Below are 52,938 nucleotides of genomic sequence, written 5' to 3'. Positions count from 1 at the left end.
AGCCTGGAGTAGGGCAGTGGATGTAAGAAGTTCTCCAGCTGTGCTGCTGAGAGGGTAGGGGCTGAGAGCCGTTCTGAGAGCCTCTGGGCACAGTTACCTCCAGGAACTTGAGAGCAAACTCCTGGAGGCCTCCCTGTGCTCTGGGGCCAGGACTGTTCCTGAGGGTTCCCCTTGCAGGTGACACATCAGGAACGCTGGGTTCATGCCCTGCCAGGGCTGTGACAGTCCTGGGGGAGGGGGACAGGGGCGATCCCAGCGGGGGAAATTTCACATCTCTGCTGAGCGTGGGAGAGTGAAAACGAGCACGGAGTTTTGCATGTGGCCAAGAACCGCAAACCTCTGGCTGAGGTTTTACCTCGTCCCCTTCTCGAGAACAAACGGAAACACAATACTGGAGCATCGCCCCATCAGGCAGGGAAGTATCTTCCTCTGTGTCCCCTGAACTCAGTGCAGGCATCTGGGCTGCAAAAAGTTCTTGTGCAGAGCCTTTGGCAGCTGACAGCTCAGGAGGGAGCAGGGCTGGCCAGCTGCAGGCTGGTTTGTGGCTGAACAGTCAAGGGACAGGTGGGAAAAGCTTGGCTGGGAGCCCCCAGCAGCACCAAGGTGTGGGGTCCCTGCATCCCAACAGGCCCAAGTGAGACAGCCACAATAGTCCCAAGCAAAATGAACCTTTGCTTGAAGTCTCACACGTAGCTACAGCCCCAGCGTGGAATGAATCATGCCCAGAGAAGCAGATAGGCAGGAATGCAATTACTCAAGCATGTTCCCTGATCTCTTTGGATCAGAGCCATGGTGATTTTTGTACTTGGCTCTCACAAAGCCAGTGTTGCCCTCCCCAGCTCTCTCCCCAGGTATTTGTGGTAGCGTGGAGCTGGCCAGGGCACCTGCTGGTGGTCAATCCGGCTTGACTATTAGCCAGAATCCATTAGCACCTAATGGGAAAAGCCTCAGGAACACGGCCTCAATAAACGTTGACATATTTGAGGTCAATATAATCCTTAGGAAAATTTGCCCAGGTAATTAAAGCCAGACGAGGAGTTGCCTGTCCCAGCAATATTTACCAAGCTTTACCAAAGGCAATAAAATGAAAGCAGGGAGTTTTACAACCAATCCATGCTGGTCTCCCTTGTTGTGTTTAGTGCTGCTCCTGCTGTGTTGGATGCTGTGTGCATCTTGCACCTCAGCAAGTGGGTGCCAGAAGGGAAGCAAAGCTCCCTCGAGGAGGTTGGATCCAGAGGTCGAGGCTGGGCTGTCCAACCTCCAGGCTCGAGTCTGGGGTGCTCACATTCACAGAACTGCAGCACCCACAGTTTTCCTTTGCCTGGTTTCCCGTCGCAGCCCCTGTGGTGAGGCTGATGCCGTGTGGTACCAGCCACAGCTGGCTTTTGCAAAAGGATGTGTCCTTCTTCCTGGGAGAGGAGATGAAAAGAGGATCTGAAGGCAGCAAAGAAACAGAACTCAACTGACTTTCAAGCCCATGTTGTAATTTTTTGAAAGTCTGGTGGTGTCAGATCTGACAAACTCACTCCTTGGTTCCCTTTAAATTCCCTGGTCCCCTTTTGTCTCCCTTGTCTCCTTTTGACACCCGGGTCCCCTTTTCTTCCCCTGGTCCCTTTTCTCCCCCTGGTCCCCTTTTCACTCCCTGCTCCCTTTTTGCTGCCCAGTCCCGTTTTCTCTCCCGGGTCCCCTTTTCTCTCCTTGTTGCTCTCCCTGTCCTGCTCCTGCTCCTTGTCCCCTTGCAGCCGGGAGGTCGGGAGCAGGGACTCAGCCCCGGTGGGAGCTGCCTCCCCCTGCCTTTGCTGGGAGACGCCTCAGGTCCTGCCAGGTACACTGGGCGCTCTCCCGTTCCCATTCCCTCCCTGCCATGGTGATACCGGTGCTGCTCCTGCCTCGGGAACATCCCTCTCTGGGACGAGGGGGGATGCAGCGCCGCTTCTCCGCGTCCGGGCCGTTCTTAGAAAAGGGAACGCGTCTTCAGGAAAGAGGAAGCGATCCCGTTTCGCAAGCTCGGCGAAGGCCGCGGGTCCCTCCCGGGGGCGGCGGGGCGAGCGCGGCCCCCGCGTTCCCATGGCGACCGCGCCCCGCCCCGCTCCGCCCTCACCAAGCATGGCCGCCGCACCGCCCTCACGCCGCAGCGCCGCGCACGCGCCTCGCTCCTCCGCCAATCAGCGTCGGCTCCTCCCCGGTGGAGGGGGCGCGGCCGGGAGCGAGGGGGGGCGGGCGGCCAATCAGCGCCGGCGAGGAGGGCGGGGCCTCGCTGGAACCGGGCGCCGCCGCCGCCACCGCCCACGGCCGCCGCCGCCGCCGCCCTGCCCGGCCCGGCCCGGCCCGGAGCGCCCTCAGCCCGGTCCCCTCCAGGACCGCGGCCCCGGTGCCGGACGGGCCCCACGGGCCGGGTGTGGGCGCCCCCATGTCGGCGCCGCTGAAGAAGGGCCCCGGCGGGCTCATCGGGCTGATGAAGGACGCGTTCCAACCGCACCACCACCACCTCGGGCCGCACCAGCCCGGCGCCGTGGACAAGAAGATGGTGGAGAAGTGCTGGAAGCTCATGGATAAGGTGGGGAGGGCGGTGGGATGGGAGCGGCCGCAGGGGGCTGGGGTGGCTGTGGGATAGGGCTGGCCTGGGGGGTTTGGGACTCTGGGATCTGAGGGGATCTGGGATGAGCCTGGAGCTGTGGGGTTGGCTGGGAGAGAGGGGTCTGCTGTGGCTCGAGAGGAAATATCTGGGGGGCTGAGAGGTGTGTGGGTACAGAATGGCGTGCACAGCACTTAGGGGGAAGGATGTAGTGAACATGAAGTGACAGGACAAGGGGGAATGGCTTCACGCTGATGGAAGGCAGGGTTAGATGGGATATTGGGAAGAAACTTTTCCCTGGGAGGGTGGGCAGGCCCTGGCACGGGGTGCCCAGAGAAGCTCTGGCTTCCCCTGGATCCCTGGAAGTGTCCAAGGCCAGGTTGAACCTGGCTTGGAGCAGCCTGGGACAGTGGAAGGTGTCCCAGTCCCTGGCAGGGACAAGATGGACTTTAAAGTTCTCCCAACCCCAACCATTCTGTGGTTCCCTGTGGAATCTGGTGAAGAGGTGAGCGATGGAGGAGAGGCCGGATGGGAATGGGATGCCAGGATGGGAAGGTACGAAGGGAGATCAGCAGCTCTGCAAAGAACAAGGTGGAGGAAGAAGGAACAATTTTGGAATGGAGGATTTAGACCTGCCTAAGAGGATCTGGGATGCTTCCCCACGGCAGTGGTCACAGTCCTAAGGCTGCAGAACTCAGCATTTGGGCAACACTCTCAGGCACAGGGTGGGATTGTTGGGCTGTCCTGTGCAAGGCCAGGATTTGCACTGGATGATCCTTGTGGGTCTCTTCCAAGGCAGGATATTGTGTGATATCTGTATTAATCATAGACATGTATAGATAACGTCAATCCTGTAGGGTGGGCACTGGTGGTGCTGGGAATGGGTAGGGGCTGGTGGGGAGCTGTGGGTGGTGACAGCAGCAGGACAAGGGAGAAGTCTAGGATTTGCTCCTTGGAAGGTGTGCCTTGGCCTGTGATAGAGCCTGGTGTGTGGGTAGTGGATGGTGAAGCTTTGTAGCAGGTCAGGTTATTCCTTTTGGAATGGACAGGAATGTGTTGCTGCAGTCAGAACAAAAAAAAAAGCCTGGGAGCTGAGGAAAAACTATAAAAACCTGAACAAACCGTTTTTCAATAACTGTAACATGTAGTTACAGAAAGATAAAGTATCCAGTGATGTTAAACAAGAAAAACTTGTGGCGTGGGAGTTGGAAAGGCCTTCTTCCAGTCCCACACCTTTAGGAGGGGCTCTCTGGGGTCATTAAGACTCTCCTCTCCTCCTCCTCCTCCTTTTAAAATGCCAGGAAATGGCTCTTGCCGGGGGCAGGACACCAGACCTTTTGGCCTGTTGGTGTGGTGGGATATTTGATTTACTGGCCTGGCTAGGTGTGCTGGTCAGTCCAGTGTTTTCAGAAATCCTGGGGAGTTGTCAGGAAATGATCAAGTGAGTGAGTGCAGGCACACAGAAATAGGCACAAAATAAAAATCTAATGTTTTTGTGGAATGTTCATTGATATTAACTGTTCAACCCTGAAATCAAGGCTGGGCTTGACATGTTGCAGTCTGAAATGTGCAGTGCATTTTGTCACTCTGAGTTCATGGCTCTAGAAGTCATGTTGAGTAAGAGCATCACCCAAGTTGTCCCCAGGCCTTGGGGACTGTCACCTGGCCACGTCCTTCCCCTCTGGGAGCAGAGCAGGCAGGGATTTTGGGCATCCCTCATGCAATTGCCCCTCAGGCTTATGTGTTTTCCTTCTCTTTCCCCTGCATTGTTTATCCATGCAGTGTCTGAACCTCCTGCAGTAGGTGTTAAAAGCAGGCAGAGCAAATGACTTCTTTAAAGCGTGTTAAATTATATTCCTGCCAAGAAATCACTCTGTGCTGGCTGGCTCAACCAAAGCCACAGTTTATGGTTGTGCCTTGCTGGGCTTGTGATGAGCTTTGATCACCTACAGTGAGACTGGGGCAAAGGAAAAAACCCTTTTGAGAAGTTCCATTGGCTCTGTAACAGACACTGAGGGCCAAGCACAAGTGCTAATGTAGGAGAGGCAGTTTGGGCATGGAAACAGGACCCTAAATAAGTGTAAGCTGAAAGAATGCACATCTTCATGTAGGGAATGTGTAGACAGAGATGGCAACTTGTGTTTGACCTCATAACCTGCTCTGTTTGAAGAAAGAGATTAGCCTGAAAAAAAGCTGGTTATCACGGCATTTTAAAATGCAGTGGGATGTGTTTTGGGTGGAAATTTCACAGTTTTAGTTCTTTGTAGCAGGTTGGATGTGTTCTCTCTCCACTCACAGAAAAGCCAAGGCTGCTGCTGTGTTTGTCATAAGTTACATCAACCTCCTTTGACTCCAGGTTTACTCATAGGCAGCATCCAGACACTCTCAGGCTTGAAGTCTTGCTCAGTCTGCTTTGTACAAAAGGAGAGATCTGCCTCTGAAAAGCCTTTCAGATTTCAGTTAGATTTCAGCTGTACTTACACACACCCAAGAGAACACATCCGAATTAAAATCTTTTTAGTGCTGTAGCAAAAACCCAGAGAAGCTCACGGTGAGAAGGGTAAATGAACTGAAGGTGTTGAGAACGAGTTAGATTTCTGGGCCAAGAATGTGAAAATCCAGGTGCAGATAAAAAACCTGCTTGTGTGCATGTTTAATAGATGATGTTTTTGCTTCTGAGAGCTGCGTGCTGTGTCTGTGTGGGTACACTACACTCACGACCTCATTTGTTAGTCTGCATAATTAGCTGGTGTTGTCAAAGTATTCGTGCATCTCTGCTTTCAGATGTGACTGATGAATTTCCTATTCAAGTTGATTCTTGTCCAAATATTTTCTCTGTAATGCTCTCCATAAGCTGCCTGACGTATTTATGTCTTTCAGATTCTTTCATTTGAAGCCCTAATTTTTTGTCAGTACCATTCCTCCCCCAGCTACATGTGGTCACACCGAGCATGGACATAAAATATCCCTTTCCATCCCTGTTGAATCTTCCCCTTCAGCTGAAGGAGGTGATATTGATGTTGCATTTCTCTGCAGAACAGAAATTAAATGCAGCCCCCTGGAGTTCACTGCTGTGGGTGGTATTTGAGGAAGAGGTGGGTTAGTCATGAGCTGCTTGGGATGGAGCAGAGTGGAATAAATGTGGGAAGGCATGGAGGAGGAAGAGGAGCTTTAAGATAAAGCTTCTCTAAAGAGTTTTCTGATACCATTCAGTTCTTAGAACTGACATAGAGAAGTGCCACTGCAGGTCACCTTCATTGTGAGTAGAAGAAAGGCCAAACACAAATCTAGCAAGAGCCAAGAGATGTTTGAGTAGGTTTTATTGTGCTGTTGAATTCCACTGGACAGTTGGCTGTTCAGCTGCTAAAGGAAGATAAAAAATGAGTTTTCAGAACTACCCTGGAAGGGAAAATCTTACCTGGGAGTAGACCCTGGATGTTCATCAGGCCGGGGACTCTTAAATCCAGAATTAGTCAAGGCAAGCTTCAGATTGTCGAGGGGAAAGATTCAGTTCCAGGCCTCAAAGATCTAGATGAGATTATTTTTCCTAGAATGAGTAGATAACAGATTCTTTCCTGAAAACTCAGTTGGGACAACTGGTTTTTGACTTGCATTTGGAAAATGGAAATGGGCAAAGTCAATTTTCAGGTTCTTCACAGGCCCACCTCTCTTCATGCAAAGCTTTATTGGTGTGTCCAAAACCCCAAAAATGTCTCCCTAAAAGGTTTGTTCCTCAGAGAACACAACATAAGCCGGGCAGTTTTTTTTTTGGATGATAATATAAAACCATGGATTGCTTCTGTTCGTTGCCATCACACCTAAACAAAAAAATATTTTTCTGCTTTTTGCTCGATTTCCTTCCACGTTGCTGGTCCCTGTGGAAGGCTGCTGCAGGGCAGCTGTTCCCAGGGCTGGGAACATTCCTTTGGATGTTGTCATGATGCTGCAAGTGCACACGTTAGAGAAACAAGGAAAATGCCACTGCTTTTGTTGCTGCTGTGTTATAAAAGCACCAAGTTTGCTCAGGAGGCAGCAGTTATGCAGTTCCTAGTTATGCAGTGTTGTTTAACTGCTCATTTTAGCTAATTTTGGTCTGCTTGGTAAACAAAGAAGCTGATCTGAGAGTAGAATACCAGCAGTTTTGACCTTTCTGTTAACTCTTTGTGGTATCTACTTCTTGGGGAGCATTTTATAAAGGCTCTGAGAATGAGCAGTTTGCAGAACTCGCCGCTGCTGTGGAGGGATTGTTCTAATTGCTATCAAAGTCTGAAATGCAGCAGGCCTGCTGCTCCCGTGGCTGGGTGTTCTCAAAAGGTAACAGCCAGATTGTTCTCTATTTCCAGCTGGCTGAGGGAAGTGCAGGCTCTGCTTGCTCAATGTGGCTTCCTCCTCAGAGCTGACTGTGTTAAGGTTTTAAACCCACTATAGAATAAACAATTTCTGCTGAAGAAAAGGTTTTGCTGTCCAGAGCACAGCTCAGCTGGGTCCAAGGAGCATATTTAGAACCTATTCATGCTCATAGTGAAACTGCTTTTTTTTTTTTTTCAGGGCACAAATGTGTTGACTCAATTTGTTGATATGGTTCATTGTACAATGTTCACAGGCTCCAAGGAAGCAGCAGTTGAGGCATCAACATCAATTGACTAAGTCAGCTGTCTAGCCATCCATCTCTTTATCTTAAGACCTTGACAGCCTACTCAAAATGGAGGGAAAGTTTTGGTAGTTTGTTTTTCCCATTTTGCAGAGGCTTTTTTAAGTGTTTATTTTTTCTTACTCAGTCTGATTTTTCTGGTTTGAGTTTTGGTACACTGTGTTCATTTCTTTTGGCTGAAATTGAGCCTTTCTCAGGTCAGCTCTTGGTACAGGCACTGCTGTAATTCAGATAAAATTGGAGGTGTCACTTCACAAGGTTTCTTTTTGCACATACCTTAAATGGCAAAGTGAAATGCTAAAGCAGTGTTTCAGAAGGAATGACTCTGTTTACCATCCATGTTTAAGGGAAGTAGGTATTTAAATGTGCACTGTAGGGAACTGCTCAATTCCTCTTGAAGGTTTCACAAGGTTTTGTGGGAATGAGGTACTGCAAAAGGATGTTCAATTGTTCTTCTGCTTTTTCTTATCCACTTTACTTAAGTTTTGCATTCTGCACTGTTTGATATCTGTAATTCCCTCCTACCTGTCAGTGTCATGAGTTTAGACCTCATTTATATGCTGGGTATTAAGCAGCCAGATAATAATTGTTATAAGGAAGAACTTTAGGAAAATGTAGCTACATTTTGTGCTCAAGTGTGCTGGAAATCACAGACTGTAGAAGTGTTAGACTGCTGCTTCTTACCTTGTAAACTTGATCCAAAACTGACCTCACAACTCTAAATCCAGCCCTTTCTATAACTGAAAGCTCACTACTTAATTTTCCAAATGTTTGCTTTGCCATCAACTCACCCTTTAATTCTCTCAGTTTAGATAATGGAAAAATTTGGCTATGGCGGATGGTGAAGTGGCTTCCTTTTCCCTCCCCTGTCAAATAAATTTATTGTCATGAGTTTCATCAGTCCACATGCACTTCAGCCCAGAAACTGCATTCTTTTATGGTGGCTGGGCTCGCTATCTGGAGAAAATAGCCTGGAGAAAAGGAGGCTCAGGGGGGACCTTATCACTCTAAAACCGCCTGAAAGAAAGTTATAGCAAGCTGGGGGTTGGGCTCTGCTCCAGGCAAGCAGTGACAAGAGGAAATGACCTCCAGCTACACCAGGGAAGGTTCAGATGGAACATCAGGAGGAATTTCTCCATGGAAAGGGTGGTCAGGCTTTGGAAGGGGCTGCCCAGGGAGGTGGTGGAGGTGTCCATGGAATGCCTGGACGTGGCACTCGGTGCTCTGGTCTGGGTGGTGAGGTGGGGAACAGGTTGGACTCGATCTCAGAGGTCTTTTCCAACCTCGATGATTCTGGGATCCTGTGATTCCATCTGGACTCTACCTACAAGTGGGATTTGTTGCAGCGAACGTTTCAGAGCGTTGTGGTCGCGACAGTGAGTTGTGTTGACCCCCTGATGGTGCTCCTCTCCTTGACTTTTCACCAGAAAAGTGAAAACCACCTTTCTCCACTTCCCACAGGTGGTGCGTCTGTGCCAAAACCCCAAACTGGCCCTGAAGAACAGCCCTCCCTACATCCTGGACCTGCTGCCCGACACCTACCAGCACCTGCGCACCATCCTGTCCCGCTACGAGGGCAAGATGGAGACCCTGGGCGAGAACGAGTATTTCAGGGTCTTCATGGAGAACCTGATGAAAAAAACCAAGCAGACCATCAGCCTCTTCAAGGAAGGGAAGGAACGGATGTATGAGGAGAACTCCCAGCCTAGGTAAAGGATAGAAATGGTTTCAAGTGTTTCTTGTAGGAATTGAACTCGTGGGAAGCGTTGTGTTTAAGGTAGATCAGCTCTCTGATCATCTTTTATTTGGTACAAAGGCATAGATGAGGTCAAGGGACATCTTCAAGGTGAACAGCATTTAAAGAAAGGATAGGTGAAGGTAGAACCTGTGCTTCCTGAATATAAGGCTCTCTTGAACAAAATAGTGTGTGAAGGTGTCACCTCATCCAGCTTTTAGAAAAGGAAAGACAAGGTGATTTAAGAGTAGAATAAAGATGAACCTTATACATTTGTGTAAGGTCTAACAGGCAGAGTTATACAAGGCATACATTTGTAACATTCATTTCAGGTTTTTGAAGTAGATGCTGAAGTTTTTTAAAAAAGGGTGGAAAAAAAGTGTGAAAACCACCCAGTGGCTGAACATAATTGCCTTGGGGAGAATGTGGTTAATGGCCTGGCATCGGCTTGGAATTACTGGAAGGGGGAAAAGTGCTGGCACATGTTTCTGGTTTAATATTGAACTCCGTGTAGCATATTCCATACTGAGCTCCAACAGAAGGCATTGCTGGTGCTGCTTGGATTGCTACTGACTGTGTGGAAGAATGGATTGAGAAATAGAAGTTTCTTTCTGGAGTGTTGTTAACTGTGTGTGTATTGTGATCTGTCATAAATCTGGACCATCTGATGAGTAAATGATGTCTGTGTCAGTCATGAATCCAAAATCCCTCCTGCAGTGCCTTGGTTTTTCAGAGAGGAGGAAAGAGAAGTAATTCCAGAGGGTTAATCATCCTAGTTGGTTTGTGATCCAGCTAATTGACTAGAGGGAGCAGGGGAAATCCAGATTGATAGATGTGAGTGTCAGGACTGCAGCTCAGGCTGCTGTTCTCACAGCAGGCATGGGAGTCCTGGGGGAATTGCTAATTGTCCCATTTAGGAATAAACAGCTTTAGCAGGGAAGGAACTGTGGGGAGACTCGTGTTAAACACAGGCATGAAAACAGCATCACACCCTGAGCACTCTCATGGCATCTTCCTCTGCTTCCACAGCCCAGGAAGCAGCAGTGGCTGTTTGCTCCTAAAGGGGTAACCCCAGAGAGCTTTTCCTTGTGCTGGCGCTGAGTTTGGGATCATTCTCAATTCTTTAATTTATCACAAAAAGGGACAAGATTAGAGCAGGCAGTGCATGTGATTTGTGTACTGATTCAAGAGATACCTGCACAAAGAATGAGAGTTTTGGTTTTGGAGATTCTGTTCAGTGCTGCACTGCCAGTGCCAGGTTCTGTGGTTGTGGGAGCTCTTGGAACCCAGTCACTTCAGTGCTCTTTGTTAATTAAATTAAATTAATTTCTGCTGTAAATGCACCTATAGATATAGAATATGTGTGTGACTCTAAGGTGAAGAAACTGAAGTTTTCTCACTTTGCTAGGAGCTGAAGAAAAAGATGAATATTTTTTAGGAAGAAATAATAAATTAATAAATTCAGAATTAATAATTTATAGTAATTTATAAGTACGTTAATAAATTAGAATACTCCAAGTGTGGGAGGAGCTTTCTGGAAGATGGTCAGCAGTCTGTAAAGCAAACAAATAAAATCTGAATCTGGTGTTCACTGGGAATGTACTCATGGCAGTATGTATGTGTGCATATATATATATACTTATATATACATATATAAAATCTAGTTTTCTCTTATCTCATGCAGGTTTGTGGCCATTAGTCTGCAGTGTTTTGAGAACAAGACTTTGAAAGTTTAATAAATGTTTTCTTTTGGCTTTTCTGATATTTTTTTCCTGTTGTCCTTGAAGCTTTTTTCCTCCTCTCTCCCAGACTTTGCATTCATTTTGCCTCCTGTCGTGTATGACCTTATTTTCTCCCCCAGATGACTCTTGGTGTTGTGCAAAAGGCACAATTTTGACATTTGCATAAGCAGTGGCAAAGCTGTAGTGTGTTCCTTCAGACCAGTCATGAAAAGTGACTGAAGTAGGATCAGCACTGCCCTGATCACTTGAGTATCACCCTCCTGTTCTTATTATTTCCAACTTGCTCTTTGTGTATTTCCTCTCAGACATTTGGGATGTCTCTGTAGCTCTGTGGTTTTGGTGTGCACTGGTTCAGACTATAAATATATAAATTAACCATGGCTGTACCTGCCCTGCCTTAAGCTCACGCTGTGATTTTTTTGTGAGAACTCACTCATTTGTTAGGAGAGCTTTCAAGATGCTCTTTAAATTCTGCTTTAGCTCACTTCCATGTCTGTTTAAAAATTCATGCTGCTGAGGGTGCTTTTAAAGCTCTGTGTGCACTTCCTGACTGATAGGTACTAGCAGTAACTTCTGGGTACTGATTAAAACTGAATTTTTAGGGAGTAGATCAGATGCAGCTTGGTGACTTTGGGTTTTTATTAGATGTACTGTGTTGCTCCTCTGAGTTTTAATAGCTAAAAGTAGCATCTGCAGCCTTGGAATCAAATAGTATTTCTAGAGTTAATAATTTTAGATATTTTGTTGTATGCTTCTAATAAGGTAAAGGTAAATCATCCAGTGATTGGTTGGCTGTGTGCAGTAATTAGGAATTCTTGAGGCTGAACACATTTCCAGAGGTGCTGCTTCCTTTTTTTTATGTGACTTCTCTATGTGACTGTGTGACTTCTCTATTGTGAACTTCTTGAGTTTCTTTTTGTTAAAAAGCTAAAAAAAGAGAAATAAATTCCCTGCAATGTGATGGTTCCATTGCTTGACAGTGCCATTCTTACTCTGAACGTGCTGAACCTGCCTCAGATCTCAATTTCAGTTTCATTTTGAGGCTTGGTGGTTTTGCTGGACTTTTTTTTTTTCTGTTTCCATTGCAGAAAGCTTTTACTTCTCAGCTCTCTTGCTTGCACAGAGGAGCTGCAATTTGTCAGCGTTCCACACTACATAAATTACTTCTTGCAGCAGTGGTTTTGCAGTTGTGTAAATAGATTATACTTGACATGGCAGGAGTGAAAAATAGATTGTTGATCAGGAGACAGGTAGAGGAATTGTCTGTTCCTTAGGAAAGGATTAATTAGGCTGAAGAGTCCATTTTTCACTAAAGAATCAAATTTCCTAATTATGTTAAACCGGTCTATAACGAGGGAAAATTCAGAGAGGTTATTTTCTAAATAAAATCAGAGCACTGCAAATATTTCCACATTAGAACACAGCTATGGAAGCTGCAGGGTGGGTGAGGAGAAGTAATTTTTCAGGATGTGGACTGGATGTTTAAGGAATAGAACAAGTTATTTTTCTAGTTCTATGGGAAACAAGCTGTTAACAATGCAGGTAAAAAAATAAATATATCTATAGAGAAAATGCAGGGTTAAGCAGGGAGTATAATAAACTTTTTCCATTGAGCATGGAAGTGAAAAAAAGCTTTAATTGTTTAATTGTTCTGACAACATCTTAGGGGATGCTGGCTCAGCAGGATTTCATATTCTTCTCCAGCTCCAATGTTAAGACTCACTAATTTACAAAGGAAAAAGCTGCCAGTGTTTAATGTCTCCTGGAAATGACCGTGCCTATCTCTGAAGGGGAAGGAAGTCCATGAAGAATGACCTAGAGGAAAAAAAAAAATAAAAGAAAGAAAAGAAAAAAGAAAAAGGTTGGAATTTAAAGAGGAAGAAGTTGGAAAACACTTGTGCTAACCCCTGAACCAGAAAAGCCTCTGGGAGGAGGGGGGTGGGTGCTGTAATCTCATTTTTGAGACCTCTTGCACACATTCCTGCCCAGTGAAAATGAGATAGTGCAAAATGTGGAACTCAAAATGGTGCACGAGTCCTCTTTCTGTCACTTCCTTCTAACACGGCAGCACTTTTTTTTTCTTTTTTTTTTTTTTTTTTTTTTTTTTGTAAACAAAACCCACTAGTGTGAAGTCTACATCTGCATTTAAATTAGAACATCTTAAAGAAAAGAGCAGGCTCCAAAGCTGCCCACAAGAAAGGTTTCCTTGCCAGGCTCCAGCATATGAACACTAACTAACTGCTTATTACCCAAGAAGAAATTCATTATCATGTAAATGTTGTTGGAGGGGAGGAATGTGAATTATTTCTTTCTAATTTGGTTTTAAATTGCAGTTTAGGTGATAGTTTTGGAACTTAAGTAACACTTAGCATAATTGGCTTAAGCTGGCATTCATTATAGTTTTCTTACTGTCTAAAATTGGACCACCGTCTTGAAAAATCAGTTTGTGGACAAATGCAAGATTTCAGTTGATTGCATAATAAGGAAGGAACATTTTCATTCTTCTTTCCTCTCAGAGCCTATAAAATTGTGGAGTTTTCTGGGAGGCTGTGGACTTGCTGTTGTGGGTGGAATTACAAGCACGTTGGTTCATTTGTAGTAATTATCATGGGAAATGTGATGGATTTCTCCATGCTGGCAAAAATGTGCTGCTGCTACTTGGCAAGCGTGTCGTGTCTCTGGGGTGTTCAGGGCTGGGATGCCACATTTGGGATTTTTGGGGTTGGATTTTAGCTCATCCCACCCCCTGCCACTATCCCAGATTGTTCCAACCTGGCCTTGGGCGCTCCCAGGGATGGGGCAGCCAAAGGTGCTCTGGGCACCTGTGCCAGGGCCTGCCCACCCATAGAATAAAAATATTAAAGATTATTAAATGAATAAAATAAATAAAGATGTTAAAGACAGGTGTTAAAGGTTTTTAATATTTACTCTGAACCTGCCCTGGCTCCTTGCCATTCCCACTTGGTATCCAAGATGGTTTTGAGGTGGCTGAAGATGAATAATGAAATGCGGAATCTTCCTTGATTTGGAGACAGGGCTTTTGTGCTTTGGTTTTCTCTTTATCTGTTGTAAATAGCCCCTGAAATACAAACTGTGATTGCAGTACAGAGAGCCCAGAGTTAGGTATAATGAGAAGTATCCTGAGCAGTACATTTGTTGTGTAGTGCCCTTGAATCTGGTAAAATAAATTCATCTGTTACCGGAGTGAGAGTTTTATCCTTTTTACCTTGTCACTCCTCTGAATGTGTGTGGAGCTCTTTAAAGCCCATCAAATGTATTCCTCTCTTTAAAGCATTTCCTCTAAAATTTAATTTTTTTAAGTGGGTTTATAGCTTCTTAACAGTGAAAAAAAAAAAATATAACACCAACACTTGTACCTAGAACAAGAAGTCCATATCCTTTAAAGATCAGTTGGTTTGGTCCTTGTGGTCAGCACAGTGGCCTGATGTCCTTTCTGCTTCACATCAGTCACAGCCTTTTGCATACTGATAAGAATATATAACAGTTTGGGGTGGTTTGTGGCCTGCAGTGTGTTCTGTGTGACCTTCTCAAGTGATGGGCAGGCTCTGCTCCCAGAACTCAAGGTGTTAAAATTTATTTATGTGACCCGAAAAGTGCCAGGGTTCAACAGAGCATAAGGAAACTGCCCTGTGATACCTAAAGCACTGAAAAAGGAGCTGATGGTGAAAAATTCTATAGAACAAGCAATAAATTTAATATTAAGATGTTCTTTTAGTTGCTCTGAGGAACTGCTGTAAGTGTTACTCTGTAAGGTACCTTCTGTTGAGCCAGCAATAGTTAAGTGGAATTTCATTCACTTCCTGTGTTGCAAGTTTTGTTGAAAGTAGTTCCGCTGTTTCTATTTTTAACCCCGGAGAGGAGCAGCCTCAAGGTTTCAAAAAACAGCTTGGGATCACCTCGAGCATTTCCACTCACTGCTTCTGTGAACATGAGCACACAGACTCCTGGCTGGGGTGGGAGCACAGCATATTCTTCTATTTGAAGCCAGGCACATCAAATTCTGTGCTGAAATCAAACTGCTCGTGCCTGGTGCATCTGAAAGCTCCTGTGACATGAGTACCTCACATCTTTGTGGTTTCTGAAAGGTGCATTTTACTCGTTGGAGTCGTTAAAAGAGCTGTTTGATTTTTGGGTTTTTTTGTTTTTTGTTTTTTTAAATTATTTTTTCTTTTTTAGCTCTTCAAGTATAAAATTGTAAGATGTAGTTACAGGAAAAAAAACCTGTGGGTTTGTGGTTTGTGTTTGCATAAGTAGTGGAGCTTGCACTTTATCCAGTGGATGCTAACCCTGTCATCCAAACAGAATCTGGTGGTGAGAGTGTAAGAATAAGAAATAAGGACAAAAATTACAGAGCAGTGAAACATTTTGAGGTTGGTTTTTTTGTGCTACAGCTCATAATTCCTGTGTGTTTGTAACGTGCCTTCAGCAGAACGAGCTTTGCAGACACGACAGTGCGTGCATGTCAAATGATGGCATGTGAGCACAATATTGTGACTAAATCAGCCTGTGGAGCTGATCCTTTCTACGTGTGAGGAGCTAAATTATATTGTGTCATCTGGGTAGGTGAGAAATACTGGGAGAAAATGAAAAAAAAAAAATCGTAGCTGGCAGTGGCAGAAATGGTTGTGCCACGTTGACACCGCCTTGAGGGGAAAAGGCATTTAGTCACAAAGCACATTAATTTAACTAATTGTGTCAACAGTGGCTGAGAGAGACATCCCTGATTAAACCATCCTCCACCTTTAATGGCTTTCCAAGACTTAGCCCATACAGTGGAAAAACGCTTTTGTCCAGGAAACTGGGAAAGAAAAATCTGCTGAGAATCTGGGGGGAGACAACACCACCAGAACCCCCAGCTGGGGCTGGCAGTGGGGGGCTGCACCTGGAAGTTTCTCTCAACTTCTTGAATTCCACAGAAATGTGTGCAGCAAACCCATCCTGAGGCAGGAAGGAAGGAGGGAGGAACCTGTCCATGGGGTTACTGAAGAAACTCTTGTTTTGTGCTGGTTTTGGTTCCCCAGAATTGTGTCTTCAGAGCCTGGTGAGTGTAGAGGCAGCAGGGTTTGACAGCAGGGACTGAGCAGGCTCCGGAGCTGTGTCTGTGCTGTTAAATCAATTCTCAGCTCACTCTGTGTGCACAGGGACTGATCCCTCCATGCTCGGGCTGCTGGTGTTCCTCCCAAATCAAACTATACACAATGGAAAAAAAATATTTGTCTTTTTACTTGTTGATTCATTATTTCCAACCATAAGAAACCGAAAGCTTTGCACACAGGTGTGAAAGCACTGGGGGATGTGAAATCCCACCTGAGCTGTTGCTCTAACAGAACCAGGCTCTGGTTCTTTGAAGCTGGCACAGGTGTTGCTGCAGCTGCCTGCACACGCTGGGGACACTTCACTGATGTGGCCTGAGGTCCTTGGTTAACATTTTCTGGGTGACAGCACTTTAAATTCCCCAGCAGCAGGATTTAGGTGCTGCAGTCAGCTCTTCCCAAACTGTGCTTGGCATTGAAGTCTTTTACTTGTAAGATTTAATTTTAATTAAGTCTTGTGAGATTTAATTTTAACTTGTAAGATTTAATCCTTTAACTTGTAAATTAACTTGTCTCTGGTGGAGTCCTTGGTGGCAGTTTTGTGTGGATTGCTGTGTTTAGGTAAAGTTGTGAAAAATGGCCATCAATGGGACATTGCTGGAGGTGTGTGGCCAAAACTGTGGGAATCTCCAGTCTAAGACCCATAAATTTTCTTTGAATAAATGCCTCTTTTTCTGGGAGTACATTCACATCTGTTTAGTTGAAGCCATGGCAAGAAGAACAGTTCTGATGTTACTAAAAGTAAAACATGGCCATCCGTAAGCTTTGATATGCCAATAAAATATTCTCTGTAATTGCAAGTGTTTATTTGGTCTCCATAAATCTACAAATATGTAAATTGTTGAAATAAAGACAGTGTTTGTCCTTTCAGCAAAGGATTGGTAACTGCTGCATGTAAAAGCCAGTACCACAGACTGTTCTGCAATTTGCTGCTCTTCATGTTCACTTCCTGTGGTTTTTCCTGTTATTTACCTACAATATAACTGAATATTTATTAAAAAACATGATAACCTCGAGAATTTAAAATGTTCAGCTATCCAAAATGGTTTTGGAAACCGAGTCCTTCAATGTGTGTGTGTGTAAAACCATTTGTTTATCCATCCTTAAGCCTGAGGAAGTTCTTACTTCTCTCATTAACTGATGTGCTCAGCTGAGTGCAAACACTTCCTGGAGCTCAGCTGAGGCAGAAGAGATAAACAACTGGACCCAAGAATATTCCCTGGCTTTTTCTTGCAGTGTTTTGTTTAAACCATGCACTTGTTCAGGGTCAGAAATGCATCCAAGTGCTTGTCTGTCATACCCAAATTTCCCCACATTGTGCTGGGCAGCAATAGGAGAGCACAAAATCATTAGCAGCTTCATTCAAGCCTCTGTTTTTATAAATTCAGTTTTTTAAAAGCCCATATTTTTTTACTTGGGTTGTAGATGGATGAAATGATTGGTAAGAGCCTGGTGTTTGCTTTTTCTTCTTGCACTAACACAAACTGCCTTTTTTTTTTTTTGCCATTTTATGGGAGTGAGGGCTTTCAGAAGTCCACAGCTCACACCTCTGATATGCAATTTTTCTGTTGTTTATCAGAAAAAGGCATTGCAGGGACACAGTGGGAATCTCCATGAGGGAGAGAACTGGGGTGTGAATTTACAGTGGAATCATCTTCCTGTACCACGAGCTCAGAACCTGAGCCTTCCCCATGTAAATTCAAAGAGAACACGGCTTTGAATTACTTAACGTGCCAAAGGCAGTCTGCAGAAGTGCTTTCAAATACCCAGTTTGAGTGTGTAACACATCCAGAGACAGCTGGGGAAGGGGACAGCTCCTGCAAGAGCAGCTGGGGGCTTTTCCTTGTGTTAATCCCAAGCACCTGCTGTTGTTGGACACGTATGAAATGACAAAAATCACAATTCCTTCTATAGCTGGTGCCTTCCATAAACACTTGGAGCAGTTTTCATTGCTGCACCCCAATTAAAATGTGGCTGAATAAAGAAGGGTAAGAGAGAGATGCTGTCAGAGAAAATTTAGAGTTTTGGGTCCTTCTAATCTACTCAGAGTGTCAGGGTGTGGAGAAAGGGCTCATGAGGGGCTGGGTAAATACTAAATATATGCCAAACAATATGGTCACTTCCAGTTGAGTCTAGACCCTGTGAAAATATGGGAAATGTCCCAAATGTCCAGGGAATTTTTGTGGAAAGGCAGAAGGTCAGTTCTGCAATTAGGTACATTAACAGGAAAATTCCTTCAAGTAGGAATAGCGTGTTTGGAGCAAGTGGTATCTGAAAAACATCCACAATGAAGTGAATAGGACCCAATCCAACCAGAATACCAGAAACTGGTGGAAGGCTGGAGCCTGGGGGAGTGGAGCTTGCTGCCAAACACAAGTGTCTTCTGCAACAGCAGCAAACTCAGGGGGAGAGATGGGAAAACAAGAAAATCCAATGTGCCTGGGGATGTTCCCTCCCTCTGTGGTTCAATATTTAAATAATCAGTGCCATAAGTGAGGCTGTGCCATGCCTGGGTGGTTGATGCAGTTTTGTGACCGGTTCTGGTGTGCTGGGCACAGCTCACAAGTTGTTCTTTCCCACATGAAGCCAGTTCCTTCTTTTACCTTCAAGCATGTGATGTGGGGGTGAAAAAAAAACAAAAAACCCTCTGGCCTAGAAATCTCCCTGTCTCTTTTCAGGAAGTTTTCCTAGCAATGGAGTGGAGGAGAAGAGAGGCATCCTTTGTTTGGATAAAAGAGTGAGAGAAAGGTGCCTGTGGTGAAATAGAATAGCAGAAAATATCTATTCTCCAGCTTTCCCATCCACCTTAAAAAAGGGCATATCCTGTGGGATAGAGCACTCCTGATGTCTCAGTGTCATCAGGCAGAGAAGGGACTTGAGGTACCAGCTGTAATTCAGATTGGATAATTAAACACAATACATTTGAGAGCCCTGGCTGTGGAGCTTTTGTGTGTAACTTGTTACCATTTCAGGAAAAACCTACAGGTGTTTTTGCATTCCCTTGGGAGCTTGAGCCTGTTAGGATCAGTTCAACATTCCCTGAGCAAATCTATTGTGTTGGGAGCCTCTGGAGACCTGGGAAGACATCCAGCTTCCATTGTCTGGGGCAGGAGTAGTTTTATGTGCTCTCAAAAGGAATTTTCAGACCCAAGGCTGATGAGGTTTTGTCTTCAGTACTCAATAGGTGAGGCCTGAGTACTGGTTTTGCATTTTCTGTGATTGTGTTCTTCCGTGGGAGGATTTTTGCCTGTCCACCTTACAGAGATTATACAGAGTTCGTCTTTGTGGAAAATGTCCTGACAAACACAGACCTTGCTGATAGTTCCCATGTTTTGGATGTTCTGAATGCTGAGGAAACACTTGAAAGGGAGCCCCAAATAAGAGCTTTGCATGCTGGGCTCATTCTTGAATTGCAATAACTACTGGTTCTGCTTTGCTCAGAATGCTGAACTCTCTTTTTTTTTTTCTAAAAGAAACAATTTCTGTGGTCCTTTGCAGGAGGAACCTGACCAAATTGTCCCTGATATTCAGCCACATGCTGGCAGAACTCAAAGGAATTTTCCCCAGTGGCCTCTTCCAGGGAGACACGTTCCGGATCACCAAGGCAGATGCTGCAGAATTTTGGAGAAAGGCTTTTGGTGAAAAGTAAGTTTCTAACTGTGCTTAGAAATAGAGGTATGAGAGCAAATTGCACACAGTGTTTCTTAAGAATTGTGTTCAGAAAAGGCTTTGTCAGGTTAAAATAAATGATGGGAGAGACCTACTGGTTATTTGGTCCTCATCTGGGGTGAGGTAAGGAATTATTCCTGTATTAAATTTCAGGTTTTGTCTGGTTTTAAATGTGTTTGGATGAATCTCCCCACTTTCCCCAGGAGACTATTTTATTGTTCCCAGTGCTTCCCTTGATTATTCAGCTGAAATTTTCCTCTCCTTGATTTAATTCTTTAACTTGTAAGTAAGCTCTACAAGCTATGCAAAATAATCCTTTCTTCTTCCAAAGGAAGGTTACCATACCCCCAACATGGGTTGTTCTTTGGCTAAGCCATAATATTCTATTCTTTTCATCTTCCCTCCAATTAGTCTTTCCAATCATTTACTCACCTATCTTCTTCTCTGAGTTTCTGGTTGCAAAATGGCTTTGCTAAGAGTGAAGGGGAAAGGGAATCGCAGCAGTCTTTGTGTGCAGACTGCTGAAATGTCAGCTTTAATTTCTGTATCTAATGAAACACTGACTAAATGAACCATGGAGGTGTTCACAGCAATGTTTGGGGATTAAAGTTAATGGATTGGGTACTGCTTTCAAACGGAGGGAACTGTGGTACTTCACCTAAAGAGTTTAATTAGTAGCTGTCAGAACAAAAAGCCATAATGTATTTACTCATGAATAGCACAGTTGTCTGGAAGTGAGGCATTTTCTTTCTGTGTTTCTATGCCACTTGATTTATTATAAAAAAGGAAAATATTCCTTTAAACAGGAGCCTGTGTTTTGGCTTCTGATTATCTTCCTTCTCTGGTTAATCCTTCTTTAGAGAGTTGTTTGCAGCTTTTTTTTCACCATATAGACTTAACTCCTTCTCTACCAGCTGCAACATTGCAAAATTATTACCAAGTACTGTGGTAGGACTGCAGAAAGGGAGAAAAGAGAAACCGGGGGGGGGGGGTGCTTCTAAGTCCAAAATTTTGCATGTGCAGAGAAAATTGTCTTAAGTTCATTTGGCTGCTGATTTCCTGCAGTACCAAGAAATCTGTGTTTGTACGACAGGAGTAAATCTCTTGCGGCTAGTTTTGATTTTTCTCTGTTCTGTTATCACAAGATGGATGCTCACAAAGATAATGTGGTGCTGCTGCTCCTCAGCCATTTCCCACTCCCTGCTTTTCCCCAGGACCATTGTTCCTTGGAAAAGCTTTCGGCAGGCCCTGCACGAGGTGCATCCCATCAGCTCTGGGCTGGAGGCCATGGCCCTGAAGTCAACCATCGACCTGACCTGCAATGACTACATTTCAGTGTTTGAGTTTGACATCTTCACACGACTCTTCCAGGTAAGAATTGAGGAATGGGAATCACCTGAAGTGTCTCTCTTTTTTATCCAGGCCAGTATTTTACACTCGCTATTTATACTGTATGGGATTTGCTTGTCTTGCCCTCTGTCCCTTAAAGAGTAATATTTAAGACCCCATATTGCAGTAAAAGTGGGTGATATTTCTGGTTGTATAATAAAAATATCCCTAAATATACACTGCAACTCCCAGGCACATTCAACATCCTGCCATGAATCAGATTTTCTCTTTCAAAGGTCACTTTGAGACTGAAGCTCTGACACAGCTTCTGCAAGCCAGGAAATGTGAAGCTTAGTTTATCACTCTGTCTTCCCTCATCCCTTTCTTTATTGTCAGATTTCTTTTCCATGGAGGGGGGGTTGTTCAGGATGGAGCTCAAGCATGGAAATCTGGGCTTCCTATCTTTTGAACTGACCCAGCCAGGATGTTGTGAACGTGTCTGTGTGTGTGAGAAATCTCTGTATCACTGAGGGGATATTAATAGTAGGTAATATTCTTCCCCACAGTCTCTAATAGTGCTAAATTCAAACACACAGTTTCTGATGGTACAATTGGGTATTTACAAGAACAATCACTTACTTCTTTGGCTCTGACTTGTCTTTTCCCATGTGATGGGGTGGGTTGTAATTAAGATATGTCTAGATGAAAAATTCCCATGTTTGGTGTTGCAATGTAGCTGATCTCACTCAGCACTTTTTCCAAGTGTGGTACGTAAAGAACAAGTCAAGAGCTGCTGCAAATTCCAGGGGATGCAGAGTTCTTAGGGAGTGCTGATACCTTCTTGTAGACCAGTTAAAAAACTTGGAAAAATCAGGTGAGATTTACACACCCAAGCCCTTCTCAGGGCTGGGAGATTTCAAATGGTTGTTACGACTTTTGTGGCATCATTTTAAATAACATTTGAGATGTGTCTGCTGGTTTCTTTATTCAGATCTGAGACCAGCCAGTCCTTGCCACACCCGGGTGAGGTTGGGTTGGTGAGGAATAGTCACAAGTTACAGACAGTGAAACTGAGACACAGAGGGGAGGTCACTGTCCCCAGGCCATGCAGGAAGTCAGTGTTGGAGAGCAGACCAGTCATGGTTCCTGGGCCTGTGCATAATCTCATTAAACTCCTGCCTTCATCCCTGTCTGGGGAATGAGTCATTTTCTCTGCAGAAGCAGCACAATTGATGGCTATTCTTAAGCTGTGACCTCAGTGACTTCTCCTTTTGTATTTATTAGAGGAGTTTTGATTAAGGTCTGTCATAGGTGATGATTTTATTCCCCAACAAGCAAGAAACTCAAATGCCAAGTGCTGCCTGGGAATGAATGTTTTGGTTCCTCCACTGGATTTGTGGTGGAACAGAAACATGTTTCTCTCGCTGAAGAACCCTTTGATTCAGGAATATTGACCCTTCCCAGAAGTGTGTGGTTAATTTGTTTCTCTGCTGCTCCCCCAGCCCTGGTCATCTCTGCTGAGGAACTGGAACAGCCTGGCAGTGACTCACCCTGGCTATATGGCATTCCTCACCTATGACGAGGTCAAGGCCCGGCTTCAGAAATTCATTCACAAACCTGGCAGGTGAGAGGGAGCTCAGCCAGCAGAGCCCTGCTGGGAGCTTCTGGCTGCCACCACTGATTGCAGCAGGGCTGGCACATTATCTGTGTTCCTTTCTGCAGCTTGTCTGGTTACTTCTGGGCTGCTTTTAAACATGGCAACCTCCTGTGGTCTGTTTGTTTGTTGGCTTTTTAAAAGTTGATTTGAAACAAATGGTTTTAAGGATGTTAACTACACTTGCTCTGGATTCTGGGTTTAATTTCACCTGGAGGCCAGTGCTTGGATTCTTTTCTCATTTTGTATCATATTGCAGAGTTCCCCTTTGAACTGCCTGGAAAGCTGCTACAAATCATCAAATTATTCCTACTAATTTTATTTACTGTCTTGATACAACCATACAAAGGCTGCCTACCTGTCACTGGATCTTTTCTGTCTGTTCCAAGCTGCAGTTTCTTTTCCTTTGTGTGTTTTTAGTTACATTTTCCGACTGAGCTGTACCCGCCTGGGCCAGTGGGCCATCGGCTACGTCACTGCAGATGGGAACATTCTCCAGACAATCCCTCACAACAAACCTCTTTTCCAGGCACTGATTGATGGCTTCAGGGAAGGCTTGTAAGTAACTTTATAAAAATTAGCACAACAAAGCATTAAATTTTGAATAGTCCCGTTGCTGTCAGTGGAATAACTCATTGCTGAACTCTTTTGGCACTCAGGAATTACTGATGGCTGTCTTTGCACTGGAGAGCTGTGCAGTAGCAGATGATAAATGTGCAACAGTGCTTCCCTTCTCATAAATCCCTATATTTTTTGTCAAACCCTTAATTTGAACCAAGACTTTTAAGAATAACATATTTAATTTTGCTCCAATCATAAAATTCTTCCAAAACTTTAGAATTCAGAGCACCTTGACTTCCCACCCCTGGCTTTTCACCTTCATTCTTTCTTCCCTTCCCACCTCCAAAAGAAACCTTAGATGTGTGTGTGTATACATCTGTGTACAGGCACATAAAGAGATTTTTTTTTTTTTTTCTCCCCAACTTCTTCCAGTTATTTATTTCCTGATGGCCGGAATCAGAACCCTGACTTGACTGGCTTGTGTGAGCCCACACCTCAGGACCACATTAAAGTTACACAGGTGAGTAAAATATTCCATTCCATCAAACTCTCTGCCTTTCTCCCTGATTTCTACCCTCCTTAGCTATTCATCCAGTTCTGTCATAATTGGTATTCCCAACACTTGTTTTTAGGGCTGCAGTATTTTACAGGAATTACAGAAATCTTTGCATGATAAGGATGGGCAGATGAGATTGCAAAGCCAGATTTTAAGGGTTTATTTTCAGAATGTTCTGCCAGCACTGATGCTTTTATGCCGTTCACCATGTCTTGAACCTTGCTTTTCTTGGGATGCTTAAATGAAAATTGTTGGATAATTTGGATTCCACTTTTTTCAGAGCTTGATAGCTGCCTCTAGCATGTGAAATGATGATGAAATCTTGGCATATTTCTGTTCTCCCTGTGATTTATGCTGTTTTTCCCTCAGGAACAATATGAGCTGTACTGTGAGATGGGCTCCACATTCCAGCTGTGTAAAATCTGTGCTGAGAACGACAAGGATGTGAAGATTGAACCTTGTGGGCACCTGATGTGCACCTCCTGTCTCACAGCCTGGCAGGTGAGCCTTGGCTTCTTCTTTATCTCTCTGAGGGCAGGAGCTTGATCTTTTCCAGGTATATTCCCTTCTCAGAACTGTTCAGGTGTGGAGAGAAGGTAACAGAAACATTGTCTCATAATGTCACTGCATCAGAAGCTGTTTAGATGCCTGATCTCTTAATATGGAATAAGGAAAAAAACTCTTAAAACTTTCTAAAGTGCTGTTTTTCTACTTCAAGGAGCAAATATTCCATATTTCTAGCCCAGTTTGCTTTTGTCTTCCTCTCAGCTGAAAGCTCCCTGCCAAAAAGCAGGTTAAAAGCTGACTGTTGATGAAGCAGGTGATAATTTGTGCACCCCAAAGGCTGCTGTGACAGATGTCCCCTGTCCCCTGCAGGAATCTGAGGGCCAAGGTTGTCCCTTCTGCCGCTGTGAGATCAAAGGCACGGAGCCAATCGTGGTGGATCCATTTGATCCCAGAGGAGGAGGAGGATTGTCCAGGCAAGGGGCAGAAGGAACCCCCTCTCCCAATTATGATGATGATGATGATGACAAAGCTGATGATTCCCTCTTCATGATGAAAGAACTCGCTGGTACCAAAGTAAGGTCACTGGAATGGGTGTTGAGAAATGTGGCAGTGCCTTTTTTCCAGCAGTTTTCTCTTAGTGATTTGTGCCTGTGAGGGTTGGCAGAGTGTAGAACAGTAAAGATCCTGCTGCCTGTGGAACACTGGGATTTAGGTCCAGTTTTGTGAGCTCACTTGGCACTGTCATTTTGGGATCACACTTTGAAGCCTTTGATCTTTTGTGTGTTGTCTTGGAGGAATCCCCAGAGGGGTGAAAAAGCTGGCCTGACCTGTTGGAATGGAAGATCTGGGTTTGGAACACTTCTCCGTGCGTTAGATTTTGATTTCCTAGCCAGAATTCACCCAGATCAGCAGGAATTCATCCTTTTTTTTTTCCCCAGTGATAGATACAGCCTGGCAGGTACAGCCTTACCAAGGTCCTGATGACTAGAGGGCAGGCTGTTCTGCTGAGGAACTCAATTTGGCTGCCATCTTTTTACATGGTGGATGATAAATCTGTCTAATAAAGGTGTGATAACTCTGTCATTAGTGCTGCTTCCCTCCAGGAGCTGTGTGCAGGCATTCTTTGTGAATACCTGCATGGATTTTTCATTTCAGTTTCATTTCTCATTTCAAAATCTGATTGCTGCTCTTGCATTTTTTTTTACTGCATAGGGAAGTGGGGTTGAATTTGGCTATTTTTTAAATAGCTGAATCAACTAAAGAAAGCTGCATTTCCTGATCAGAAAGAATCTTCACCTCTGGTTTACCTGGAGTCTTTTTTTCCCTTTATCTTCCATCCTGTGCAGTTACGTACTAATAAGTAAACACTATTCCTGGAGAGCTTTTTATACATGTTTTGGGGAAGCAAAGCACTTTTCTTGGTGTGACATCCTGTCAATGTTGGTATTTTGTTGGCTTTAGTGAGCTCAAACATACGTGAAGCTTTTTAGAATTGAACAACACTAGCTTTGATTGTGAAAAAGAGAAAATAAGGAGAATAACAGGCACTGTGCTGCTTTGTTAAGTGGAAGAGCAGCTTTCCAGGGACAAAAGTGGAAGGTTTAGTGCACACCAGTGCTCTGTAGTGAAAGCAGTTTGCACAGGGACAGGAGGTTTTGCAGCAGATCGTGCCCTCTGGTGTTGAAAAGCAGCTTGTTCCTGCTCATGGCCCAGGGAAGCAGGTTTGTTACTCCATCAGAGCAGCTTGGTTTGTGTTTCTCAGTGTGCATTTCAGTGATGTCTCACAGCTTGGATTGCTCCAAGTGCTGCAGTGCTGGCTGCTGCCTTCACCCCTGGAGGACGTTTATTACTCACAGAGCAGTTTGTCACCAGTAGAGCTGGAGAGCCTCTCCAGAGAGCAGGAATCGTGTGTGTTGAGCCATGTGCTGACTTTCCATTCTCCTCTCTCAGGTGGAACGTCCTCCCTCTCCATTCTCAGTGGCTCCTCAGGCCACCCTCCCTCCCGTGCCACCCCGGCTGGACCTGCTGCAGCAGCGAGTGGCCAACCCCCCCGGGGCCTCCAGCCCTGGCACCACCTCCAAGGTCAGGCACAGCTCCCTCCCCTTCAGCTGGGGTGACCCCAACATCTTCAATCTGACATCCCCAAGTATTTTCTTCCTTCTCTGTCTGGCCTCCCTTAGGGTGACTGGCATCCTGTAGTACCAAATTATTATTACTGCCATCATATTCTCTGGTTTTCAACCTCAATCCCGGCTCCCTGCACCCTTTGGATTTTCCTCATGTTTTGTTCTAGCTAATACAGAAGGTATCATATTTCTCTCCCAACTTTTCTGCGCTCATTTTTGTATCAAGCATTTTTTACGTAGAAATTGAAGGAAGGAATTCAATGTGTGTGACTGGGAGAAATGAACTGGCTTTCTGATTGATCAGCAGAGGCAGCAGGATGATCTTGGCATTAAGTTAATGGTTCTTGAGATGCAGCAGCAGTTCTTCATCTGGTTCAGATGAAATAATGGAATTAGGAAAGTTCAGGCAGAAGAAAATACCTGTTTCTGTGAATACTCATCACTGACTGACGAATATGGACTTGTACAAATAACCCACAATTGAATAATTTTTTAAATAATGGGGAGGCTCTGTTTGGAATGCAATCTAAGATGTAAGCTGTAAGCTCATGTTTTCCCTCAAGAAGAGGAATCTGGGGTGTTCAGAGCCTGGCTGGAGTGCACGTAATTCCTGTGTTATCTCCTCAGGCTCGTGCAGAAGGTGTGGAGATATCTCCGCCTGCTCAGAGAGAATTCCTTGTAAAAACAGATAAAACCACCCCAAAACTCTCCCTGCTGCCTCCCACCTCCCTCCTGTTTATCTTTTCTGGCTGGACTACCTTGGCGGAGCGCTACCTCACATTCCTCCTCCCCTCAGGTCACACCTGGTGCTCTGCACAAGGACAAACCTCTGCCGATCCCACCCACGCTCCGGGACCTGCCCCCTCCGCCGCCTCCGGACCGGCCGCACTCCCTGGGCACCGAGAGCCGCCCGCAGCGACGGCCGCTGCCCTGCACCCCTGGCGACTGTCCCACCAGGGACAAGCCACCCCCGCTGCCATCCAATCGCCAGGGCGACCTGTGGCCAGGCAGGCCCATGCCCAAAGCGCCCGCCCCTGTGAGCGCCGCGGAGCCCTGGGCTGGCAGGGAATTGTCCAACAGGCACTCGCTTCCCTTCTCGCTGCCCTCCCAGGTGGAGTCCAGGGCTGAGAGCCTCCGGCTGGGCAGCACGCTCAGCCTGGACAGCCCGGGGGTGAGTGGGTGTTGCTGGGGTTGCAGGTAATCTGGGAGAAAAGGCATCCTCTTCTCACACTGAGGAGTGGGATTTTGTTGTGGGAGAGATGGAAAGAGCCCAGTGAATTCCGGGAATCCCAGTTTCAGCAGTCGTGAGCCGCAATTGCCTGATGATTGTTCACCTTTCAGTGTTGAAAAGCTGAGCATGTTTTCTCTTGTTATCTGAAAAGGTCTGATTTACTCTGCTGGCTTTTCAGCACTGAGAAGCCTACACACATCAGCTGTGAGGAGTTTGGGTAAAATCTGAGTTCAGTTTGGGTCTGTTCACCTGCAGGACGCTGTTACCAGCGGGCTGAGTAGTGCAACATTTTGTTCTCTACAAGAAATTGCAGGCACTTTTGCTTTCCTTGATCCCATTTCGTTCATTTTTCCTTCTAATGCTTCCAGCTTTCTAAAATTGAAAGCAAGCACATTTTTAGCCAGATTTTCTAAGAAAATGGCACGTGCACAGTTGCTATCCTGTCTCCAAATATGTGTGCTTGTCTGCATCCTTTTCCTCTTGGCTGCCATTTTGGCCTGTTTCAGCTGAATTTGCCAAGGCATTTGGAATCTCAAAAAGTGAAGTTCTTCCCGCAGGAGAACCCCTGCAATGTCCTCACTGAGGGAAAGCTTTCAGAGAATTCCTAGATTTCTGAGGTGTCAGTAAATTCTGTGGAATAAGTGAGGATACTTCATTCCCACAGAGAATGAGTGGCTTTGCAGATACATTGGACATGAATTTTTTCTGATTCCTGGTTTGGAATTTTGTCTTCCAGAGCTCCAGCAGTGGTCCAGCAGCAACCTCAGAGTGTGAACACCCCAAAATCAAGCCCTCCTCGTCTGCCAATGCCATCTACTCCTTAGCTGCCAGGTGCGTTGGGACTTTTCATACCTTACAGAGTGGGAATTACAGGGTGCTGGTGCCAGGGACAGAGCTGGCATGACTCTTTCGGTCTTAGTTTTAAACTCTGACAGATTAAAAACGCAGAGAAAGCAGCTGAAGTCAGCATCCCAAAGAGTTGTGGGGAGTGGTGGGAGTTCCCCTGGGCTGTGGCAGTAGGAATCAGGCTCCAGTTGCCATCAGCACTTCAATAAATTCACTTTTAAGTGGGGCTTTGTGTGATGTAAAATGTGCAGGATATTGTCACTTCCTTTTGCATCAGGACCTTGTGCTGATGTGACCTTGTGGGCTGCATCCTGAAAACCAAATTATTTCTTTAGACAGACTTGCTGTGAGGTGACTGTGGATTTTAAAAGGCACCTTGGTATTAATTAGATTTGGTGTAAATGTTTTTCTATCTTGTTTCTTCTGCCTCCAGACCACTGCCTGTACCAAAACTGCCTCCTGGGGAGCAGTCTGAGAGCGATGAGGACACTGAATACATGTCACCATCCTCTCTGCCTGTGGTGCCTCCAGGTCCTGCTGTGCAAAAACCAGAGCTCAAAATGCCTTTGGAAATGACTCAGAGTTTACGGTGAGATTCTGGCTTCTTTTGCACTTCTTCCTCCCAGCTCTGGGGCAGCACATTTGGGACATCAGGGTGGGAATTCTGCTTGCTCAGATTTCTGAATTCCCCCAGTGATATTCACCAGATCTTGACTAAAATAGCAGTAAAGGAAATGTGACCACCGCTCTTGTGCAGAGTTCTTGTGCAGTATTAAAGGACTCAAATATCCCTTTCCTTCCCACTCTCCCTGCCAAGAACCTTTTGAGAGCAGAAACAGCTGAAATTCAAAACTCTTATTAGAATGTAATTTTTGGTGGTATCAGTTTTGCTGTTACCATTTTAACTCTTTTAAGCTGAGGTGCTGTACAGCAATAAACATTATTAGAGCATTTTCTAGAACAAATATTTCACAGAGCAGTGGTGATTTCACCTTGAAACAAGAAGCCGTGCACAAACTCTGTCACAGAGACAGGGGTGGAGGTGGTATCCACTGCCACCTGTGTGAAGGGGAATGTGTTCTCTCCCTCAGAGTTTTGGACTGTGACCAGCAGCCCGAGGGCTCCATGTATGAAGCAATGTACAACATTCACTCCCAAGCAGCATCCTCTGCTTTCGAGGCTGTCAACACTTCTGGTGAGTGGGTGTGCTAAAAAGCAGCTGAGGAACTGGGGTACAATGAATTGCTCCCAGTGGAACAGCATTTTAGGCTGAATTAAAGGAATTACATTTGTTTTTCTTGTTAAAATAGCTGGGATGTACGTGGAAATATGAGTCTGTGCATGCACACTGCATCTATCAAGTATTTTTAACCCTTCTGGAAAGAAGTGCCATTAAATACGAGGTTTTAGCAGCAAAACGTTAGTTCTGTGTGCTGTCAGCGTTTGGAACACGGGGGAGCAGAGTCTGCCTTGAGAGACAGCTCAGCCCCAGAGCTCAGAACGTGCCTCCCGTTCCAGATGAAGGGAACCTGGCAGCAGCCACTGCCAGCAATGGCCCTGAGGAGTCAGAGAATGAAGAGGATGGCTACGATGTCCCCAAGCCACCGCTGCCCGTTGCCATTGCTCGTCGCACACTGTCTGATATCTCCAATGCCACTCCTGCCTTCAGCCGAATGTCCTTGGAAAACGACCCTGTCACAGGTCAGAGAGCTCTTGGGTCTCTTCTTGGTGCTGCTGGCTGCCTCTGCACCTTTGAAACCTGTGTCACTCGCTGAGGATTTTGGATGCAAGGTGTAAAGTCAGGTTTATGAGGCAGAATTACACTTGGGTGTTTTGTTGGATTTCTTTTAGCTTTTGTTTGATTTATAGTTTGGAATGTGCTGCCTTGGTCATTTAGCCCTGAGCTTGCAAATCACACTGAAATCAAAGTTAGGAAAAGCTTTTTTTGAGCTTAAAGTAGAGTCCTTAAACCACTGTTTCCTACAGGCCATAGAACATTTTTGTACCAGGGCATGAAACAGGATTTCCCATCCCTGGAAGTGTCCTAGGCCAGGCTGGATTTGGGGTTGGAGCACCCTGAGATAGTGGAAGTGTCCCTTCCAACTCAGACCATTCAGGAATTGTGTCCCTGTTCCAAGTGGAAGATCCAGGGCTGGCCTGGCAGGGTTTGTGGCTCTGCCAGTGCCTGCAGATGGCACAAGTGTTCTGCACGATGCTCTCAGCTCCTCTGAGCAGGGACAGTGGCTCAGCAAGGTCAGCTTTTTGTCCCTGGGGAATAGAGGACATCGTGTCCTTCTGGCTGCAAGGCACATTCTCTGAGGGAAAAAACTAAAGCCTCGTGTCTCCAAGAGCCTTTCTAAATAATGATTGACTTATTCCCTGCTCAGCAGCTCTTAAGGAAGCTCTGAAACTCTTCCTGTTGGGGGTTTTCAGCCTGAATGTGCTGGTGATTTGCCAAGGAGGAGGAATGAGTTTCTTGTTCCTTCTGGAGGCAGAACCTCCTGTATCCAGAACCCCTTCCCCCAGCGAGTCTTCTCTTTTCCTGCTTCACCATTCCACTTCCCTGACCTTTGATAGCACAGAGAAGAGTTTCCTAGTGCACAAAAGTTCATTATTTTTGCCCCACCTCACTGTTTCACTTTTAAAATCTGTCCCTGTGTCTGTAGAATTTGGCTGAAAGGGATAAAAAAGGAACAGAGCAGGTCCCACCCCCTCTCCCAGATGAAGTACTGAGCTTAATCATTGACACTGTGTTTCTACAGCCCTGAAATAACACTGCTGTCCTCCTGCTTTAGGGGTAGGAAAATGGAAAATGTGGAAAATGCTGATTGTTACTGCTGTGGGAAGCAAGGCACTGGTGCAGGCAAGCCTGACTGCTGTGGGATTCATCTTGGCAGATTTATGCTCTCAGGAGCTGGACCCTGCAGTTTTAGTTAATGATTTACCAAAATAACTGTCTTAGTAGTTGTCCTTTCAGGCTGACCCATGGTCTGTGAAACTCGATCCAGCTCAAGCTGAAGCAGCTATTCCAGAAAGGCAATTTGGGGCAGAGAAGTGGGCAGACCTTTTTCTCACACGTACAAAAAGCTCTTTATGTGTGAGAAACTTGAATTCTGAAGATGAGGGCTCTGGGCTGAGCTGTGGTCGGTGAGGAAGCTTCAGGGAATCTGATTCCTGAAGAGCCTTCTCTGTCTTAGGGCTTTTGGTGCAAGTTTTTCAGAAAGGCCCCACAGTGGTGATTCTCTGAGCAGGCTGCAGTGCCCACTATTGGAAAGGGATCGTGTGGACATGATTTGTCTGTTGTACTCCAGTTCTGCTGCCAGAAAACTCTCTAGGGTGCCCTGAGGACTTTTTCCAGGAGACAAATGAATCTTTCTTTAAGGTGATGACAAATATCCACACAAAAAAAGTTTCCTGTGATTGGCAAAAAATGCTTTTTGTGACAATACAGGAGGTTAAAACTCGGGAATGGTCTGATGCAAAAATTAAACAATGTGTTCTTTCCTTGGAGAGTTTGGTGACTTGTTTGGTTTATTGGCTGTTATTTCCTCTTCCCAGCAGTGCATGATGAGGCTGCAGGGCAGTGTCACATCAGAATGACTCAGGGAAAAGCAGAACAGGCTGAGCTTTATTGATCTGCCATTAGGCAGGGAGAACTTCAGCAGAGGAAGAGGAGAACATAATTCAGTTGCTGGCCCTTCAGAGAGCATAATTCGTTTGCTGAAGCAATTGTGGTGGCTGAGTTGGGGCTGAGTTTGTGCACACAGAGATGAGGGAGCAGCCTCTGCACAGTTAAACTGGGGGGTTCTGACTGATTCTGGAAGGAAATGGGACGTTGGTGAATTGAATATTCACTGTGTCATTTTTTATGATTCTAAGGCTGATATCTGGGCTCTGCTTACACACATAAATCCTGTGTCGTTTTTTATACAGTTTTATCTTAATAAATGAACCCGATGAGCCCTGCTAATTAAGAAAAAGCTCCACAGCTGTTTTTTCACACAGGCGGGGAAGCTGAGCAGGTTGGGAAGGAGGATAAAAGGGTTGGAAAAAGTAGCAGAGCTCAATGACAGCTTTTTGAAGTGCCATTTATCCCCCTGATGTCATCTCAGCTTTGTTCCAAGTAAAATTTCCACATCTTCTCGTTGAAGTGATGCACTTGTTTCTCCTTGCAGGTTTTTCGGACGGCTCCCAAGTCCCCGAGCGGCCGCCAAAGCCACTGCCCCGGCGGATAAATTCCGAGCGGAAAGCCGGGAGCTGCCAAGCAGGAGGAGCCAGCAGCGGGGCCAGCTCCTCCCTGCACCTCTCCAGCGAGATCGAGAACCTCATGAGCCAAGGCTACTCATATCAGGACATTCAGAAAGCTCTGGTCATTGCACATAACAATATTGAGATGGCCAAGAATATTCTGCGGGAGTTCGTGTCCATCTCCTCCCCGGCGCACGTGGCCACATAGCACACGAGCACCTCCACACCTGAGCTGCTGTGGACCAACTGCCTGGGCAGCTGCTGCCCAGCTGTGCACCAAAGGGGAAGGGGGTTCCTTTAGAGACTTCGTGCTGAGGTCAGTCCTGCCTCTTGAAGAGAAAAAGTTATCAGGTTTTCGTGGTTCCAGATTTCAAAGCAGTGGGATGGAACAGAGCGGAGCGGTGTTTTATACAGTGTATGTCTTGGAGTCCTTTACCCCTACCTCTTGTCTGAGAGAACAGATTGATTTCCAGGGTGTTGGTAGAGAAAGGTATCGTGACAAGGGATCCCCGAGCCGATGCCCTGGAGGATGGGGGGAGTTGTTTTGTGCTGTGAATTTTAAGTGGATGCTCAGAGAAACAAAGTCTCGAGGTCGGTGTGATGTGTCCTGTGGTTCATGGTACTAGGTTTGGATCTGTTCGCTGCTGTGTGTCTGGCTCAGGCTTTTTAGAGAAGCTGGGAGGTCACTTTCTGCTGGGAATTTACAGGAGATCCTGGAAGAGTCGTTCGATTGCTTCCTGTTGGCTGTGGTGTGTCCCTCTTGCCTGTAATAATAGCAGTTATTGCTTCTGATTCCAGTCCTCCCTTGCTGCCTGGACATAGCAGGATGAGCTTCTGTCAGGGATTTTGATCCTGGCAGTGCTGGGAGTTGGATTTCTCTCATATTTGTGTTTGTGTGTGTGTGTGCACTTGCACTGGCAGCACCAGATTCCAGCAGCTGGAGGAGCTTGGTGTGGTTTTGAGGGGTGGGAGAGGGAGCAAAGAATTTGAGCAAGAGCAAAGAAGTGGGGCTGCTGCTTCTCCCCTCTTAGCCTTGAGCATTTTGTGCTTCAGTGCTCAAATTTGATTTGTGGCCCTGCTGGGCTGGAGCAGTCACTGGACACTCCCATTGTTCTTCCCTAGGAATGTTGCACCTGGTAAATTGGATGTTTTATTTATCTTCATTGCATGGTGGCTGTTGCAGACTAGTGGCCTTCACACCCATTCCTCCAGAGAGCTTTTACAGGAGCCATCGTGGTGCCAGGGTGTTTTGTGGAATTGGTAGATGCAGCTGATGTGTTTGTTGGAATGTCACCTGCTTTGCAGTCACAGAAATGCAGCAGCGCTCTGCATGGCTGTCCCAACAACATGGGAGCTCTCCTTTCCATTTCCATTTCTCTGAGGTATTGCCAGGTCTGGTGTTAAAACAGACTTGGGGAAAAAAAAAATCTGTATTTGTGAAGTGATCACGTGGTTTTAAAGGTCAGAACTCAGCTGTTGCATTGGAAAAACCTGACTTGCCTACTCAGCTACTTAACTCTGTTCATATTGGAGGAGTGGACGGTTCCTTTGGAGAGGATTTAGGTCCAGGAGGCACAGACAGATCACAGCCTGACAACCTGAGAGGCTCTTGGCTTTTGGAGCATGTCCAGCATTATTTGCATCTCCCTGAGGTCAGCAGAGGTCACCAGGCTGAGGGCTGCAGCTTGGGATATTGCTGGAGTGATTCTGGCACTCGGGTGCAGTTTGGCCTTTTGAGGAATCCAGAGGCTGGGCCAGATGGCTGCACTTGGCAGAGTGTTAGCAGAGCAGAAAGAGAGCTTTTAATTAAAAAGTTGAGGTTTCTCTCTAGACCTACAGCTTTCTGAATTGCTGCAGTGGCTTCCAGGCAGGCTGAACTGTCTCTCCTTAGTCCCCTCCTTTCTGTAGTGGAGGAAACGCTCAGGCAGGGTGAGGAGATCTGGTGCCGTGCTCTGAGACCCCAGCCTTTGGTGTTTTGGGGTCAGGGCTGGCAGTGGGCACAGGGACACAGCCCTGGGGAAGGTGGGGTCGGTGCCTGGGGAAGAAGAAGAAGGGGAGGAAGAGCTGCTCTTCCTCCTGTGCACCAGTGCAGCTGCCAGGGGTGCCAGCCCTGCTCCCTGTGGGATGTGCTGGGCACGTGGGAACCTCTGGAGGAGCAAAGAGCTGCTGGGGACAACTGTGGCTGTTGTGTCACACTGGGGAGCCTGAGCAGCCAAACAGTCCCTAGTCCTGGAGATGCAGGTGCAGACCCTTTAGTGAGGGGTTTCTTTCCCTCTTTCTCACACTGCCACTCAGCTCTGTGTTGGTTTGGAGCCCTTGGTGTGTGCCCTGCTGTGAGCTCAGTGTCACTCCTGAGCAAGGGCTGAGTCCGGCCAGCTCCAAAGCCTTAACTCTTGTCCTGCCCAGTGTGTGTGACCAGAGCAGTGACTCCCTGTCCCCTCCAAGCCCCTCACGGCCTGCTGGCTGTAATTTCCATGAAATCCTGCTTGGCAGAGCTGTTCCAGGCCTGTCTTGGGGGTCTATGTGCCAAGAGATGTTCCTGTGGGTGTTGTTCTGGGTATTAGAGATTAGAGAGCAATCTTTGTGGCATGTATCACTGATTTCTCTGCATGTGTCCTTTCTGTGCACTTGTTTATGTCTCAAACCGATTTTAAAAACTTAAGTCTTGCCTTTTCTTCCTTAGACACGTTAAGAATTTGCTGATTCCACTGAGGGCAGCAGAGTCCTGGCCATGTGTTGTGGCTGTGCTCTGCCACCTCCATCCAGGCACTGCCCAGTGGATTTTTCTTGTTCTTTCTAAGCCTAAGATTGATTGCTCTTCTCCCCCTTCACCTCCCTCTTCTTTATTCTTTAGAAAATTAACTTTCTGATGCTACTTTTAAAAGGAAAATCAACCCAAATGTCTAGTGCCTTTCTTAAGGGGATGCTGCGTGACCAGGCTGGATCTGAGAATCCCCTCTGGGAAAATGAGCAGAGCTGGACAAGCAGCACCAAAAATGCTTTGGGAAGGGGTGCAAAGGAGAGCAGGAGAGATGGGCAGTGGTCACTTAAACTCTGACACTGTGTTTTGTAGCATTCCAGCCGTGGAGCTTCCGTGTCTGGACTGGTGCTGTGCTGAGCTCGGGATCGTGGGATGGGCTTGGTTGGGGTGAAAAATGCTGGGGTTGTCCTCCAGCTGTCCCCAAAAGGAAAGGGAAACACTCCCAGGAGGAATGGGAAGCACTCCCAGGAGGAATGGGAAGCACTCCCAAGGAGCAGGAGCTGTGGGAAGCGGGAGGAGCCCTCCTGAGCAGGATCCAGGTGATTTCCTGTGTCCAGAGCTGAGCAGGAATCCCAAATCTCCCTTTTTTTTGTGCATGTCCTCGCCCCAGGGGCCAGGCAGGCTCAGGGCCCAGCATGTGGCCCCAGACTGGTGACATTACTGTAGCTAATCCTGAGGCAGGCTCGTTACTGTAAATGTGGTTTGTTTTGTTGGGTTTTTGTTGTTTTTTTTTTTTTTTTTTTTTTTTTTTTCAGTTGAGCAAGAAAAAATGCAACTCCCAGGGCACCTTCTCAAAGGTGTCACTTTAAAGATTAGTGGGGAATAAGGACATTTATTTTTAAAGTTCCTCCTAGAAATCTTTTTGGTTTGAAATTCCCAGTGGAGGAAGAACTGCTGTTTGTGTTGTTCCTTCTCATGGATGACAAATACCAATTTGTAAAATATCAGTGTTAAAAAATGTTGAGATTTTCACGAGATATTTTAAAAAAAAAAAGTATAATAGTGTCATTAATATAAAATTATAATAGCAGTATTTAATCCTTTCAGATCTGTAAAGAATAAGGAAAAACAGAAGGTAAATATTCTTACAGAGAGTAGCTGAGCTTTAAGGTTCACTTGGTTTAAAGTCCTCATTTTGTTTGCAGATGCATTGTTAATGTTTAGAGGTTATACTAATGTTATTTATTAATTGTTTCCATTCTTGTATGCTGCCCACTAAGAGCTTCTTTGTTTGGGATTTCATTCACCTGTGTCAGTAAGAAAGAAAACAAAACAAAGTTTTATTTTTAAATAAAATTTCCTTTGTTGTAGCAGATGGTGTGTGTGTGTGTTGTGGTGCTTCTGTGAGTGCTGGAAAAAGAATATTTTAGGATTTCAATCTCCTGGATCCTTTGCAGAATGATTTTGGAGTTATTTTATAATTATTAGCACAATTATCTGTTAAATTCAAATTTATATTGTGGCCACTGAGAAAAGCCAGGAAAGATTATAATAAACATTATAATAATTAAACATATTCTGAGAGTATCAATGAATAAAGGCTCTAATCCATCAGGACCACGAAGGACATGAAGTTGCCACCCAGGAAGAGAATCCATGGGAATTTTCTGCACACTTCTAAAGTCATTGCATAGAAATTACACAAATACATAAATATCTCACACAATTCTAGAACAGAATTATTAGGATATGTCATGTATTATTAATAGAGATCAGAAAATAATTACATCTTTGAATATATTAATTGAATATTCACATAAATCAAGGTATGAATATTTTCGATATAAAGTAGATAGAATAAATGCAGGTTCACACATTGCAGAGCCAGCAGGGGCCCAGAAATGGAACAAACAGGGCCTCACTGGCCCACCTGAGCCCCCCAGGACATTTTGGGATCAGGGGACACCACTTGGGGACAAAAGGGGACCCTCAGGTGCCAGGGGTCAAGTGGGAAGCCACAAACAGGACAGGGAGGGTGACTGGGGACATGGGGGAAATGAACTGGGGAAAACCTCAGAGGAGCCACTGTGGGGTCAAATCAACCCATGGGGTTACCTGAGGTCATTTGGGGCCCTCTTTGGGGTCATTCGAGGTCATTTGGGGGCCTGATCGGGGTTACTTCAGGTCATTGGGGTCATTTGAGGTCACAGGGGTTACTTGAGGTCATTTGAGGCTCAGATCTTAATTACTTGGGGTTACTTTAGGTCATTTGGGGACCTCTCTCAGGTTACTTCAGGTCATTGGGGTCATTTGAGGTCACTTGAGGCCTTGATCGGGGTTACTTGAGGTCATTGGGGTTACTTGAGGTCATTTGATCTCAGAAGCGAGTTCCTTGGGGTTACTTGAGGTCATTTGGGGCCCCCTTTGGGGTTATTTGAGGTCATTGGGGTCATTTGAGGTCATTCTATCTCAAAACACAGTAACTTGGGGTTACTTGAGGTCATTTGAGGCCCTCATTGGGGTTATTTGAGGTCATTGGGGTCACTTGAGGTCATTTGGGCCCCTCTTTGGGGTTACTTGAGGTCATTTGAGACCCTCATTGGGGTTATTTGAGGTCCTTTGGGGCCCTGATTGGGGTTACTTGAGGTCATTTGAGTCCCCAATAATTGATCAAGGGCTCAGATGAGGACATAAGAATTAAATCCATTATTGTGAGCTGGGGGACTTCGATGTTTTTGTTAATTAGTAGTATTAGTTTATTAGTGCTTATTGTCATCTCATGTATGCATTAGCATCTATAGTATTGGTAATAAATATTAATACAATCATCAATAAACTGGAATATTCTATTTACAATATTATTTTTTTAAGATCCAGTGGTATAATCACCCATTACAGCCTAAAGCTAGGATTATTTACTAGAATAAATAGATTTATTGGCAGTAGCAGTAATTAGTGTATTAAATGGGTCCTGCTGGAACCTCTGTGGGATTATGGAATGCCCTTCCCACCCTTCCATCTATGGGAACAAACTCCACCACTCAGCTTTGAATCCATACTTTATTTTCACATATATATATATATATATATATATATTAAAAAAAAACAACCTTGCAAGTATCGGACAAAAAAAAAAAATAAACCAACAAAACGAAATAAAACTCCTGGAAATGTACACACAATCCAACAAAAATATATATAAACCAAAGCTTTTTGCTCAGACACCACGTGTAGCAGGTGGGGACAGCTCCCCTCTGGTCAGGGTGGGACACCCAGGGGACAAAGGCTTGTGGCCAGCAGAGCTCAGAGGATGTGAGTGAGGGGCAGGAGGGGCTGGTCCCTCTGGGATGAGGCAGGGGAGGGCTGCCACAGAAGCTCTGGCAGGTTCTTGTCCATCTCCCCCCCTCCCTCTCCCCGTGGAGCCAGAGGTGCCAGTGAAGCACAGGGAGGAGTTTGACCTGGGGCTGGCACTGGCTGAGCACAAAAAAAAAAACCCTGAGACGTCACTGACTGGCCCTGTCTAATATTGAATTTAAATCTGTGGGAGCTCTGGGTTCTGCTGTGGCAGCGTCCCTACAACAAACCAAATTCAGAGGGGAGAGGGGAGCCCTGCCCCTCGGGTCAGCACAGCTCCAAACCACACACCCTAAAGCCTTTCTGCACCTTTGCACCCCTTCCTTGCTCTGCCAGGTCCTCTCCTGCTGTGGGATCACAGCACTGACCCAGGAACAGCTCAAAGGCAAAGCAAAGCACTCAAACCCTCTTAGAGCTGCAAACACCTCTCCAACACACATCCCTTCCCCTCCTCTCTCCTCCAACCTGCACCACTAAGGTGAGGCACTAAGGTGCCTCAGACATCCCAAAAACCAAATTTCACCAGCCTCTCTGAGCAAGGTCAGGGTAAATAAAGAACACATCAAAACCTTCCCACAACACGTACAGAACAGATTACCTGAAAGAGCCTCAAATCCTTCCACCAAGTAGGGATTAATGGGATATAGTTCTTCCTAATATTGCTGTGGCTTCTCTGGAGTAGTAAAGCGAGTCCAGCTTTGCTGCTAAGGCAACACCTGCAAGCCCAGGGCTGAGGTAATGGCCAGGTGAGTCAGGGAGGTGTCCCCTGCACGCCCAGCACGGTGACACACGGTGGTGGGGGGGGGGGGTCTCTGGCCGTGCTCCCCAGGGGCTGGAGCAGGGGTGGGAGAAGGCAATCCAAGAGCAGGAAAGGTTTGAAGGAAGAAAGCACTTAGGAGGTTTCCTCTCTAGTTTCTCAGATCGATGTATTTCTCGCTCTTCAGTTCCGCCAAAAGAGGAAAGGGTCAGGGAAAACACACGGTTAGGGATGAACACAAACCCAATCCTCTGCTGCAGGTGGGGTGGTGACACTCACAGTGGGGTGGGGGACACTGGGGCACCCCAGGGTGGCTGAGGGGAGGGGAGTGTGGGCTGTGCAGAGCCAGGCAGGGGCTCGCTCCTGGCCCAAGGCAAACAAAACCACAGCGGGCTCAGGGCTCTGCAGCTTGTGGCCGGCACGGACAGTGGTGGCCCAGCAGTGACATGTGAAAAGCTGCTCCATCCCAGGTGAGGGGAAAGCACGTGTCCCAAAAAACTCCTCCCAAGACCTCTGCCTCAGAGGACCTATTCCTGCAGCCCCTGCTCTGACTTCTGGCCAGAGATCTTTCTATTTTAGACCCTGGGGAGCCTGGCTGCTGCTCCACGGAAGGAGGCAGAGCCAAGCAGGGCAGGCAGTGGGCACTGCCAGCGAGCAGAGCTTTGTCACCTCTCGGAACCGTCCCCTCCCCTCCCTCCCACGGCCCCAAAGAGCGCTGCTGATGGATGATGGAGGCCCGTGCAGGGTGGACAGTGCCGGAGGAGGGGAGCAAAGCATTACCTGCGTGCAGCCCCAGCCCTGAGCTGGCCCTGGCCCAGGAAGGGCAGTGCCCGTCGCTCTGTCCTACCTGGTCAGCTGCGGGTCTCTTCTCGCCGTTGGCGCCCTGCAGGAGCCCCGCCTCTTCGGAAAGTTTATCTGACTTAACTTCAACTACAATCTTGTCTTTACGGGCCTCTGGCTTTGTGCTAGGGGAGGGAGGTGACAATTTTTGAGACACGTTTGCTATACCCGGGAGGGCAAGTGGCCGGCCGAGCCCTGGGGCTCCATCTCAATGGGACCGGGGCTCAGATCGCTGGGGTCAAAGAGACTCCAGCTCACAGAAAGCTTTGGACTGCCCAGGGAGGGGGTCCTTGGCTGCTCTACCACTCTGCTGCCTCCTCCTTGCACGACAGTGCCCTGTGGGAAGCTGGAAAAGCAGCCGAGCCCCCGGCACCGTGCCCCCGAGGCTGCGCTCCCACCACGCAGGGAGGGATGGGATGGATGGGATGGGATGGATGGGAAGCATGAGTGATATCAAGCACCCCCAGCCCCATGGGCCCCTGGGGGACAGGTGGCAGTGCTTACATGTCCTGCTTCCCAGCACGGCCACACGGGATCTTGCCTTTCTTGTGCAGGAAGTAGATGACAGCACCCAGTACAGCCACCACGAGGATGGCCACAATGATGGCCACGATGATCACCCCTTGGCTCTCTGCTGTTGACTTTTGATCTAAGCACAATGGAGAACGAAAGAAATTAATGCCTGTGCTGCCGTGACTCCCTCCAGTTTCCCTTCTGAGTTAGGAAAGGGCCCCTTCTCCCAGAAAACCTCCAGTGCTTTCCCAGCTGCCTGCAGGATGCAGATTTCAGTACAGAAATACTGCATTAGGGCAGTTTCTGTAGGAACACAGAAATTCTGCTCTGGGCTGCCACACCCCATGTGCCACAGGAAGGTGAATAACAGCAATTCCTGCAAGGCACCAGGCTATCCCTCTGCTTCCTTGCCCAGCAGGTTTGGGCTGCAAGAAGCTGCACTTGGTGGCCTCGCTGAGGACAAACAGGCAGCTTTCCCAGTGCTGGGGACAGAGCCTCTGCCTCCCTCCTGGCTTGGCAGAGAGAGAAGCAGCAAGAGAAGCAGTGCAGAGCCAGCAGCCAAGCTCCCTCCCCAGGCTAGAGGTGAGCATAACTCGTGTCCTCATGGACACCAGCAGTAGACTGATCCTTCCTGATGGAATCACGTGGAAGAGCAGAAAGGGAGGGAAAGACACCGAGTCCAGCCACCCCACGGCAGCACAGCACAGCCCAGCCAGCACCTGGGCCAGGGGGGACTGACCCTGCTGGGGGCTCCTGGGACAGAAAGCAGTGCCTGACACTCACCCACCAGCCGGATGTGCTTCTCACTGACACCCAGCTTGTTGGACACCCGGCACATGGCTCCTGCCTGCAGCAGGTCGTGGCTCACCCGCACCGTCAGGTTGCTGGCGACGTGCTGGTTGTCCATGTACTCGTGAGCCTGAGCAGGGCAGGCAGAGCAGGATTCAGTGCCTGGGCAGCCCCTCGGACATCCCAGCCTGGCCCCTCCCAGCTCTCACCGTGCCATTGATGCTCCAGTGGACGGTGGGCCGGGGGAAGGCGATGGCCTTGCAGGTCAGGTTGACCACCTCGTCCTGGCGCACGTACAGCGGGGAGCTGATGGCCACGATCCGTGGCTTCCCTGTGGGCAGGGCAGGGGTCACTCTGCACCCACAGCTCCTGAGGAAATGGGTGCTGGGCACGCAGGGGTCACTCTGCACCCAGGCCAGGTCTTACCCTCAACAGCCACAGACACTTTCTTGCTCTGCTCCAGCCCTGGCACGCTCGGCGCCATCACCTTGCAGCTGAAGGTGTTGGAGGTTTCAAAGGTGAGGTTGTTCAGGAAGAGCTGGCTCCCTTCCACCAGCTTCTTGCCCTGTTGGGAAGGAATGTCCCCTGCAACGAGCCCTCTGTGGCCATGTCCCAAAGGGGTTCAGACCTCTCATGCACAGTGAGGGAGTCTGCAAGCACAGGACCTCCCTGAAGTGAAGTACTGGCCAGGAGGTGACAATATTGGGGTGGACAACGCAGGTCCATGAAAGAGGGAATCCTTCCCCTGGCCTCTCAGGAGAGATGGAGCAAGATCCTGACTCTGCCTATTTTGCTGCAGAGCCCAGGCTGAGCCTGAGCACAAGAGAAGTGGGATCCCTACTCACCTTCTCATCCCTCCACTGGTACTGCAGGCCCACAGGGCTGTAGGCATCACAGATCAGCTTCACACTCTCCCCTTCACGGACAGTTGAGGACGGCTCCATCTTCACATGGACCCCTTCAATGTCTAGGAGAGGGATGGGTAAGCAGGGCAGGGTAAGCAGGAGGGACAAAGCACCCACCATGATGTCCATGGGGCCCTGTACCCTCCCTCTTACAGTTCACAACGAGATCCACAGCCTCCTCTTTCTGTGACATATCATCCAGGTCCAGGGACTGGCACTTGTATGTGCCACTGCTGCTCTTGTTCACATCGTGCAGGTTCAGGATCCCACTGTCGGAGTCCATCAGCGATGACAGATCCTGCCACTCATTCAGCTGCAGACAGTGGGCACAAAGCAGTCCTTAGCCCCACAGAGGCCCCCTCCCACCCAGCCACTGCATCCCCCTCCAGGGCCCTCCAGGCAGAGGACAAGGAGCAACCAGGAGATGCTTGCCAAGGGAGAGGTGCCCCGGTCCCCTCCAGCCTCACGTTTTTCTTAAAGAAGCTGAAGACAGGCGGTGGGTTCCCATCAGCCTCACAGACCAGTGTCACATTGTCCCCTTCCTTCACCAGCGCCGAGGACGGCATCACCTGAAGCTTCAGGGTCTCGGCAGGGTCTGGGGGCAGGGATGGGCCGAGTCAGCGCCCAGCCTCACTGCGGGACACCAGCACGGCCCCCCCGGCCCCAGACTCACAGAAGATGTTGACCTTGACCCTCTGTGACTCCAGGGCATGCGTCTGTCCCCGGAGCCAGTAGTGCACGGTGCAGTGGAAGCGGGACAGGCGGTCCTCGCGCGTGACGGGCGCGTACAGCGTGCTGCTCACCGTGTACAGCCCGCTCGACTCATGCGTCAGCACCGACTGGATCGTCACCTCTGCAGGGGACACAGCCACGGAGGAGGGCTCCCGTGGGTTCTTTGGGTTCCAGCCCCCTCTTCCGAGCTGGCTGCCCCATCCCCACCCAACTCACGGTTCTCCTGGGCGTGCAGCTGCTCCCCGTTCTTGTGCCACGTGATGTTGGGAGCTGGGAAACTGTTTTTGCTCACGCACTTGGCTATCTGTGGTGGCAGAGAGAGCCATGAGCACAGGTTAGGCTTAGCAGGGAGCCTCCCTGTCCCCTGCGTGCAGCCTCTCCTCACCTCTGGGATGTCTGTGCTGTGCACAGAGATGCCTCCTGAGCTGGGTTTAATCTCCGGAGTCCTGGGGACCTCTGGAAAGAGAAGCCACCCCACACAAATTGGGAGGGATGGGATGGGATGGGATGGGATGGGATGGGATGGGATGGGATGGGATGGGATGGGATGCCCACCAGCCCTGCAGAGCAGCTGCTCAGCCATGCTGCCCTCCTGTGTCACTCACTGTAGACGCTGAGCTCGGTGCTGTTCTCGCCCACGCCGTAGCTGCCAGCTCCAACCTGGCACACGAAGACCCCAGCGTCCTGCACTGTCACTGCACTGATGGACAGGGCCTTGTCCTGCCCCAGTGACACCCGGTTCTTGTAGTCTGTGTCATCCTCCAGGACCTCACTGGCTGTGATGTGGTACAGCCTCACCTGCTTGTTGCTGCGGTCCACCTGCAAGGTGAGGGGCGAGGCTGGGCTGGGGAGCCCAGCAGGAAGCCCTGGGCTGGTTGCCACCCCAGCCCAGCAGCCAGAGCTGCTGTCCCAGGTCAGCACTCACGTAGAACCAGTCAATGTAGGTGTAGGAAGCATTTTCAGGGGTGTAGAAGTTGCACTCAATCCTGGCTGTGTCCCCAGCCTCCACTTCTACCACGGCTGGCATGGAGATCTCCAGTTTTCTGGCTGCAGCTGTGGGACAGAATTTGCTGTTAGGGGCTGGAAGAATGGAGAATAATGGGCTGTCCATGCACAGCCTGTCCCCATCATCCCCCAAAAGCTGTGGGGCAGAAATAGGTCTTGTGCTTTACACACTGTGTCCCAGCCCAGCAGGAGTGACAGCCAGGACCCCACTGCCACTCTGCCTTCAGCATCCACAGAGAGCCCATGGGCTCAGGCCAGCGATCCTGTTCCCAAAGAGGGGACATGGCATATCGTGCCCCCACCAGCTGTGTCCCCAGGACACCGTTGGGAGGCAGCACATCCTCAGCCACCATGGCCTTGGCACAGCCAGGACTCTCAGGACCTTCCACAAGCTGTGACCCTGCCACACCAGCAGGAGCCCAGCAGTCAAAGCATCCATCCCTGCAGCATTCCCAAGGCTTCCCCTCGCTGCTGCTCTGCTCTCTGCCCACCCACGGCACCCCTGTGAGTGGAGCTGGCCCATCCCTGCACCCCACCTTCCCTCACGGTCCAGCCGCCCGCAGCAGTAATGGAACTGCTGGCCCTACTCCAGAGAGGATGGGAAAGGTAATGGCTATTGATCCAGGACAGGGCAGGGAGCAGCTTCCCAAGGGATTTGGGAGCAGAGCAGCCCCAGCTGGGTGGAGCAGAGACAAGGGCGGCATCACAGCAAGGCTTGGAGCGTCACTGCCACCATCCCAGCCAGCCAAAGCAAAGGGGGGTCTGCATGCCCTGGGCTGGCACATGGCCCTGCAGAGGGGACAACAGCCTGTCCCCAAGCAACAGAGCCAGCCCAGGTATGGGAGCTGGGGGCAAGAGGCTTGGAGGAAGCAGCTGTGTCAACATGTCCCTTGACAGCGCCCACTCCCAGCCACCACGGAGCAACTTCAAAGGGCAGCACCATGCCCACAAAATGCTTTGTTTGCAGTGGGTATGGGATGGCACAAAGCCAAAATGCAGCCAAGGCCCTTCTGCCACAGCAAAGGCCCCCACACGCAGGACCAGCCACCTCAGACACAAACACGGGTTTTGGCCCTCGCCCATCCCACCAGTGATTACAGTTGGCACCAGATAAAGAGGGATGAGCAAATCACTGCACAGCAAAGAAGGTGCTGGAAAAACAGGTGAAAGTCCCAGAGATAAGCACCAGGCGGGGACAGGGAAATGGCTGAAATGCAAAGGAAAAGATAACTGCAGAGGAGGGAGCTGCCCAGCCCGTACAGCCACAACTTGGCTGCCTGCTGCTGGAGGGCACCTGCACAGCTGGGCAAGCCTGGGGCTGAGGTGTGTCCCTGCTGACCCTAAACAGCCTCCCCTGAGCCCTGACACTCTGGACTGCACGCAGCCAGGCCAGACGTTGCCTCTCCATCATTTTCAGACTTTGGGCATGGGCCCCAGGCAGAGCCAGCCCCTGGGAGAGCAGCTGGCCCTCCCCCTGACCCGCTCGGCATGAGAGCCCTCAACCAGGCAGCAGAGCAACCGAAACCATGAGCTCAGAGCTGGAGAATGGCTGGCATCCGGGGCTGGCATGAGGATCACAACCCTCCCAGCCACCCACTGCCCTTGAGGAGGGTGACAGGGTCGCTGCAGCCCCCACCCTGCCTGGAGCAAGGGCTCACTGCCCTCCACCTCCGCCAGGACGGGCTGGAAGAGGGACACAAGGGGACACTTACAAGGTCCCCCACAACCCTGGAGGACATAAGGCTCCCATCTACAGCTCCAAGACCTTTTGCTATGTGCGTGGCAGGCTAAGGAGGCACTGGGCACAGCCAGCCTGGCACAGCAGGCTCCGGGGACTTGGCGATCCTCCCTTGGGCCCAGCGCAGCTGCAGGTTTCGTGATGGAACCTGGGGAGAGCCAGCTGCAGCACCGAGCTCCATCCACCCCAAGTGCCTGGCACAGCTCCAGCCGGAGACCTCGAGATCTGGAGTGGGCGTCTGCAGGGAGCGAGCAGGGAAGGAAGGAGAGCCCCCATGCCTTTCCCATCTGGCTGGCGGACAGCCGGCCCGCAGCCAGAGCTCCACAAGAACAAAGATTTGCTTTTAGAGCTGGGGAAGGGGGTGGGGAGCAGCACAGTCCCTCGCCAGCCTCCTGCAGAGCCGAGGTGTGCGAGGAGAGGGCGAGAAGCGCGGCTGTGCTGGCGGCAGAGCCCCCGGCGCTGAGCCCCCGGCCCGGAGCAAGAGGAGAGGCACCACAGGGGTCTGGAGCCGCACGTGGGATGCCTGAGGTTTCCGTGGCTTTCTTTTCCCCTCTCAGGGAAACCAGCTGCGGCCAGATCCCACAGCCACACATGCTACCCTCCTATTCCCCAGCAGAGCTGCACGGATCCCCGGGCCGGGGTGCCCCAGCTCGCACAGAACAGCATCACCCACACCCTGTCATCTTCACGGAGAGAAGAAAGAGGGTGCAGAGCCCCAGCTCCACAGGAAGCAGCACCACCAGCAGTACCAAACACCTCTGCCCACCAATCACTTCCCTGCCCAGCTCGCATCCTGCTGGGGATGGGGACAGAGCCGGGGTCCTGCTACAGCGGGCACCAATACCTTGCACCCCAAAATAACCCCACCACCCTGTCAGGACCCCATCATGTGCACTTGGAGAGGGAAAGCTCTCAACCCCACCCCGCAGCTGGGTGACAACATCCAGACACCTCTCTAACAGCCAGACCAAAGGGATGGGGTGGCTCAGGCAGCCCCGGGGTGGGCTCAGGCCCCCGTTCCAGCAGCCCTGGCTGGCCTGGGAATGTTTTGGCCGTGGCCCCTTGTGCTTCTGGGAAGCATCAAACCTTTCACGTGGCTGGGCTTCCAAATACACCGACGCCGCCAACCATTGAGAGACTCCTGGCTCGGCACATGTGCTGTGGGAAGGGGATCCCGGCATGGGACGGGGGTGGGAGCAGCCTGCTCTAGACTCCGGTCTGAGCCTGACTTTGGCTCCAACACCTCGGCCTGGGCAGGTTCCCAGCGCCGGGGCCACCTCCGCAGCTCAGCGGGGCAGGGAGCAGCCAGCGCACCGGGACCGCTCCCGGGCCCCCGGCGAGAGGAGGGCGGGATGCGGGGAGCAGGGCACGGCAGGAAGCGCAGCCACCCCCCGAGGGTGAAAATGGACTGGAAAGTGGATAAAAAAAGAAAGCGCGAAAAAAAGCCAAGAGAAACACAGCGCTCAGGGGAAAACTCCTTAGAAGGAAAGGGGTGGATGCTTCCTAACAACAAGCGGCTCACCCCGGTGCGCGCTGAACGCACGTGGGGTCACCCCTCAACCTGCCCTGCCCTGGGGGGGCTGCAGAGGGGTCCCGAGAGCGGGACGGGGCACCCAGACCAGGCCCGCCCCGCCGCGGATCGCGGGGCCGTCCGGGCGGGGACCCAGTCTGGGAAGGGCCGATCCCACCTGGGCTGCCCCGACCCCGCGATCCGAGCATTCCCGGCGCCGCGCCAGGCACCGCCCGAGGGGCGCAGCGCTCCCGGCTGCAGGCGCTGGCCCCGCCGCGGCTCTGCGGGGACACCGCTCCGGCTGCCACCTCGGGGAGCTGCACAGGGGCAAAGTCCAACCCCGCTGCAGCCCGGCGTCCACCGGGGCGAGGGACATCCCTGCCGGAGCTCCGCGAGACCTCGCGCCGCGCCCCGGAGCGCTCCGCAGGTGCGCGCGTCCGCCCGCCCCGCACCGCCCGGCCCAGCCCGGCCCTTCCCGCAGCCACTCACCGCAGCAGAGCAGGAGGCAGCAGCCCCAGCCCAGGGCGAGCCCCGCCGGCCGCCGCCCCCCAGCCATGCCCGCCGCCGGCCGCCCGAGACTGAGCGGGGCCGTGGGCTGACGTCAGGCGGAGGAGGAGGAGGAGAGGAGGAGGAGGAGGAGGAGGAAGGCGCGGTGCCTGCCCACCGCCCGCAGCCGCTTATCACCCCGAGCAGTCAGCCGCCCAGCCCCGCACGGCAGCGAGCAGGGCCCGGCCCGGCCCGGCCCGGCCCGGCCCGGTCCGGTCCGGTCCCCAGCACGGCCCCGCCGCGCTCGGGCCGTTCCCGGCTGCGCCGGAGGGGCTCGCAGACCTGCCCGCTCCTGCCTGTCCGGGCGTGCACGGGCTGAGCCAGGCAGACAGCCCGGCGCTGGAGGTGGAATCGCTCACAGACCCAGAGAAGGGGGCTGAAGCGTGGGGTGTGTTTTGCAAGAGTATTTGGGGAATGCCGGCGACGGCGACAGTTCCTAAGAGTCCAATGTGCAGGTAGCAGTGGCGATAATCAGAAGTGACCTGCTGCCCTGCCCAGCCCCAGCCCCAGCCCCGCCCTGCCCCAAAACCCAGCCGCAGCTGCTGGATCACCTTTGAACCCACGCCAAACAAGGACAGACTCAAAACAGGGAGGAAAAACACTGTTTGTCGTTGTCTGGGCTCCGACAGATACCTGGGGGCAGTTTGGACTGCGGGGCGGAGCAGGATCGTGTCCCAGGCAGGTCACCGGGGTCTGCAGGGTTGGTACCCCAGCCCCTCCGAGCCTCGGTGTCCCGCAGCCCCGCTGGGAGCCCCAGGGCACGGCAGCGATCGGCGGCCGAGCCCCCGCGCAGCTGTTGTTGAATGGGGCGGCTGTGGAGAAGCTGCTCCCTGGCCTGGCCGGGGGCGGGGGGACTCGCGGGGCTGCACAAGGCTCCCATTATCCAGGGGTAATCACCCAGCCCAACACAACCCAGCCCAACACAGCCCGGCCCCTCCGGCAGCCCGGGGCAGAGCCGGGAGGAGCTCAACAAACCTCGCCAGGTGCTGCGAGCTGCCCACGGCCAGCCACGCCGGACCCAGTGTCCCTGCACTGTCACAACCTGGCTCCGTGCCTCAGTTTCCCCCGGGTCAATCCCAAAACAGAGGGGCTGTTAGAGGACAAAGGTTTTCTTCCTCTTCAAAGCCATTTCGCTCCCCTGTTCACCCAAAAATCAGTGATTCAGGTAGATCACACATGAGGACAGACCCAGGAGCTGTGACAGTTCTCTCCTCCGGCTCTCAAACCAGAGGCTCTGAACTTTTGCACATCCTTTTCTCTCCTCCACTTGCTTTCCCTGCAGTATTCCTGTCCCCCGGCAGCAGGGGCTGCATCCCTCCGACCCTCCCTGAGCCACTCAAGGGCTGGGTTGCAGGTTCCCCTGAGGTGCAGCATTCCTCCTGAGAATGTCTCAGCACCTCTCCCACCTCCAACCCCCTGTACTGGCCCCCGGCCCCAGTGCTGCTCCTTAGCTGGTGCCATGCAGGGGCCTTCCCATGTCCTCCTCCTCCTCCTCCTCCTCTGCATGCCTGACCAGCACCCCCCCGCCCCCCCAACAAGACTTTCCCAGCCAAACACACTCAGTGATTCATCGGAAATGATTAAGTTTTTTCCCCAGGAGATCAGTTGCTTAAAATGGCAATGCTGGGCAGCGATAAGGCTCAGAACCCTCACGCTGCTGCTGGACAGGGGAGGCCTTCTCCCTTTGCTGGGAAGAACAAGTGCAAGGGAGCTGTGCCATCATCCACAGGATGCTCAGGAGCTGCTCTCTGGTCCCACAGCCGCAGTTTTGGGGTGCTCTCACACCTCACGGCAGGAGCTCCCTGTCTGTGATGGGGAAATCCACCCTGAGTGGGTTCCCTGGCCTCAGGGACTCCCTGACAATGTTGTTACTCTTCCCCTCCCTCCAAAGAGCAGGATGCAGCACCAGAGGAGCCTCAGGCTCTGCTCTCCTTCGAGCAGGGAAAGGGATGTTCCACTTGGCACAAAACACCCCACAAATGCCACCCCGAGAGGGAAGGAGGCCCAAGGGAAAGCATCCACCAAAATCAAACAAACAAAGCCGGAGAACTCGGCTGACACGCCCCTGGTGCATTTTGTTCTGGGGCTAACTTTTATTCTGTGTTAAAAATAAAGCAGAATGTTGCTAAGAAAACCTCTGCAGAAAATTCCCAGCAGTTGGAAAGGGCAATGCCAATCCCTGGGGAAATCAGGCTGGGGAGCATGCCACCCTCAGACAGTCCCCTGCTCCCTCTGCAAGGCTCTGCCTCCAGCTGGTTGGGTTTCAACTCGCTTAACTTTGAAGAAAACTCAAAGTGCTTTTTCCCCCCCTCCCAACAAACAAATGGTTTTGGGGAAGAGGGGCAGGATTTGAAAGCAAGGCATGAACAGATGGCATGAAATCACCCTGCCACGCTGTGTGTGGCACCCGGCGGGCTCGGGGACTCTGCGTGGGGAGCGTGGCAGGCTGGCCACCTTCATCTTCCCTCCCTGCTGCCTGATCTCACGCCTTCTTGTTTATCTGCTTGCTTAATGGATTTGGCTGCAGTCCCCACTCACAGCGATGCACACAAACTGTGGATGAGGCTCCCGTGTCGCAGTCCCACGCATACAGCTGGGGTGGGAAAGTCAGGGAGCAGAGGTCTGGCTCCCCCTGAGGCACAGAGCAGCTCCCACAGCTCTCAATCCCTGGCAGTGGAGGGAATTTCGGCACCTGGGCCCCCGCAGCTCCCAGCACTCTCCTCCTCCATCCCTCCTGCCACCTCTCAGATGAGGTTGTGCCTGGGCAGGCAGTTCTGCCCCTGGCAGTGGTGGGGCTTTGCCAGTCCCTGGCACAGTTGCTGGAAACCTGGGATCCACAGGACCCTGCCCAGGGCAGGGCTGATTTCCCGGCGTTATCTGAGCATCGCAGGTTACAGGAATGATATGGAAGTGTGCAATTGCATTTGCCTCCCTCCTCTGGCTCCTGCTGGGCCTGGCTCTCTGCAGCCAGAGGGGAGAAATGGCCAGCACAGAGCCAGGCCTGGGACTGTGCATCTCAGCACACACCACAGCCACTTCCACCCTTTCCTGCACTCCCAGATAGATCCCTGCTGATATGGGGGCCTTGGGATGCTGCCAGAGGGAGCTGGCCCAGCATGGGCTGTGCCTGTGCCTGTGCCTGTCCTGACACGCAGCTCGGTGTGTCACAGGTGGGATGGGGGCCCTGTGCCTTCCCCAAGCCCTGCAGCCAAGCCCAGAGGGGCCCAGAGAGGCTGGGGTGGGCTCTGGGGGATGCTTGGGGTGCTCTGTGCCAGGTGAACCTTCACCAGTGCCAGTGCCCATGGGCTGGGGGCTGGCCTGGCTCTGTTGCCCATGGGCTGGGGGCTGACCCGGCTCTGTTGCCCATGGGCTGGGGGCTGACCCGGCTCTGGTACCCATGGGCTGGGGGCTGACCCGTCTCTGGTACCCATGGGCTGGGGGCTGGCCCGGCTCTGGTACCCATGGGCTGGGGGCTGACCCGGCTCTGGTACCCATGGGCTGGGGGCTGGCCTGGCTCTGTTGCCCATGGGCTGGGGGCTGACCCGGCTCTGTTGCCCATGGGCTGGGGGCTGGCCTGGCTCTGTTGCCCATGGGCTGGGGGCTGACCCGTCTCTGGTACCCATGGGCTGGGGGCTGACCCGTCTCTGGTACCCATGGGCTGGGGGCTGACCCGGCTCCCTGCAGGTCTCCGAGGGGGATGGAGGGCAGCTGTGCAGAGCAGAAACCTCTGGCTGTGCCCACCCAGGCCTGCACCTCTTCACTCAACACTGTCAGGGCTGAGAGGCTCCCGGCTCCCCAGGGAAGGGATGGGATGTGAACCAGCCCCGAGCAGCACCCTGCTGCTCCCCTGCTGCTGCTCCCCTCACCCTCGGGGCACCTTCTGCCAGTCCCTGCTGCTGCACTCTGGGGGGCTCTGGGGCTCACACAAGGCTTTGCACTCTGGGAACCCTCCTGCACTGTCCAGTTTTTGGCTCTCTGCTCCCTGGGTGCCATGGGGTCACTTTGGGGTACCCCTGCCCCATCTCTGTTCACCTCTGGGAGCTCTCTTCGAGGCTCGTGTCCTCCAGCTCAGGAAAACGCCTCCTTCCAAACCCCTTCCTCGGCTTGGCTCCCAGCGGCTCCTTTGTGTCTCCCCTCTCCTTCCTCTGCTCTTGTTCAGGGCCTTTCTGTGAGGATTATTAACCATGGCTACGGGGCCTTTGTTCAGGAGGGGCCAGAACGGGAGCTGGAGGAGCTGAGGAGCCGGGAGGGTGGATGGAGGAAGGAAGGACAGGGGCAGGAGCGGAAGGGGGGGGGGGGGGGGAAGGAAGGTGGGAGGGAGGGGGAAAGGAAGGTGACATCTGGATTTCTGTCACGGAGGAGTGCGATTTTTGGAGCAGCTGTGCCGGGGAATCAGCGGATGCAGAGCAGTGGAAAAGCCCCAAAAAGGAGCTGAGCTGGCAAGGGGCACCCAGCCCAATACAGAGACCTCAGCACCCTGCCCTGGTGATGGAGCTGCTGACAGAAGACAGAAGCAGCACCCCAGGGCTCCGGGACTGGCTTTGAGGACTGGTTTACGGTGCACAGGGTGGCAGGGAAGGCTGTGGAGCTGTGCAGCCCTTCCTTTTCTCCCTGGCTCGGGAGCTGCGTGCGGGTCGGACGGACAAGGACAGCTGGGACACGCCTGGGAGAACCTTATCCAGCTGAGAGCCACTGCCAGGGCACGGGGAGAAGGAACCCTCTGCCCAGGGATGTCACTCGACATCCTGGGGGGACAGGAGCCCCACGGGCTGGAGCAGGTGCAGCCCTGGGACAGGGTGTGACAGCCACATCCTGCCATGGCTCGCACACGTTCAGCTGGGCTGGTCACGTCCGGGTCCCAGGCTGCTCTCCCAGCAGTGGGCACGGAGCAAGGGGCAGGATACAAGGAAGGGAGCTGATGGGGTGGCTTGGGGAAGCGAGGAGCTATTTATAAACCATCCATTTCCTTGGAAGCACTTCCGAGTCCATCTCCCCCAGCACCGG

At 50.0% G+C, this 52,938-nt stretch overlaps 2 protein-coding genes across 5 annotated transcripts; one reads left to right on the top strand and one right to left on the bottom strand.

Annotated features, from left to right (window-relative positions):
• Positions 1–2,307: 2,307 nt before the first annotated feature.
• CBL (Cbl proto-oncogene) lies at positions 2,308–36,618 on the top strand. Of its 4 annotated transcripts, XM_062508584.1 has the most exons (17): positions 2,308–2,557; positions 8,688–8,935; positions 19,316–19,462; positions 20,701–20,857; positions 22,318–22,439; positions 22,890–23,027; positions 23,463–23,550; positions 23,956–24,087; positions 24,463–24,666; positions 26,044–26,175; positions 27,016–27,390; positions 28,187–28,281; positions 28,730–28,814; positions 28,851–28,885; positions 29,388–29,491; positions 29,815–29,997; positions 32,472–36,618. In XM_062508584.1, exons 1-17 carry the CDS (start codon positions 2,411–2,413, stop codon positions 32,750–32,752), a joined length of 2,673 nt encoding a protein of 890 aa, XP_062364568.1. In that variant the 5' UTR covers positions 2,308–2,410; the 3' UTR covers positions 32,753–36,618. The 4 variants fall into 4 exon arrangements, with proteins under 4 accessions (XP_062364568.1, XP_062364567.1, XP_062364569.1 ...); XM_062508583.1 differs by having other exon boundaries at positions 28,730–28,885; XM_062508585.1 differs by lacking the exon at positions 27,016–27,390 and having other exon boundaries at positions 28,730–28,885.
• Positions 36,619–39,078: 2,460 nt separating this feature from the next.
• Positions 39,079–47,954, bottom strand: MCAM (melanoma cell adhesion molecule). Its single transcript, XM_062508656.1, has 15 exons — positions 47,878–47,954; positions 44,041–44,188; positions 43,741–43,943; positions 43,521–43,591; positions 43,352–43,439; positions 43,077–43,256; positions 42,871–42,998; positions 42,557–42,716; positions 42,344–42,465; positions 41,925–42,063; positions 41,708–41,829; positions 41,493–41,628; positions 40,701–40,845; positions 40,204–40,321; positions 39,079–39,537 (listed from the first exon to the last, which is right to left on the bottom strand). The coding sequence occupies exons 1-15, from the start codon at positions 47,942–47,944 to the stop codon at positions 39,508–39,510; spliced, it is 1,857 nt and encodes a 618-aa protein (XP_062364640.1). The 5' UTR covers positions 47,945–47,954; the 3' UTR covers positions 39,079–39,507.
• Between the last annotated feature and the right edge of the window lie 4,984 nt (positions 47,955–52,938).

This window comes from Cinclus cinclus, chromosome 25 (assembly GCF_963662255.1).
Source record: "Cinclus cinclus chromosome 25, bCinCin1.1, whole genome shotgun sequence".
NCBI classification, from domain to species: Eukaryota; Metazoa; Chordata; class Aves; order Passeriformes; family Cinclidae; genus Cinclus; species Cinclus cinclus.
The sequence above is the reverse complement of the archived record's forward strand: the minus strand, read 5'-3'. Positions and strand labels throughout refer to the sequence as shown.

Bases quoted from the DNA above. Each gene is read 5' to 3' on its own strand.
- CBL (XM_062508583.1), top strand. From the start codon at position 2,411: ATGTCGGCGCCGCTGAAGAAGGGCCCCGGCGGGCTCATCGGGCTGATG. The intron at 20,858-22,317 runs GTAAGAATTGAG...CTGCTCCCCCAG, and splicing joins TCTTCACACGACTCTTCCAG to CCCTGGTCATCTCTGCTGAG. The intron at 27,391-28,186 runs GTGAGTGGGTGT...TTTGTCTTCCAG, and splicing joins TCAGCCTGGACAGCCCGGGG to AGCTCCAGCAGTGGTCCAGC.
- MCAM (XM_062508656.1), bottom strand. From the start codon at position 47,944: ATGGCTGGGGGGCGGCGGCCGGCGGGGCTCGCCCTGGGCTGGGGCTGC. The intron at 43,257-43,351 runs GTGAGTTGGGTG...TGTCCCCTGCAG, and splicing joins GCTGCACGCCCAGGAGAACC to AGGTGACGATCCAGTCGGTG. The intron at 42,466-42,556 runs GTAAGAGGGAGG...TCCCTCTCCTAG, and splicing joins TGTGGATCTCGTTGTGAACT to ACATTGAAGGGGTCCATGTG.